The 72089-nt window shown below is 33.2% G+C and overlaps 4 protein-coding genes and 1 long non-coding RNA gene across 9 annotated transcripts; 4 read left to right on the forward strand and 1 right to left on the reverse strand.

The window, feature by feature from the left end:
• The first annotated feature begins 7933 nt into the window (after positions 1-7933).
• LOC141705668 (phospholipid-transporting ATPase 3-like) lies at positions 7934-26773 on the forward strand. Of its 2 annotated transcripts, none has more exons than XM_074508558.1 (27): positions 7934-8302; positions 13366-13431; positions 13728-13789; positions 14540-14621; positions 14848-14958; positions 15978-16055; positions 16196-16292; positions 16463-16569; positions 17198-17263; positions 17853-17974; positions 18093-18186; positions 18291-18368; positions 18450-18566; positions 19660-19809; positions 19889-19993; positions 20285-20427; positions 20971-21072; positions 21160-21223; positions 21310-21522; positions 22655-22820; positions 22917-22996; positions 23101-23340; positions 23951-24172; positions 24255-24422; positions 24769-25122; positions 25210-25313; positions 26180-26773. In XM_074508558.1, the coding sequence occupies exons 1-27, from the start codon at positions 8144-8146 to the stop codon at positions 26481-26483; spliced, it is 3654 nt and encodes a 1217-aa protein (XP_074364659.1). In that variant the 5' UTR covers positions 7934-8143; the 3' UTR covers positions 26484-26773. The 2 variants fall into 2 exon arrangements, with proteins under 2 accessions (XP_074364659.1, XP_074364660.1); XM_074508559.1 differs by having other exon boundaries at positions 8282-8302; positions 13733-13789.
• Positions 26774-35708: 8935 nt separating this feature from the next.
• LOC141705670 (F-box/kelch-repeat protein At3g23880-like) lies at positions 35709-36806 on the forward strand. Its single transcript, XM_074508561.1, has one exon. The coding sequence runs from the start codon at positions 35709-35711 to the stop codon at positions 36804-36806; it is 1098 nt and encodes a 365-aa protein (XP_074364662.1).
• A 7568-nt stretch (positions 36807-44374) lies between these two features.
• On the forward strand, positions 44375-45277 carry LOC141705671 (F-box/kelch-repeat protein At3g06240-like). Its single transcript, XM_074508562.1, has one exon. It carries the CDS (start codon positions 44375-44377, stop codon positions 45275-45277), a length of 903 nt encoding a protein of 300 aa, XP_074364663.1.
• A 2565-nt stretch (positions 45278-47842) lies between these two features.
• On the forward strand, positions 47843-56626 carry LOC141705672 (F-box/kelch-repeat protein At3g23880-like). Its single transcript, XM_074508563.1, has 4 exons — positions 47843-48013; positions 48084-48175; positions 48467-48649; positions 55732-56626. The coding sequence occupies exons 1-4, from the start codon at positions 47843-47845 to the stop codon at positions 56624-56626; spliced, it is 1341 nt and encodes a 446-aa protein (XP_074364664.1).
• Positions 56627-63211: 6585 nt separating this feature from the next.
• Positions 63212-65765, reverse strand: LOC141705666 (uncharacterized). Of its 4 annotated transcripts, XR_012568443.1 has the most exons (5): positions 65496-65765; positions 65194-65411; positions 64836-64925; positions 64342-64732; positions 63212-63497 (listed from the first exon to the last, which is right to left on the reverse strand). It is a non-coding gene; the product is annotated as an uncharacterized LOC141705666 (long non-coding RNA). The 4 variants fall into 4 exon arrangements; XR_012568446.1 differs by lacking the exon at positions 64342-64732 and having other exon boundaries at positions 65496-65752; XR_012568444.1 differs by lacking the exon at positions 63212-63497 and having other exon boundaries at positions 64440-64732; positions 65198-65411; positions 65496-65753.
• Positions 65766-72089: the final 6324 nt, after the last annotated feature.

Consider the following 72089-nt stretch of genomic DNA (forward strand, 5'->3'; position numbering starts at 1 on the left):
TTGTTTTTCATTTACTATCACAAATGGCTGAATTTGGCTGGTTCTACAATTACGGTGATGAGACTGTGCATGTCTTTTTGAATGGAATTCCAACTCCCTACCCTATCACCAACATCCCTCACAATCTCTGGATTCAATTTCCAGAGGTTATCAAACGTAATCTGGTGGCCGTTCGAAGAGACCTTTACCTTCGTCGTATCCGTCAGCAAGAGCAAATCATACGACTCGCCATCTTGTTCGTCGAAGATAGGAAGAGGAAGATAACTTAATCTCATCTTCTTCCTGTTCTTCTTCATCCTCAGCTTTGTCAGACTTCTTAGCTAGGACTAAAGCTGTTGACGTTAGGATTAGAAGCTTAGGGGAAATCTTGTATAAGTACTGATGTAATTTTTATTTCATCAATGTATTGTCTTGATATATTAATGAAAGTTGTTTTTACTTCAAGATTTTGTCTCTGAGTTATTTTATCTTGTGTTGTTAAATCTTGCTTGATATTCTGATGACCATTTAAATTTTGTCTTTATTTAAGTTCTGATTCTTTGTCAGCACTTATTCATCGAAATTATCTCGGTCATTTTTAACATGATTCATTTTCAGAATATTAATGTTGCAGTGAAAAATACTTTAATCAGTGCTAACGGTTTAAATTTTGAATTAAAACTGTGTCTCTTGATAAATGGAACGGTTTTTCCTTGAAACAAGGCAACTGGGTAAGTAATCATTCCTGTTTTCTCGAGCCCAGTAACTATCCGTTATTACTGCATGTCTGACAGGTGTCCAACGGTAATATTTTTTTTGTATAAGTACAGCAGAGAGAAGATTTCTGTAATCTTTTTAATTTCTTCATCTTTTATCTCTCTTCTTACTTTTACTCTCCTTCACTTTACTTTTTCCGTTGTTTTCATACAGATATTATCTCAAACACCTAACAGGCATACTTGAATCTCAATATTTTTTCACATGGCACCAAAGGATTTAATCATTGATGGAGCAAAGTTTGTTCCAAACAACTATGCTGCAATTCTTGATCATGCTGAAGCTCCATCTGAATTGCACTTTGTGCAAGATCTTCTTGCACATAGTGAGGTTGGGTACGCCTTAACTCAGCCTGAATTATTTTCAAGTCAACAAGTTCTGCGGTTCTGGAGGACTGGAGTTTTTGATGATGATGGTAAACGAGGAACTCCCAGTATTATCTTCCAAGTGGGTGATTCATCCTATGTAGTCACTCCTGGTACAGTACGAAGAGCATTACATCTTCCAGAAGATTGTACCTTCTCTATACCAGAGGAATCAGAACTTCGGGGGTTAATGACTGAATTGGGATATGAAAAGAGTCTGACGAAACTTGGACAGTTGAAACGGGCTAATATCAGAAGAGAATGGAGTTTCTTCTTCGATTGCATCACCAAGGCTTTTGGCAACAAGTGTTCAAATTTTGATGTCATCCCAATTCTGAGTCAGCACATCGGGTATGCTATTATTCATCAAACTCATTTTGATTTTGCAACTGGGATAATTGGTTTTATTGGGGATAGGATGACAGAGGATCGAGATGTTGTTTATTTTGCTAGATTCTGTCAACTTATTTACACGTATTGTACTGCTGAACCCCAGTTAGTCAGCACTCAAACCCCACCTTTTAAGGTTGCAAAAAGGTACTTTAACGACCTGATAAATGCTGACACAAAGAAATCAATGGTGAGACAATTACAGATTCCTCAGTCTGTGAAACAGATTCTGGTAAATGCTGATCCTGCTACTTATAAATCTGTTTACTCAAATGTTCAATTAACTCACCATAACCAAAATCCATCAACCTCAGTACCTACCTCTCATTCTACTCAACCTACCCTCAGAACTTATCTCCAATCATATCTCTCCACTTCACAGACTGCTCAACCTTCTTCTTCAGCACCTACTATGAAGCCTACATCCTCTACGCCAAAGAGAACAAAGACTGTTCCTCACACATCTCAAAAGAGGAGGAGAATTACTTTGAGAGATGAATCAGATTCTGAGGATCAGATTCCTTCTTCAGAACCTGTAGTCAATGAAGCTGAGAAGGCAACTTCTCAGAAGGATTCTGCATTTGGGGGTTCTAGGCTTCTCAAGAGGCTTAGACGTATGACGGTTCCTGACACTCCCAAGGAATCCAAATCAACAAGGAAGTACAAGAAACAGAGGGCACAAAGGCCAGTTTCAGATGATGAGGAGGAAGCAACTAAGGAAGGGGATCACGAATCTCTGATCTCACAAGACAAGGAATTTGCTCCAGTCACTTCTTCTCCATCAACTCCATCTCAGGAACCTGTATCTGACAAGGCTAATTCACCTTCTGTGTCTCTTGTTCATCCAGGCACAAGTGCTGAAATTGATATTCAGAACCTGGTTGTGCCTGAAATACTTTTCTTAGAAGCTCCAACAGCAAATAATCCTTCCACAACACCTGTTACTGATGCTGTTCAAACTCCTGAGTTATCACTCACACCTTCTCTGCATCAAGATGCTGATGATCAGATTTTAGGTGAGCATCAGGATATGGCTGTTGATCAGAACTTAATATCAGATCAGCAATTAGAGGATGTTGAAGCCTCCATTGCTACTCACACTGTTGTCTTATCAGAAGATACTGATTCTCTAAGTTCTGATGCTGCAAATGTTGGAGATACTGGTGAGGCTGCTACAACTGTAGATGCTGATGAAGCAGGTCCTTCAGGACATACTCCTCCACTGACTCTTCCAAAGTCTGAACTGGTAAAGGAGTTTGTTATCGGGGATGCACCAGTACCTTGGAGTGAAACTCCTGCAGGTCAGGAGTGGACTAAGGAATGGAACTTAGTTTCCTGTGTTCCAAATGCTTTACATCTTGCTGAGCACTTGACTAAAGCTGATGAAATGTTACATTCTGATGATTTTAAAACCCAGCTTAGAGTCACTGCATTGAGTACTAAACATTTACAAGGTCTTCATTCTAACACTCATGCAGAGCTACACAAGATTCAGGAGAACTTTATCAAACAGGAACAAGTTTGGAAAATTGATAAGAAAAAGTTCTTCCAACCTACCATTGACAGAGTTGCTTATATTGAGAAAACTCAAGAGAAGCAACAAGCTCAGATTGATCAAATTCTGACAAACCAAGCTTCTCAGCAATCGCAACTTACTGAAATCCAGACCTCAGTGGAACTACTTATCTCTCTTTTATTACCTGCTGATGCCAAAAAGGGGGAGAAGGTAATTAAGTCCAATTGCAAAACCAACAAGACACTGCAAGGAAAGGATGATGGAAAAGATGACCAAGGAAACTCTGGAATGGGTAGTGGTCATAGTCAAGGTAGAAGGTTTACATCAAGACAAGATAGTCACAGAACAAGTTCTGATACTGGGAAAAGAATAAGTTCTGCTGCTGGTAAAAGGATAAGTTCTGATGAACTTCTAGATCTTGATGAGGAAATGTCAAGACAGTTATTTCTTCAAGAAAATCCAGGGATGGACTTGGAAAGTTTAAAGAAAGAAGAAGCCAGACTTAAATCAGAGAAAGTCACATCTAAATCTGAAGCTTCTGGTAAAAAGTTACTTCCAAAACCTAAAGGCATTGTGATCAAAGAAAGGATACATACTGAAGAAACTTTGACTAGATCACAACCACAGATAGATCCAAGATCCAAGGGTAAAGAAAAGGTTGGTGAACCTATCAAGCCTTATGTATCTCCTGAGAAAGAAGAAATTACTGATGGAAAAGATGATCTTGCTCTGACTTCAAGAAAAGTTCTTAAAACAACCTCTGACATGGCTCAAGTTGTTCAGAGTCAAGAAATTGTAAGTTCTGATATTCAGAAGAAGCAAGTAACCTCTGACAGTGCTCAAGTTAACTTGATATCAGAAAATAGATCTAAAACACTCCTACCAGGATTCACTAAAGCAAAACAGACTCAATCTTCGAAGACTACTCCAAGTGGTTTTGAAGCAAGAGTAGTTACTGGAAAGGAAGCTAGAGATAAAACTGGATTGGGAAGTGCTAATGAAAGAAGAGTACACAATACTACCGATGATCCAACTTCCTTGAGTGAACCAGGTATTGGAGCAACTCCTGAGAGATTGAATCAACTAGAATCTGTACAGATGGTTTACCATACCTACTTGAAAGAATACATCATGTTGTATTTCATGACAGATGGTAGGGTTTATCATATAAGACAAAATGCCATTCCTTTGAAGTATTTTGAAGAATTGGAGCATGTACTTTTCTTACTTCAAGTGGATGACAGAATAACAGAGACTGCTGCAAACTACTTAAAAGAACAGATTTAGAGACAGAAAAGGCTTTATTCTGTTAAGTCTGACAGCAGATATGTTCCAAAGTACAGAGATCACAATGGGGATATTGTTGATATGAAGCCTAATACTGCACAGATCAGAACGTATCTTGGTATTAAGGAACTTGAATTCAATCTTGAATCTGACAAAGCTTATGTCATAAGACTAGACCAGGAGTTAAGGAAAGCAAAGATTAATGATCTCAGAGCTGCAATCTTTCAAACTGGTGAAGATACTGCAGAGCTTAAAGGTGTTAAAAGGAGAATGATTGATGAACTAAGATATGCTGAGAAATATTTATTGAAGAACTATCTCAGAACAACTCCTGACATCAGAGAGATCAGAAGTTGATGAAGCCAAGTCGAAGATCTACAACTGCTTAAATTCTGATATTTATGCAGATTGAAGTTGTTATCAGAAGTTGAAATTGGCAAAACTTTAAGGACTGTAAGTTGTAGTTATCTAGTCTATTTCTCATGCATTTGTACTTAATGTTTTTGACATCATCAAATATCTGTTTAACTTGTATATTTTGTTAATTTACAAGTTGGGGGAGATTGTTAGATATATTTGATAATGTCATGGCTAATATGTCTTATGTTTAGCTTTCAGATCTTGTGTGAACAGGATAGATCAGTACTTAACTGTTGATTAGTGCTTATACTGGAAGTCAGGACTTAAGGATATCAGTACTTATATTATCAGGAGATAATCATCAGAAGATAGATATCAGAACTTAAGTGCTGAAGGACGATCAGATAAGGACAGTAGCTGATTAAAGGAAAGAAGATAGAGATAAAACATAAGAAGAGATATGCATGAAGAAGGAATTTCATGAAGAATGGAATACTTGGAATAGAAGATATCTGATTGATATATTTTAGGAAGCAGAATTATATTCCATATCAATTAGCGATTATCTTGTAACTGTATAATATATAAACACAGGCATAGGGTTTACACTATAAGTGTTATCATTATCGAAGTTATTAATATATATAACCCTAGCAGCTCTCGTGATATTTGTTCATCACTGAGAGGTAACAGTTCCATATTGTAACAGAGTTTATTGTTTCAATAAAGTTTGTTTTCTGTTACTCAAGTTCTTTAAGTTCGATTTGAGTGTACTATACACTGTATTCACCCCCTCTACAGTGTGTGTGTGTGACCTAACATAGTATATGTAGATGATATTATCATCACTGGGCCTTTTCTTCCGCATCTTAATAGCTTCATTTCTACTTTCTCACAACGATTCTCTCTTAAGGACCTTGGTCCACTTTCTTATTTTCTCGGTGTTGAAGTGGTGCCTACACCCTCTGGACTATTTTTAAATCAAACTAAATACATAACTAACATTCTCACTCGCTCGAATATGACCGGGGCAAAACCTACCAGCACCCCTATGACTCTCACTCCTTCACTTACTCTCACCGGTGGTAAACCTCTTGCTTCTTCTACTGAATATCGAGCTCTTGTTGGTTCCTTGCAATATCTCTCTCTTACTCGACCCGATGTGGCTTTCTCGGTTAACAAGTTGTCTCAGTTTATGCATTGTCCTACAGATGATCATTGGCATGCTCTTAAAAGGCTACTACGTTATTTAAATGGTACTGCTCATCATGGTATTTTATTTCGCTATGACTCTCCTCTGCAGCTTCATGCCTTTACCGATGCCAACTGGGCAGGTGACAAAGATCAATACATCTCCACTACTGGTTACAATACGTATCTTGGTAGTAACCCTATATCATGGAGTGCTAAAAAGCAAAGAGATTTAGCTAGATCGTCTACTGAAGTTGAATTTAAGGCAGTAGCCGATACTACAGCTGAAGTATTATGGTTAAAGTCATTAATGCTTGAGCTTGGTTATAATTCCGTGAACACTACTCCTATTTATTGTGACAACTCGGGTGCTACACATTACTCAACCAACCCAATAGTTCACTCTCATATGAAACATCTGGCATTAGCATTCCACTTTGTGCGTGAACAAGTTAATTTCAGATCAGTACATGTGACTCATATATCAGGTGATGATCAATTGGCGGATGTTCTCACTAAACCCTTAATGGCTTCTCGGTTTCATTCTTTACTCTCCAAGTCGGACTCGTTCCTCGATCGTCCGTCTTGCGGGGGCGTATTAGAGATAATGAAGATCAAGCTGATAAAAACAAATCAAGTCAAGATCAGTGTCACAATTAAGCAATGATTTAGCAGTTGTATATGTGTTGTAGTTTCCTTATGTAGTCTGCTAAAATATTGTCAGACTGATATCTGTGATAATATAATTGATATAGCAGCTGTAAATTAGCAGTAATTTTAGCTTGACAATCTGTATATATGTATTCATTGACAAGTGAATGAGAATTACTCTTTCTCAATCTTTACATTCATTTGGATCAGATGTGTTTGAGCCCACATCGGATTAAATAAAAGTTTATTCTAATAAATCATGTAAATAATATTGTAATATTCAAAGAGAAAAATGGGCATGAGGATGATCTTTGGTAACTCACTCGAGGTTATAAATTTCTCCCACATAAGTTTAATGACATTTTTATAAATATTAGTAACTCATCCTGAAATTATAAATTTACCTTCTTATATTTATATGGAAAAATGTTATAACCTCATGTAATAGTGTTTACATTAACAATTTAGTTGTGAAGGAACTTCATTATCTCTTGATGGATATATCAAACCAAACATATATATTGGGTTTTCATATCATTTTCATTTCCATTAAACCGTTCCCATTCCGTGATGCATACAAACGCCTCCACGGTAGGGGTGTTCACGGATTGGTTTGGTCCGGATTCTTGTTTTTTTCGAACCGAACCAATAAGAACGGTTTTTTGAAATTTAAAACCAAAACAGACCAATTAAATGCCAAGACCAAACCAAACCAGACCATAAAATAACGGATTGGTTCAGTTCTGAACCACGGTTTGAGCTTAATCATTTACTTTGTTTCGTTTATATTAAACTTACAACCAAACGGTTATTTAAGTCAATATAATATAAAATTTATTATATATATATTACATATAAGTGTGTGATATATATTTACAAATATTTAGTTTACATATGACTTTCATATACTTTAATTTAATTTAAATAATATTAAGTATATGAAGTAGAGTATAACTACGACATATTAACAATTAACAAAGTTTTTATTTAAAAAGTAATTTAATGTTTTTAATATAATATACACTCACACACACAAAACCATAATTTATAATCATAACTCATATATATATATTAGAATTTTAATATATTATTATATAACGGTCCGGTTTGGTTTAAACGGTTTTAATTTATTGGAAACCATAACCAAACTATTTATGCGTCAACGGTCCGGTTAACCGAACCATTAAAAACGATTTTAGCAGTTTCAATTTTTCTTGGTTCGGATTGACATGATCCGGTCCGGATTCACGGTTTGACGGATTTTTTGAACCCCCAACTCCACCGGTATATTTAAATCGTGTGCGTGAATTGTACGAGCCTGTGACCGAGCAAGTAAAAACACGGTCCCCAGTCATCGTACCACTTACCGCGTGAAAATAACCGCAAACAAAACAAAACCAAAGGGTCTAAACAAAAACTAATCAACAACACTCATTCCAAATCGACGAAAAAAATAAATACAAACCAGCACTACTTCTGTAATCGTTCTTAAAACATCTGGTTGCTTTGACAAAACCAGAAAACTAGTCAAATAATCAACCGGCGTGAATCCCGAGACTCGCAAACTCGTTTATTTCTCTGTTTAAATCGTTAATATTTTCACTTCCTCCGGCGATTAAAGTGCAGTATGGCCGGTTGGAGAAACACTAGATCACGAAACGGCGCTGGATACAATAATTTGACTGCTTCTCGGACGATTCAACTCGGTCGAGTTACTCCTCAGGCTCCTGGTAATCGTACTGTGTTTGTTAACGATCGGGATGGCAACTCTCTCGCTCATTTCAAGGTAACGACTCTCTCTCTCTCTCTCTCCCGCTCTCTCTCTCTCTCTCCCATCTCTCTCTCTCTCTCTCTCCCATCTCTCTCTCTCTCTCTCTCCTCCCTCTCCCTCTCTCTCTCTCTCGCTCCCCCTCTCTCTCTCCTCCCTCTCTCTCTCCTCCCTCTCTCTCTCCCTCTCCCTCTCTCTCCATGTCTCTCTCTCTCTCTCCCCCTTCCTTTGTATTTGATGTTTGATTTGTGTTAGTGCAAGTTGTGAATGAATTTTAGTTGAGTTAAGTTGTTTGATTAAGTGATTTAGTGAATTGAATTGTGGTTTTGTAAATTGTTTGGAGAGTGAAAGAGTACGAGAAGTGAATAAGATCGGAATGAGGAGTTAGGTTTTGCGGTTAATTGAAGTGCTGAACTTACAGTTTGTTAGGTGTCGATTTTAGGACGTAATTTTTTGGTATCGAGTTACTGGGTAATTGTTATCGGAGTTTTTATAATGTTCTCTGTGTGGTGCAATTGCAAATGTGCGATGCAGCTTATTCTGGATACTTGTGTAGATGTCTGATATTGATAAATGCAGGTTGCTGAAAAATTGTAGTTGAGATTACGTGTTTTGATTATGTAATTTAGGGGATTAAATTTTCGTTTTGTGATTTGTTTGGAGAGTGAAAGAGTACGAGAAGTGAATAAGATCGAAATGTGGAGTTCAGGTATTGCAGTGAATTCAGTTGGAGTTGCATACGGTTAGGTGTCGAGTTTAGTACGTAATTGTAAGTGAAGTAAATAAAAGCCTTGGTGCCTTAATATTAGAGAAAGGGGAGTACTAAATTAAGAAGTAAAACTGTTGTAATGAAGTCAATTATAACGAGAAGTGAATAAGATCAAAATGAGGAGTTGAGGTATTGTTGTGAATTTAATTGGAGTTGCATATACTTTATTAGGTTTCGAGTTTAGTATGTAATTGTAAGTGAAGTGAATAAAATTATCACGAGAAGTAAAGCTATTACGATGAAATCAATTACGATGAAATCAATTACGATGAAATCAATTACAGTTACCATAAATCTTGGTAGGTATTGAGTTCGGTATAAGTTTTTTCAATTTGATGTTGTGTGTGTAACTGTGTATGTACAAATAAAAAGATCAAGGTCCTTTCACGGAAATGCGATGCAACATTTGCATTTTCAGGATACTTGTATGTATGATGTTTGATATTGACAAGTGCAAGTTATAAGAAAGTTGTAGTTGAGTTTAGGTGTTTGATTAGATTTAGCAAATTGAAATGTGGTTTTAAGATTTGTTTAGTAAGTGAAAGAGTACGAGATGTAAATTAGATCGAAATTAGAACTGAAGGTATTGTGGTGAATTCAATTGAAGTTACATTCACTTTGTTCGATGTCGAGTTTAGTAATAGATTATAATCTTACCTGGATTTTATCAGAGCTTATATTATGTCGTGTGTGTGTGTCGTACTGCGTATGCATAGTTACTAAGATCAAGCTCCTTTTACGGCAGCATATCTGGATAAGTATACATACGTGATGCTTGATATTAACAAGTGCAAGTTATAGGCAAACTGTAGTTGAGTTTAATTGTCCCTTAAGTTATTTTTGAGAATTGATTCTGCTTTTTAAATTTGTTTGGAAAGTTAGAGTACGTGAAGTAACTAAAACCGAATGAGAAGTAAAGCTATTATCGTGAATTCAATTGCAGTTACATACACCTTGTTAGTTATCTAGATTTTGTTAGTTATCTAGATTAGTATGCAATTGTAAGCGGCGTTTATTGTAGCATGTTATGTGTGTGTGTGAGTCTAACTGCGTATGTATGAGAGTTAAGGTCAAGCTCCTTTCGAGGCAAGCGCAGTGCAGTTTATTCTGAATAGGTCTTACTCCACTAGGAACCCCTTATAATGAAAACTAGAAATTAAGATAAAAAAAATTCTAAATCGTCTCGAAATATTGAACATATGGTATGCAAATGGATCGTTGGGAGATGGAGAAAAATACAGTGAAGTAAGATTTTAAAAATATTCACCGTTTGACGGGAAAAATCTAATTAAAAATGCAGGGTGATTTTTAATTCTTTGTGGTACCTATAGGGAGCCATTAGATCAGACTGATCTAATGATTTTGATTAGTTTCTAGTTTTCATTTTAAGGCTTGTTTCTATTTGATCACTTCCCTGTATATATATTTATATATATTGACACCGATAAGTGCAAGTTACAAGCAAAATGTAGTTGATTAAGTTATCAGATTAGGTATTTTAGAAAATAGAATGTGCTTTATAAATTGTTTCGTAAGTGAAAGAGTAGGAGAAGTGAATCAAATTGAGAAGTAAAGGTATTGTAGTGAATTTAATTGCAGTTGCATATACTTTGTTACATATTGAGTTTAGTACTTGATTGTCGGGGTAAGTGGTGGTAATGAGAGCTTTTATTATTGTAAGTGTGTTTGTGTAACACTGTAACTGTGCATCTATAAGAATTTGAGATCAAGCTCCTTTTACAAATATGTAGTGCAATTTATTTTGAATACTTATGTAGGTAATGTTTGATCAAATTTTAGCTGTTTGATTTGATATTTTATAATTTTTTTTTTTGAAATTTATATGGCAAGTGAGATTATGAGAACTATAAAATCGAAATGAGAAGGAAATATGTTTTTATGAATTAAATTACAGTCACATATACTTTGTTAGGAATGTTAGGTATCGAGTTCTCTGCATAATAAAAGTGCTGATTGTCATAGCTTATATTGTTTTTTTAGAATGCCCTCTTAGTAATATATGTTAAGTGATTTTATTTGGCGCACTCCCTGGTTACTCAAACCCTTGTACATTACAGTTGCAGAACGGATATTGTTTCAAATGCAATACTCCTTCAAGAGAGAATTGTAGGTGGTAGTGTTAGGGAGTACTATTTTCTCCAACATCCATTTTAATAATCTCTCCCCATCTTTTAGCATCCCTGGCATACAAAATCCATTCATCAAATTATTGAATGTGACCACAGATGGTTTTGCCCCTCGATTGAATATTTTACCAAGAAGCTCACGAGCCTTGACAATTTTACCTGATTCACTGTAAGCATCCATCACTGCGGTTTGGTGTATGTAAAAACTTCAGGGTGTATGCACCGTCTAACTCGCCTTGGTGCCGTCTAATTCGCTTAACATATTAAATTGTAGACAGTTGAGACTTCTAATCAATTTTTATCGCCTTTCCGCCTAAGTGACGTGTTAACAACTATGCATATATGTACAAGAATTAAAATCAAGCTTCTTTAGCAGTATTCCTATGATGTTTATTCTAAATACTCTTTATATATTTACCAAAAAAAATAAAAAATAAAAAAAATACTCTTTATATGATGTTTGATATTGTTAAGGACGAGTTATGAGCAAATTTTAGTATTTTTTTAGTTGTATTTAGAACACTGAATTGGTTTTTGAATTTTAAATGCCAATTGAAAGAATTAATTAAAATTGAGCAGTTAAGTTGTCACGATGAACTTGCTTATTTGTGTAAACTTTGTTCAATATAGAGTTTCTACTAATGCACCATTATAAAAATGTGGAGGTTACAATAGTTTTATTATGTTTTATGCATATATAAGAAACTAAGAATTAAGATTAAGATCGGTAACATATGTATGTATGTATAGTAAAAGTTTTTGAATAGTTTTCGTTTAATGAAGTTATATATTATTTAGAGTTCTAATAGGGTTTATAATGTAAAAATTATAGACAAAAGAATAATCTATTACTATGATTCTAATTTAAAATTTTGATAATTATCAACCAAGAGGAATTCGCGTATTGTAATAGGATTTTGATGAAAACATTTTAGACAATAGATTATTGGATTGCAAATTTAATATTGTTCTATTTAAATATAAAATAAAGATCGTCTTCTCGTAAATATTAAATAATATATAAGCCAATATGGACCCAAGATTATAAATACGTTCAATACATCACCTTTTCTTTCTTTTGTGGTTACGGGTGGATATTTGGTGTGATTAATCCCCTTGAATCTGTCTTCTTAATGTATTGTTTCATAAACTATACATATTATTCTTTATATTATTCTTTAACAAGATTCACTTGTGATCTTTGTTAACGGGACTTGTCTGGTTGTTTCCTACAAGGATATGATTCCTAGTGTTAGACTTGACCATATTTTGGAAATTTTACATGTCTCTTTTTTCGTAAAATAAGTTTCCGAGTATCCCTACCTATGTTCAAGTCGAGCGTCTGCCAAGGCTAATCGAGGCGAAATCGTGGCAGATATGAAAGAGTTCAAATTATACAGCAATTAGATTTAGATACTGGGCCCTAATCCTTATAAAACTATCTAAACAACAACATTATCTACCATTTGATGCTTAGAGACTTAAATAAGATTCTAGGTAATATGTTAGTCATTGCAAAAGTATTCGCAAACTACTTTATAAGGAATTGAATTATGTTAAACATTGCTCCTGAGCACTAGGAACAGAAGCAAGGCAGATGCCAGAAACATTTAGTAGCAGAGAACAATGAGTTCAAATTAAATAGCATTTAAATCTAGACGTTAGCCTAATTTCTTTCAGAACTATTATGAACAACTAAATTATCCAGCATCACATGCTTAGAAAGGTAAATAAGATCCTAGTCAATTTGTTAGTCATTGCAGACGCACGTTTAATTTTATTCCGTCATTGAATATATAGTCTACTTGGAAGCTCCTCTATAATTTATTATTTCCCAAGTGTTTATGATGTTTGATCATCGAGAGTCATTTTTATCCTTCCAGATTTAACTTGTCTCAAGTATCTCCATGTGAAATTTCCTGAATTAACAGTTCCTCCAATCAGAGTCGTGAGAATATAGTATTGGCTCCTCCCAAAAAATTGTGGGTTAGCCTGCAAGATTCTTCAGTATGCTAATCAATTTCCTACTTTAATCATAAAGAATGAAATCTGAATAAAAAGCTTATACTGATCAATCAACTTCATAATGAAACAAGTTAATGATTTGGAACACGCTGTTGTAAATATGATCTTGTCTGATAAGTGATATCTATCAAATGTTTCAGGGGAATTCCATATCAACGACAAAATACAATTTATTGACATTTCTTCCGAAGGGGTTGTATGAACAGGTGATTTACTTAATTTTCTTCCTGAAGTAACTATAGAACTAGAATAATGTAATGCTGTCATTATGCTGTTTTCTTCCTGAAGTCTTAATGTGCTCCAATATTTTACCAACTATGCTGTTATCCACTAATTCAATGGTGTAATTTTTGTGAATTCTAACCTGATAATATTTATTTACGTGCACAAAAATTGGTCTTGTATACAGTTTCAGCATGAGACTATAGCTTACAATATTAATTATTTGTATTCTTGTACTTGTTTTTCTGCCTTCTTAGTTCGTTTCTGTTTACAATGGCAGTTCAGGAGGCTGGCTAACTGCTACTTTCTTATGATCTCCTTGTTATCTTTTACACCTGTCAGGTAAATATGCAAATTTAAGCCAGAGATGTTTAATTGAAATTTTAGAATCAACTTTAACAGCATTGCTCAAGTTATGATGCATGTTGCAAGTCCGTACTTACTAACCGGCCAAGTTGATCACATATGTTGTCTCAATGTCAAAAAACTTAGCAGCTATTGGATTGTTAAATGGTGCATAAAGTGTATATTCGGGTTGGGTTTTCTGGCAGACTCACATGCATAGGCTGATGGGTCAATTTGCAGTTCATGCTCTTTAACATGTGATAACTTCCACCCTGCTGATGACATTATCATTTTTGCTTGAAAGGAAAAAGAAAACATTTTATGTGATTACTGTCGGAGGTATCTTGGGTGCTTCTCTGAATCTTGTATTAAAGCAGGAAGCCCTTGATGTGAAAGTAAATTTTCGAGTTGAGATGCTATGAACATTCTTCTAATTTGTTGCTGATAGTTTTGATTGAAACAATGTTTCATTATTCTAGTTACAATTTTTCTTACAGTTGACCACTCTTCAGTCAGCCTTTTGCATCACTATATGTCACTGATTAAACAAACAAACTAAAAGCCTCCATACATATCCCATTTTCTAGTCAATACTTCTTGCTTTACTCAGTCCCTCGTTACGTGCTGCACTTTTTTCTTTTAGAATGAACATTAATCAAGAGTCGGTACTTGAAATTTATCTAAAATTTGTTATGATTGAATCAACTTATTCACATCTACTCCTAAAGAAATTTATGTTTATTGCAGCCCTGTCAGTCCTTATACAAACGTTGCTCCATTGGCTATTGTGCTTATAGTCTCTCTTATTAAGGAGGCTTTTGAGGACTGGGTAAGGAATGCTAGTTCATACTTCACAGATTGATAGATCGTTATATAAATTATTTCCCTTCTTATTATTGAAAACGGGGTTATATAACTTGCAGTTCATCATTCCCTAATGTATTAAAATTGTTTTAACCATGTTTCATCTTTGTAGGAAAACATACAGCCCATTTTGTTTGAGTTTGTGATTTTTTGTTTACCCATGTACTGGTTCTTTGTGTCCCTTGTAACAGAAACGTCTTCAAAATGACAAGTCAATAAATAATTCTGCTATAGATTTGTTACAAGATCAGAAGTGGGAATCTACGCCTTGGAAGAAACTACAAGTTGGAGACATAGTCAGAGTATGTGGCCATCATAAAATTTATAACTTTTACATATTCATGTTCTATTCGTCATTACTTGTTTCTACAACTAAGTGTTTCAAATTGCCTCTTTCCCATAAATTGAACTGTGGTGTGTATTTATCAAGTTCAGTTGTCTGCATGCTGCGTTTGTGCATTGTGTTGTATTATATTTCAGTCAGTTATGTATTTTTCCTAATTTGGCAGCCTTTTATACTCCGAACTGATGTGTAAAATACAAAAGACTTCAAAATTAATGTTTTTTTAGAAGTTAGTAATGACATGCATCATTTTGTTTTGAGTGTAACTGTATATATCAGAAATTCTGCTAGGTACAGAAGATCTGTTCTTTGACAACTCAGATAAATCAAATATGTGTTTATTTGTAACACAATTACAATTGACTTCACAAAACCGTTCCTTGGTTAACACTTAGGAAGAAGGGATTTTGATTATCTGGAGTCTGCACTTGAGCAAAACCATGAAACTACATATAGTTTAATATATCACTAGCCTAATGTGTGTCGACCAAATTTTGTGGAATAATGCTTTGTTTTGTTGTTTGCGCTTAAAAAAAATTCGATATCCCAGACGTGGCTGCCCTTGAGCCAAGTTATGAAGAGTCTGTTTAAATATGTGATTAAGTATTAAATGCATGGACATGCTTCTGCAGGTAAGAAGAAGGATATGTATACCCACTTGGTCTTATGAGTTTATTATTGAAAATAATGTTTGTCAAGATTTTGAATTTGTAGGACATAAAATTTTGGTAAATATAATCTCTTTACTAGTTCTTGTAGGTTTTATAAGTACTTTATAAACTTGTTAATTTAAATTATGTCATTGTTCATGTAGGTACTTTATTCCTAAAATATATTTGTTAGTAGTTGTGAGTTGTGACAAATGCTCCAATGCGCCAGTGGATTGTTTTCTTCCCTATTATTAACATGTTAATTTCTTTGTCCTGCATGGGTTCTTTGTAGCACTGTTGCAATAACGGAATGTTCTGTTTGTCCCAGGTTAAGCAGGACGGCTTTTTTCCTGCTGATTTGCTATTCCTTGCTACCACAAACCCAGATGGTGTTTGCTACACTGAGGTTTCTACTATACACGTGCTCTGCAACTTTATTTTTTGTGAAGTCTAAATAGAGCTAAATAGTAGACTATCATGGTCATTTGAGAGTTGATATCGACACCTTTAAAATTTTAAACTATATTGTTAATTTTTTCTTTGAAGACTGCAAATTTGGACGGTGAAACAAATCTGAAGATCAGAAAAGCATTGGAAAAAACGTGGGACTTTGTGACTCCAGAGAAGGTCTCGGAATTCAAAGGTTCTTCTCCTAATGGTCAACTATCTATTTAGTTGTTTGTGGAGTTGCACCCACACCTTAGCCCCTTTTTTAGTAGAACAAAAATTTAGGCATGAAATCACGTTCTAATCTTGTCTACTGTCTCCTTTATAATCGTTGAGTTTATGTTTTCTTTTTTAATTGAATTGCAGGCGAAGTACAGTGTGAGCAACCTAACAACTCGTTATACACTTTCACCGGAAATCTGATTGTACAGAAGCAAACATTACCTCTCAGTCCAAATCAGATTCTATTGAGGGTAAATTATGAATACCAAACACACTCCTGCATACACATTACACACTTACTCGGACTCTCCTGTACTACTAGTTACGTCTTATCACCAAGATGACCATAAGAGCCGGTCCTGGCGCGTTATGGTAGATTTGAAATTGTGGCTGAAATATTTTTGAGAGTTATACGACAAAATAAGGCAAATTCATCTCCTCTACTACTAGTTACGTATTATCACCTAGATGACCATAAGAGCCCAGTCCTGGCGCGTTATGTTAGATTTGAAAGTGTGAATAAAATATTTTTGAGAGTTTTACGACAAAATAGGGCAAATTCATATTTATATGAGCGGGTATAAGGGTATTAGATGACTATATCCTTGCCAAACTAATAGATACTAAGATAGAATGCGTGCAAGCTAGCATATAGTAAGCCAGGTGTATTTCTACAGCTGTTTATCTTTCTGCTGCTTTTGTTATAATGCGATCTTTAATTTTTTGTTCATATGAATTTGTATTTTGACATGCCTAAGTACATGTCAAAGTTCCTGTAGCAGGCGTGACAATTCTGTTTAATAGTAGGCGTCTCCCTTTTGAACTAAAAAGCACGCAAGTAACATTTTTTTACTCACTATTGCTCCACATGGTTTCCAGGGATGCAGTCTGAGGAACACACAGTACATAGTCGGATGTGTCATTTTCACTGGGCCAGAGACGAAGGTGTTGTACTGTGTTGATTGTCTAACTTTGGTTTTTCAGCTTTCTTGTGTTTCTCATTATATAATAATTGTTTTTTCTTCAAGACGTAACAAAGATGTGATTGGTAATTGGTTTCTTGTACTAAGTATGTTAGAATTTTGTTTGTTAAAATTTGGTAGCGGGCACATAGGCGTCTACAAAGCATTTTTAGTTATGTTGATGTTTGACAATGACAAATACATGTATGGATAAGGTAGTGTTAGCAGTAATTTTCTGTTCCTTGTTTCAAAGAGTTTATTAACTAACGCGGTCAAGCTGTTTTGGGCTCTATCTGCCTAGGCACCTCAACAAATTAAGGAAGTTTGCTTCTGCCTAAAAACTAGATGATGATTTTGCGATTTCTGGAAGATTCTCTCTGTCTCCTACAATACTTTGATATCTCACCTCTATGAGGTCTTGCATCATAAAAATTACACCATTATTCGAGACTTTGTAGCATTGCATCGTTTAATGTTTTTTATGTTAAATTACCTGCAATTCTGTTTATGGCTTTGTTATTGTATATTTGATCTTTTGCTAAGAAACTCCGTGGTTATGATATTGCGCACAGGTTATGATGAATTCCATGAATGTTCCTTCCAAAAGAAGTACTCTAGAAAAGAAGCTCGACAAAGTTATTCTTGCTCTCTTTTGCCTTCTCTTCTGTATGTGTCTTATAGGGGCCATAGGCAGGTTTGACATTTAGCTATTCTATCGTCCAGTTTTAGTTATCAGTATAATCGTATTCCTTGGTTTATATGTGATACTTATCTTTATACCCTTTTCTTCTTTGCTTTATGAAATGCTGCAGTGCTGTATTTGTGAGTTTTGATGATTACTACTTAAATCTTAAGGCTAAAAACCCAAGTGAACTGGACCAGTTCAACCCGAATCAGAGGCTCAAGGCTAGTTATTTATCTTTACTACACACAGTCATTCTACAGGATGTTAATTTTATTTGCTTAGTGTTTCCCGTAGCATTTAGCTTATATATGTTATTGCTCTGCAGGTTTTTGCATTGGGTATATTTACGCTGATCACTCTTTATTCGCCAATCATCCCTATTTCCCTTTATGTTACTGTTGAGGTATGATGATGAATGCTTTTATATGTGCGTTCTATTGGATGATTCTTTGGTTCAGCCACTTAGTTACTTCCATTTTGTCAGACCATCAAATTTATCCAGTCTTCCAAATTTATCAATAATGACTTGCACATGTACCATGCTCCAACAAACACACCAGCTTTAGCACGTACGTCAAATCTCAATGAGGAACTTGGACAAGTAAGCTGTTTATACTGAATTGCTTGAGACAATATCAAATGTTTTGTGTTTATCGTATAAAAAATGATATATGGATTGTTAAAAGATGTTTTGTGTTTTTCAATAATGTGAAGTAATAAAGTCTTCTTGCTATTCGGTTGCCAGCCCCAGCTCCAACAATTCTGAGGCAAACTCAACTGCCTACATCAATCCTTCCCATAGTATACCAATTAACAGTTAATTGACCCACTTTCACTCTCCTCTTTATACCTTACTAAGAGATTCCGTTTATGCTTTATATCAAAGTCAGCTTTTAACGTAAACCAATCGTATGTACAAAATAAAGGATATGTATGTGTATGTATGGATGGGTGTATGTATAAGACCCTATAGTATATATATATATATATATATATATTACAAGTAGAACGTTGCAAAATATATTATTCTACAAAACATGCTTAGTTTGCAGAATATAAATGTTCATGTTGCAGAACATAAATTTTATGTTGCAGAACATACATATTGTACTTGTAAATATATGAGATTTGCATGATTTTATTGAAGTAATGATATTTGTGAAACATGTTTTGCAAGATATCACGTTTTAGAAGATATTTTATTTACAGAATATAGATGGACTCCGAGGATTCCAATTAAAAGGTGGACTCCATAGAACTTTAATATATATATATATATATAGTAAATTAATAGATTAAATTATTAGAGCATAAGGAATTTTATTTAATGATTAAAAAATAACACACACAAACACAGATATATTGTATTTAATAACCAGCTTTAGAACGTACATCATATCTTAGTGAGGAACTTGGACAGGTAAGCTGTTTATGTTAAATTGCTTGTGAAGAAATTCCGCAGCCTTCTTGCTTTTACGCTCTGACCAGAGTTTATCTGTTTAAAACATTTTTCTGATTAAATTATTATTCAGTCTTGGATAAAATTTGAACACGACTCTGCTTCTCTTTTTTCGGTATTTTTCTTGCCAAAATATATGTTAGGATAATGATACATTGTCTTTTATCCCCTATGTTTGTTTAAGTACTTTTTCTAAGAAGACTTGCTAATTAAATACAACTGCTCGTTTTTCCAGGTGGAATACATATTTTCAGATAAAACAGGAACACTGACAAGAAATATGATGGAGTTCTTTAAATGTTCTGTTGGAGGGGAGACGTATGGAACTGGTGTCACCGAAATTGAGATGGGAGCAGCACAGCGCAATGGCATAATTCTTGAAGAGGTATCACAAGCTGCAAAGGGTTGTGTCAATGTAGATTTTTTTTAGTTATCCCTAATTAGCTTACTGCAATACCCCACAGGGGCAGAAATCATCAAACCCAATACGTGATAAGGGTTTCAACTTTGATGATGCGAGGCTTATGCGAGGTGCTTGGAGGAATGAACCTAATCCTGATGCTTGCAAGGTAGATTGCTCTGTTATTCATTCAGACATATTAGACTGTAAAACATTAAAATAAATGTAAAAGCTGATAAAGATGTAAATTGCTATTTTTTTTGTATGAAATATAAATATTGTTGGTACATTTAGAATATTTCTTACTGGCCTGCTCACTAATATGACTAGTTAACATTCTTTTCTTTTAGAAATGACAATTTTTTTTTGTTTTTACTTTATTCCTGGACTCTATAATGAATATTTTACATGCTGTTGCCTTAATTTTGACCATTTGTCTGAAATAGCTTTTGTTGTGTAGGAATTTTTTAGATGCCTCGCAATATGTCACACTGTACTTCCTGAAGGTGAAGAGTCTCCAGAAAAAATTCGTTACCAAGCTGCTTCTCCTGATGAAGCTGCTTTGGTTTCTGCAGCCAAGAACTTTGGCTTCTTCTTTTACAGGTGATTCTTTTTTTCATCCATGGAAGGGGATATCAGGATATTAGGTGCAGGTTGTTCTGCACCATACTTCTCAAAGAAGTCAAAAACAGAAAACATATAATCACATCTTTTTCATCTCCTCCCACATTATCTTTTTATTGGACTTGAAAATGCATGTTAAAAAATGAGTGTGCCTTATGTTTAGTTTACATTTATTATATTTATTTTCTATTTTCATTTATAATAGCCTCTCGTCTCCTCCCACAATATCCTATCTTGTTAAAGGATAAGGTGTACGGTGTACCTTATGTTCGGTTTACATATATTTATATTTGTTAATTATCTTACGTTTAATAGCATCATGGCATTACCTTATTATTCTAATATGTACAGTGCTAATCTACAGAAGCAGCATGAATGTTTTATTAATGTTCTTACCAGATAAAGTATATGATTAATTAGAATATATTATTATCGTTGCATGTATCATTCTTTTTAGTTTTACTGGATAGATGGTATTTCACCACGAAGATGTGTTAAACAGGTGTATGTATTTTTTATCAGGCGTACACCTACTAAGATCTTTGTTCGTGAATCACATGTTGAAAGAATGGGACAGATTCAAGATGTTTCATACGAGATTCTAAATGTTCTTGAATTCAATAGGTAAGTCCTTTCTTCTGATGCAAATTCGGTACTTTCATGCTCATTATTTACGAGTCTTATACTGATCAGAAATCATTTTCTTTCCAGTACAAGGAAGCGCCAGTCAGTTATATGCCGTTATCCAGATGGAAGACTTGTTTTGTACTGCAAGGCAATAACTCATTGAGACCCCTAATGTAATTTGAGAGTAGTCTATCCGATTTTTATATGAATTTTCTACTTGACTTGTTCCTACAGGGTGCTGATACAGTAATCTATGAACGATTAGCTGTTGGGAACAATGATGTAAAAAAAAGAACCAGAGACCACATGGAACAATATGGGGCTGCAGGATTGCGGACCCTTTGCCTGGCCTACAGAGATTTAAATCCAGACACATATGAGAGTTGGAATGAAAAGTTTATTCAAGCAAAATCTTCCCTACGAGACCGTGAGAAAAAATTGGACGAGGTATGTGCTGATTTCGTGTCCTCGCATTTAAGCTGATCATTTGCCAGTTTCAGATAGGGCAGGTTTGTTGTGTACTTAGAAATGACAGTAATTCTTCCTTATTGTAGATTATACAAAATTATATATATATAGAGAAGGATGAATTAATGAACTAATCCTGATAATGTGGTCACTTTTATCCTGTTACAAACTTTTTTTGTGGACTTGTTTGAACAATTTTAAATTTCAACAATTACTAGATTTATTATTCCGATGGAATACTCACTCATTTGTGTGTATACTACATTAAACTTCATTGGTGAAGCATACTACACATGCTTCCTTTCCATACTTTAATTAAGTTAAATCAGTTTTGGTATTAGCTGCATTTGTTTACTGTTCAGGCATTTTAAGCGAGGGATGCATTTGAAATCCAAATTCTGGTTACTTATATACCAAATCAATACCGCAGATATCTGTTAGAACTTAGAATTGTAATGTGGAAATCTTTACTTGTATTTCTCCTTAGCAGTAGCCTGCCCTAGCCTTTCCCCTACTTGTCTGATGAGCCAGTATTCAAATTCAAATAAAATTTTTAAGGTAGGAGTGCGGGTCATACCCAATAAATGAACTAGAGTTAGGCTTGGTTTTGTTCTATGTAAAATTTAGCTAATTTTAGCTTATACAGTACAATAATATGATCTCTTGTTGTTTAACGGTGTGTATAATAAAAATCTTCCTTGAAAGTTTCTGGTACATGTAGGTTCTTGGTAAATAATCATACTGAAGAATTTTGCTAAAATTATTAGGTACTTGTAGGATGTTGTATTGGTTGGTGTTCCTGGCTAGTAGTTCGTTAGTTTTGTTAACCGACTTGTTCTCAGTTGTTTTAATCATTAAATAATTGAATTCCTTAAAATTGCTTTTAGTCTTGTTGAATGTAATTTTGCTGCATGTTCTTTAGGAATTAGGAAGGTTAGTTGAAAGCAGGTGCAACTTTGATATAACTAAATCCAGAAGGTTTCTAATCTTCCTACTATTCTCAATTAATCTAGTTTAATCCAGCGTTGAGATTTTTGTAGGCATCACTTTGTTTTACCAATATGCTTTCTGAAAGTAGCTGGGTTTTAGTGATTATCTGAAATTTGAACAGGTTGGGGAACTGATTGAAAAAGATTTGACTTTGATTGGCTGCTCTGCAATAGAAGACAAGCTTCAAGAAGGAGTACCTTCATGCATAGAAACTCTTTCTAGGGCTGGAATTAAGATATGGGTGCTAACAGGAGACAAGTTGGAAACAGCAATAAATATAGCTTATGGTTGGTATACATGCAGTCTGGTGTCTCCTTTCAAAAATCTGTGTACAGTAAATTGTAGAATAATATTTTAAATACTCTCTTCTCCTCCTGTTTCAGCCTGCAATTTGATTAATAATGACATGAGGCAGTTTGTTATCAGTTCGGAAACTGACGAGATCCGAGAAATAGAGGACAAAGTACGCATCATTTTTCATCCTAGGATTCTGTTTCTATTTAAAATCAAATATCGTGTTTCTTTAATTTGTAACGATTACTTAACGCTGTTGCAATATTATATCAGGGTGACCAAGTGGAGATTGCGCGTTTTCTCAGGGAGACGGTGAAAAATGAATTGAAAAAATGTCACGATGAGGCTAAACAGCACCTTCAGACGACAGCTGGGCCCAAGTTATCTCTTTTAATTGATGGGAAATGTTTGATGTATGCTTTGGACCCAAGTTTGCGATCGATGCTACTAAATTTGAGTTTAAACTGTAGCGCAGTAGTTTGCTGTCGTGTTTCTCCTCTACAGAAAGCGCAGGTCTCCTTTTCTCTAATCTACCCTCTCGATAGTTTTTATTATTCCCAGTAACATGAACTTAAAAGAGATGAATTTAAGTCCATGGGATATAGACATATAGTAAAGGTCCAGTTTGCAAAAATGAGAGGATTTAGTAGATAGTATCCAGATTATAATTCTTTTTAACAAACGTAGCCTTATAATACAAATGCTTTTAGTGTGAAGTTTGTAGGTCTAAATCTTTGAGCATAGCACATCTAAGATTTATAAAGAATGTTACAGTTATTTTTTTTCATAATTTCATTATCAGTTGTCTCGAGACAAATTAGCATATGATGCAGAAAAACAAACTTAATGTTAGTTTAACATACCAAATATATGCACTTAAAAATTGTGATTCACTGACCTACAATATCACAATAGCAGAATGTTAAATTGTTCAGCTTATTTAAAAGCATATTTTAACCTCCATGTGTTGGTTTGCCACCAATCTGAGAGCTACTATCTTTAAGGCGATGCATGATAAATTATAATTTGTCTTTTTTGCTGTAATTTGGGGTATAACCCTTCTGCTTGTAATCCTTTTCTTAGTTATATGATTTTATTTAAAAAACAAATATTTTTCCCTCAGGTGACGAGACTGGTCAGAAAAGGTGCACAGAGAATCACACTCAGTATTGGTGATGGTGCGAATGACGTAGGGATGATTCAAGCAGCTCATGTTGGCGTTGGAATCAGTGGAATGGAAGGGATGCAAGCTGTAATGGCTAGTGATTTCGCCATTGCACAGTTTCGCTTTCTTACAGATTTACTTCTTGTTCATGGGCGATGGTCATATCTTAGAATATGCAAGGTAACTTTTATACCTCCAGATAACACACAATCTCTATGTAATCTTAGATTAATCTTTGCATGCTTGAAATTTTTCAATGCAGGTCGTGTCATACTTCTTCTACAAGAATCTCACATTCACATTGACTCAATTTTATTTCACATTTCAAACTGGATTTTCTGGTCAAAGATTTTATGATGACTGGTTTCAGACTCTGTATAATGTTATTTTCACATCTCTTCCTGTTATCTTTGTTGGACTTCTAGACAAGGTATATATTTTTACTTCTCATCTATGTTACTCGGACTCTTCATTTTACCTTCGAGTACCCGTGTCGGACACTCGACACTTGGACTTGGACGTGGACACTCGGACTCGGACACTTATATTAAGCCAAAAACATGCATATTTTCCAAAATGTTGCCAAGTCCAATACATGGACACGTGTCCATGTCGGACACTTCTAGCCGAGTCCGAGTAACATAGCTTCTCATCGAATATTGATTTACAATTTTATGATGTACATATGCTACTTGTTAAGCTTTCTTTATTTTCAACTAGTGAATCATTACGTTATTCGAATGATATTTTCAAATTTCCCTTTTTTTTTCTTCTAGGATGTCAGTGCATCCCTTTCCAAGAAGTATCCCGAATTATATAAGGAGGGGATAAAAAATACTTTCTTTAAGTTTAGAGTGCTGGGTACTGTTGCTTTCTTTTCAGTTTACCAGTCAATAATCGTATACAACTTTGTAACCACATCGAGTTCTGGAGGTATAAATTCATCTGGGAAGATGCTTGGCCAATGGGATGCTAGTACTATGGCCTTCACTTGTCTATTGATTACTGTGAATTTGCGTCTTCTGATGATGTGCAACACAGTTACAAAGTGGCACCATATAAGTGTTGGTGGAAGCATCTTGTTATGGTTCTTGTTCATTTTTGTGTATTCATTCTTTTTCACTGATAAGGTAATCTACAAGTTATTAATCTATTTAACAATTTGCTTGGTTGTTGGTTTTATAAACATTTCTTAATTTCCTCATTTCAACTTGCAGGGCATCTTTTACACCATTTTTGTGTTGATGAGTACATTCTATTTTTATCTTACAATTCTTCTTGTTCCCATTGCTGCCCTACTCGGTGACTTCTTATATCAGGGGTGAGACATTTATAATTGATTGCTTCCCATACGAGGTGTCATATACTGTTTCCAGAAGTACCAAGTTTTGTGTATTTGTTCATTAAGTCGTCTGATGGACTAGGGCAATTATGTATAGATATTGTTTGCAGAGTGGTGCACGGTTGTTTAAATTTCTGTCACATTTACTGGTTAGCAAGTTTTCAATTTAAAAACATTTTCTGTCTGTTGTTGTGGAAACTTCTGTTTTAATTTCTTTTCGTTGTTTAAATTGTTATTCTTGAGACTAGAAAAGTCTAACTGTCGAAGAGCAGTAGTCCTTTATTAGCAATGCTGAACTTGCAAAACAACCTCAGTCTGTGCTGTGTCCTACGAAGCACTTGTCAACACATCCAATCTTGTATGTAATTGGAGGCCACTGCATATGTCATTTTAGTTTAGTGCAGTAATTGGCCTTAATTACTAGTCAATGCATTTGCATCTCTAATTAGAAATAGGAAATCTCTGGAGATCTTTTATCCTTAGGAAAAATGTAATGCATGTATAGACAGAAGTCCTGTTTTCTTTATATGTTTATTGTCATATGAGATAAAAATTTGTACTCTATGTATATAGCATTAGTTTTGAGTTATTAGAAATTTGTGGCATTTATCTCGTTTTTTGCCGAGCAATAGTGTCCTGTCCACTGGATGTGATGTTCTAGCTACGCTGGCTTAGTTTAACATTGTAATGATTTGTTGCTTCTTCCTCTTGATTGTTGCATTGGTTTAGAAATTGCAAAACTATGTAATAGCTGACGTCCTTGTTTTTCGTATGATATTTGTTTTTGTGTTTTGTATATTACCTGTATGTATAGTTAATAATTTAAAATTTCTGCTTTCTTCCAGGGTTCAGAGATGGTTTTCCCCCTATGACTATCAGATTGTTCAGGAAATTCACAGGCATGAACCTGATAATGCTGCCTCAGCATTACTGGAGGTTGGCACGCAGCTCACGCCTGAGGAAGCAAGGAGCTTTGCTTTTGCTCAACTACCGGGACAGAGCTCTAGGCACACTGGTTTTGCTTTTGACTCTCCCGGATACGAGTCATTTTTTGCTTTACAACAAGGTGTGGTTGCCCCTCAAAAGGCATGGGACGTAGTCCGAAGAGCAAGTATGAAGCCTCGCAACTCGCAAATCACCTCAAGATAGTTAAGCTAGTGGAACATATTTGTACAAAGTTCTCGGCGTTTTTTTGGGACAGTTTAGATATTAAGCTTCTGTATAATCAGCCACCACATGGTAGTTATCATTCTTTGAGTTGTAATCTCTTGCTAGTTCTTTTCCACATTTAAGTTGGCCATATATCATAGGGGTAGAAGTTGTCAGTTATAACAGGTTGTACATAAATCAACATAACATCAAATGTGTACATTATGATTTCGAGTCGCCTTTTAGCCAAATGACCTCCAGAGTATGAGTAAATTGACTTGTGATATTCAGTGTGCCCAGTTTTATTATTCGGTTTTACAGAAAGTGGATATTGTAGTTGTATAAATGGTATGTTATTTTTTGTGCAATATTTGTGAAAGAAATATTTGTGAAAGACCCTAATTTGTTGTAGCATCTTCGTTTATGCTATGTTTGAGTTATTTTTATCCATTCCTTGTTGCATCATAGTTTTGTGCTATGTTTGTTTTACTTTAATCCATTAATTGTTGACATGCCATATGATTTATCTGTGTTTTACAGGGGGTCATTTTATGACTTGTTTGAAATTAATAACCTTTATTAATAAAATCACCTTTCAAGTGTACTTGGTTTCACTTATTTTTTGGTACCACCACCTTTTAGTTTCATTTTTCGTGATTCATGTTATAATTCTAACTTTAATTGGATTAATGTTATCCTTTTTGATTCATATATATATATATATTTATTATTTTTACCCGTTTTTCTTTATTAATAATTTTTTTAAGTGATACTTTGTTTTCACTTATTTATTGGTTCTATCACCTTTTGTTTTTTTGTTTCTATGATTCATGGTGTAACTCTAGGTGTAATATTTTTATTCTTTTTGACTCCTATATGACTTATAATTCTATGTGTATTATTTTTATACGTTTTTCTTTATTAATAAATGAAACATATTCACTTATTTTTTAGGTCCACCACCTTTTGGTTTCACCTTTTATAACTCCAAGTGTATTATTTTTATCCCTTTTTATTCCTATATAACTTATAATTATATACGTATTATTTTTACTCATTTTTAAATTTTTTATAAGCCATAATTTTTTCATTATTTTTATAGGTTTGAATCCTATTTTTAATTATATTTTAAAATAAATAAGTTCATAAATTGGCTCAACTAAATAGGTTCCGAGAAATATAAACCACGACCAAGTAAATAGGCCATGTGTTTAAATTAAAATTTTTTAATTTAGAAATTTTTAATTTGTTGGTAGAATTGCATTTTAATAAAATGTTATGAATATTATAAAAAAATTGTATTTTGGTTTTACCACTAGAAAATAATAAAATTGTTCAAACCGTAATATGATTACAATTTTATTTTTGTAGAACTCCAAATTATTTCTTGATAGGGTACTTGGTTTCATCTTAGTATGATTATGCACTATTTTGGTTTCACCCCTATAGTTCTCTTTCATGTAGAGTTCTATGTTGTTTTTTAACAAAATATAGATTGGAATAATATAATAATTACGATATTTCTATTTTTCGTATAATTCTTTTTTATTTTTTTATTATAATAATAAAATGGAATCCTTTAAACAATGTTATTATTAATTAATAAGGAAATCATCTTTAATGGATATTTTGATTTCACCTCTTTTCGGTTTTACGAACTTTTGGTTTCACCCTTTTTTAAATCTTGCTATAGCTCTAAATATACCATTTTTATTCTTTTTTATTCATATATGACTTATAATTCTATATGTAATACTTTACCCGTTTTTTGATTCGTATATACCACATATTTATATTGTTTTTATATAAACAAAATCGTATATACATTGTAATTTCTAGATTCATACCTACAGAATGCTATTTTAGCACCAATTGCAAATTTATACATACATAATGAATATTTTATCAAAATAAATTATGCAATCATAAACTATATAAAAACACAAATTCAGCTAACAATAAAAATTTAATATGCTATTACTTAGTTTTGTTGATTTAATTTTTTGTTAAATTATTCATCAATCGTGTCGCGATTAAAGTTTTGATGTAAAATATTAGTCATGTCTTTTTGAACAATAGATACATAATAACGTTGAGTTTGTTGTTATAATAAGATTTGAATTAATGAAACTACATATAATTTAAAAATGAAAATTAGTACATTACGACGAAATATGTTATGAAGAACTGTCGTAAATAACCCATAATTTAGTAATAAATAACCCGAAAATATTAAAATCAACAATATGCAATTTTTTCAGGTTTCTTGCCATTTTTTAACTTCTGAATCATTAATTTTTCTGATCACACATTATCTACATACAATTATAGGGCAAACTAACACCAATTTCATATATGAAAATTTAATAACAAGTAATCCACATAATTAAACAAATTAAAATTTAAAAATATCATTGTTTATATAAATACTCTCATATCCTGTTCAACCACACAAAAGAGTCTAAGCCATCTCTTAGGTAGCAATGAGATGCCATATTACGTCTCTCTAGAAATACCGCCATACACAAGTGGACTTTAAGCCAATACAAAATAAACAACAATCAGTTGTCTAAGTAAAAAACCTTCAAATGCGAGTAATCTTCTGTTATTGCAGATTAGCTTGTTAGTGCAGATTAGCTGCATAAACAAATATCAAATTATGTATGTTAACACCGTTTCAGATTCAAACAATTTAATTTAAGTGTGACAAAAATTGTGAGTAACTTTAGCAGAAGACATGATAAAGTAATTTTTTCAGCAGTATAACGAGCTGAAATCCCTTCCTCTTGTTGCTGAAAAATCATCAGATACATCCCATATACTCTATCCAGTTATCTGACATATATAACACGTCATTCCAAAAGAATGAGTATGAAAAACGGCATAGAGGAGGACGAAATTACAGACGAAACCGTGGGTGTGGAAATTTTCGAGGTCGGTTTCAGAATCATTTTAACTCTGGCCACTTGAAGTGGCAGCATGTTGGTTACAACAACTATGGCCACCAGAAGTGCCAACATGGAGTGCCAAATAAATGGAAGGTACCCATGAAGGTGATACTAGGATATCTATCTAAGATGTGGGGCTGCACGGTCGACATACGTATCTCACACCTAAATATTTTGTTGATCTCCACAAGGCAAATAAAAAGAATAATGGAAAAAGGTGGAAACGAACCTCGTTAGTTATAATCTAGGTAAAGAACTAGATTTTATATCCATTTATTTGATGTTATGCTTTAGATGTACTTGTTTTTAATATTCTGCTTTTATATCCTTGTTTTATGTTCGAGTGTATGTACTTTGTTTGTATTAATAAGTTTAGTCCAATTTTATCTTTGACTAATTTTACTTCAAATTTTGGTCGAATGTTTTAAGATTCTGGTCAAGTTTGGTTTTGAACCGGGCATATAAGAAAAAATGGGGTCAATTTCAAATCAACTCAAAATACCTGAACTCTAACTATTTTATTTTGTTATTAATATAATATATATTATATATGATTTATAATTTGTTGTCGGTCTTTACTCATTCCAATAATCCATTACCATAAATAATATATACCCGTAATATATATTTATCATTTCATTACAAATATATATCCCTCCTTGCAAACGTGGCCTCCCTCTTATTTCCCAACCCTATTAATTTGATCTCAGTTTGGTGATATGAGCATGTTAATTTGGTATAATATCTCAAATTTTTTAATATACATCTTGTTACGTTGTCATGTTGTGTCCAGTATGTGTACATATCTTATCTATTTGAGTCCAACAAGAGACAACCATAATATACACATACAATTAAAGTAAAAATGTATATTAAAATGTCATAGCCCTATATTTCCACAGCCTAGGACAATAAGAAAACAAAAGGAGAAGTTAACGTGAAAGATGTCTGGGAGTCTGGTGGTTTAACGTGAAGGTTGACAAATTTAGCGGGAAAAACAGCTTCAGTCTATGACAGATCAAGATGCATGTTTTGTTAAAACAACAAGGGCTTTGGGCGCCGGTGAACACGAAATCGGCTGCTTCTGGAAGCGATGCGATGACCAGTCTCAAAGAAAAGGCACACTCAACAATTATGTTGTGCCTTACAAATGATATTATTACTGAAATCGCGGAGAAAGATACCGCATCTCGTTTATAGCTGAAGCCCTTTATGGTTTATGCACAATTAGTTTAGCTTGATTTTTATGGTTGTTTCTATTATTAAAATCCTGTACGGTAAACATGATTACTCCACTGTTTATTTTTAATAGTTTAGCTTGATTTTTATTGCACGTGCTTTGACCATATAATTAAAATAATAATGTTCAAAATTTTCTTTTTCCGAATAAAAATATATAATTTAATTTTTTATTTACAATTTTTTTTTAAAAAATGATAATTTATATTATGCGGTCAATGCATTTGATATGTGTGTAAAAAATTAAGGGACAATTAAAATAAAACAGAGGTAATTTAGAAGGCATTAAAAATCTGGTCTCCTGATTGAATTATGGGACCTCTCCATTCATTATATCGCTTTACATGCGGTATTTCAATTCTAAAGTAATAGTTTAGTAACTCTAAAGATTAAATATAAATTCAAAATAGTATAAAGTAAGAGAGTTGATATTTGTAGTACTCACCTATACCATAATAATAATATCTCCGACAAATGGATGCAATTTAAAATAAAACTACAAGTAATTATATCAAACAATATAACAATAAGCATAACTTTACGAAGTATAATAAATAAAATTGAAATGATGTTAAGAAAGAAAAAAGATTTGAAGACAAAAAATTAAATTTAGAAAATGAAAAAATAAAATAATATAAGAATACACGTGTACATATTAGATAGATAAGTAGTCTACAAATACAATGAATATCTGAGTGGGCTAGGGTTTCTTATTGAGCAGGCAAAAGATGGAAAAAGAGATATATAGAAGAAGAAGAAACCCTAATACCATCTGGAAGGATTTTTTGCTATCTAATTAGGGTTGTTAATAATGGCTGTCCCTAATTTTTAGTTCAGATTTTATCATCAGAGCTCACATATCTGAATCAAGTAGCAACCCTCATTACACTAAACCATGGTCTCCTTCTAGGCAATGTACACACATTTTTTCAGCTTAAAATTAAGTTCTTGATCAATACAATCATATATGTAATGAGACGTTGAGCTTTACTATCTAAATAAGATCATCTACATCACAAGTTCTAACCGGAAGACTAGTCATCAATATCTCATGCTCGACCTGACGCACTTGAACTATAAGAAATATGAGATTTTCAGACTCCATAAAAAAGTTCGGCCGACAAGGAACAGACGACAATATTTACCGATAGAAAAAATCGATTGTAACTTTAAAGTAAATACTGAACCAATGATATATTTGGTCAGTATTTTCTAATTTCTAACTTATGATCGACAATCAAATTGAGTCCAATGCGTAGGTGACTTTAACATGGCATCCACGTCAAGTACAACAGACAGGTATTTTGACGGATTATTTATCATGTTACTATTTTATAAAATATGTTGTGATTGTAATTTAGAGTTTTTCATATTATATATTACATTGATCATGTTTTAATATATTCATTTAAAATTCTAGAAGATTTTGTTACCGTGAATGTAGAGATGTATTAGTGATGTTGATTGAATTTTTCGGTTAAAACGATTTTTTTGGTTAAATGAGAACTTTTCCGTTTAAAATAAGTATAACTAGTTGCTATAACAATATTAGTCATGGTAATGATATTGTTTAGGGCAATAATATTAGTGATATGATTGACTTTTACTGTTTAGTTTTATTTTTTGTATCACTTAATTTATTGGTTATTTGTGCTCTATATGTGTTAAGAATTAGAGCTCTAATTCGAGCCTAGCTGAGCCGGATATTTTATAAACGAGTTCGAGTTCAGGTATTTTTAAACGAGTCGAACCGCTCATTTAAATCTGTGTCCGAACTCAACTCGTTTAATAGACGAGTCGAGTTTACATGCGAGCTATACGAGCCGAGTTTAAACGAGTCAATTTAAGTTAACTCACGAGCTAAACACGTAAATACATAAAAATTAATAAAATGCAATTAAAATGCAATTTATAAATAAAAAAATAAAATTTAAAACTTAATTAAATGTAAAATTCTTGAACGAGTTCAAGTTCGAAGCAAACTAGATCGAGTTTTCGAGTTTCGAGCCAAATTCTAGTCAAGTTCTGTTATATTTTGCTCAAGCCGGTCCAAACTTAGTTAAACAAGTTCAAGCTCAAGGTTGCTCGCTAGTAACTCGACTCGAATAATAGTCTTACTAAGAATATACGTGTCCCATGCCCAATACTTGATCGGCCTATGTTACTCATTAAATCCGCCCATGTATAACCAACTGCTATTTTCATGAATTATTCGGTCCATTATTACTACAAAAAACAGGGCCTTTACCGACCGTCAAAATGGTAGTTATAATGCCAATATCGATCATTTATAGCAAATAACAACCGACTAAAGTCCTAGCCGTAAACGATGATCGAATTAATCCTAGTCGGTATTTACTTTTTTGGTCAAATTTTACTTTGTATGACTATGAATACTGCCACGTTGGCATGACTCGTGTCCGGACCTCCCATATGACTTGTCATGAGTCACCAGCTGACATGTCAATGCCAAGTATCAGCCCGGGGACGTTGACAGGTGGCCTAACACGTTAACAAAAAATGACAACTTCAACCTTGTGTTCCGACCGCTCGTTAGTCATTTTCCGGATTATTATGACTAATTTCTCGATGAGTATTTCGCTCGGTATAAGTAACGACCAACTTTATCGGGTCCGTGACTGCGTTTCAGAACGGCCAACTTGTACACATTTTTAAGAAGACGGTCATCTTTCGTATGAACATGATCGGTGTTTTTTGAATCCGATCGGTACTAGTTGTACAGAAATACGTACATTACCAACAGCAAACACAAGCAAACCATTTCAACAAACCTTTAATAGCAATAATCATTCAATACTTGAAAACTATATATACATTAAATAACCAAATGTTAAACCAACTACATTAGCTGGTTGTACTACGTTCAACAATCAATTCATCAAAGCAAGCAAACCAAATGTATACAAATTGGTTCAAACCAACAATCTAAACAAAAGAATAATAAATAATCAACTAAAAATTACAAATTAGCGCCACCATCTCCTTCGTGGCCATTGTTGCCATCATGCCCTTCCCGGACATGCTCCTCCTCTTCGCCCACTTTGGTGTTGGGTAGGTGTCATACCCGCCTTATTCAGCCCTCCATATAACCTACAATACATTTTGAGGTTAAAATACCGTAAAAATATACTATTAAAATTTAAATTGAGAAGTTTTAATATTTTACCTTATTTCCCTACCTCATACTTTTTGCAAATCGAGGTGAGTAAGGCCCAGACATAAGGGGTCTCCTCTCCAAGAAGGGCAGCTGAGAAGGCGGCGGCACCGCTGTCCACATTGTTATGCATATCAAGCGCGACATGGACAATGAAATTTACTCTCTCGTACGAGGATTCCTGGTTGTATATATATGGATGGATTTGCCGCTACATCTTCCATTTTATCCTGGACTATGTTGTAAAAAATACCATCCCGACATAACAGATCTGCATGTGGGTTGCTACGTCGAGCTCTATAATTCGCAGTAAGTCGGAGATGAGTGAGGACGCCGAATTTCTTGGAAAAATAGGCAGCTTTGGGATACCTTGTCATTTCCAGCGCAACTGCCTTGAGCTACCATTGGATGGGATGTTCAACCATCTCTCCCGGACTAACCTTTTTCTGCATCGTGCATTGTGCGGTTCTTTTTTCTATTCAATCTTACTCGACTAACCATTTTCTTCTCCCCAGGGGTGTGCACAAAACTCTCCAATTCATAATTACTCGTGTTTTTATGGAAATGTGACTATACGAAGATAGGTGGTGTCAAGATTTTAGGAAAAATTATTTGTTTGCCTAAAAATGAAGGGGTCTAGGTCTTAAATGCCCTGAATGGAGTAAAGCTCAAATATTAATGCATTTATGGAAGTTGATCATTTCGTCCCTCGAGTTAAAGCATAAAATTGTCATGATGGACATGAGAAGCTAGTATACAATTAATACCCAAAGTAATGTTAAAAAAAACATGTGAATTCTAGAAATGCTTTTGCAAATTATAGGCCAATGTAGCTTCTAGGTTTTCAAGACAGTAATTCCAAGTAATTTCAAAGGATTATCAAAGTGGAAGTTCGATACCCTCATTCTAAATATACTAAATAAGAAAAAAATTTTAAAATCATGTGGATATTTAAATATAATAAACAACATTTTATACATAACATTTGTATTATTAATTTAAAATTAAAATAATAATAAATTAATAAACTCAATTAGATGGCAACTGATCAAGAAATCCAGTTCCTACACCAAGATATCATCTTCATTATACTTTTATTATAATTAGATGGCAATTAGATGATTGAAATTTTCAAATAAGATGAGTTATAATTAAAGAGATGAAAATCGTTAATTATGTATATAATTGTGTTCATTTAGACTATATACTCAGATTACTAGTGAATTTGAGAAACACTTAAATAATTTTTATATTGTGAGCAAAATTTATCTAAAGTTAATTAGAGGAAAATTCTCTGAAGTGATTGAGATTTTATATACCGAAGTTGAATAAAATTACTGTAATAATTGAATTTACCGTCCTTATTTAAAAAATATCCTTAATTATGTATTCAAAAATGACTTAACTTATCTAAAGTAAATTTTAGGAATATTAGTTGTTAAACCATCACTAAATTTATTTATTTAGTAAGTTGAGTGAACTATATTGAATTTTTAAAAAATTTCAAATGTTAAAATGAGGGATTAAATTTAAAAATTATTTTTCTTATAAAATTATAAGCTTTTTGCACGGGTTGCCGAAGGAGTATAAGCTAGTTTAATAAAAATATAAATCAGAAAATAACCATAATAATTTGTTTTTAATTTGTTTATTTAATGTGTCAATATTTTCAATTAGGTGTTGCATTTTTTTTTTTTAAATTAAAAAGAACATCAAATAAACATGTATGAGGATTAGGGTTTTGTATTGTGCACAAGCAAGACATATAAATAGGAATAGCCGCCCCTCGATTTTATCAACATTGTTAATCCGCCGCAAAGCTCTCCATTTCTTCTGAGAAATATATCCAAGAAACTCAATTAGATGGACACTGATCAAGAAATCCAGTTCCTACACCAAGATATCATCTTCATAGTACTTTTATTGCTTCCAGTGGAGGATCTGTTGCGATCCAAGTTAGTTTGTAAGTCATGGTTGTCTATAATTTCTAGTCCTCGTTTTATCAAAGCTCACATCTCTAAATCACTTAATGACCCTCAATTTACTCATCATCGTTTCCTTGTTAGCTACTGGACGTCTATTGTTTCAGATGTTGAATTTAAAAGTTGTTCTTTAAATTTACTGCTTAATGGATCAGTTAGTGAAATTGACCATGTCATGGAGACCGTTAAGATTGACTATCCTGCTGAAATCGACTCTGTAGTAGGTTCTTGTAATGGTTTGATTTGTTTATTAGGGTCTGATAACTATTTATTCTTTTGGAACCCTTCCACTAGAAAAATAAGAAGACTGCCGAAAATTGATATTCCTCATAGTGTTCAGACGCACGGGTTTTGCTATGATGAATCAAATGATGAGTTTAAAGTATTTTATTTATCTAGTACTAATTGGAAACATAAGATATCCGTTTATAGCTCAAAAACTGATGCATGGAGATTTTGTGGAGATTTTATTGATGCTGCCCTGATTTATGGAGGGTACTTGGTAAATGGAGTTTTACACTGGGTTGTTTATCCGGCTTTCAATATCACTATCCAAAGTCCATTGCATATTGTTTCTCTTGATATAAAAAGGGAGACATATCGAGAAGTTATGCTGCCAAATTCTGGAGAAGGAACAGACAACTGGGAGATAGGTACTTTGGCTGATAGCCTTTACGCACTCTCTAATTGGTATGATGATGCCCGAACTGATTTATGGGTGATGAGAGAAAGTGATGCCGAAGTGTCTTGGATAAAATTGTTCACCATCTCAGATATGGATAGACCAACATGGTCCTTGTGTATCAAACCCATCTGCATAACTGTAAATGGTGACATAATGCTTCTTTCTGATTCAAAAATAGTACTCTACAACCCGAAGGCTAATAACCCGAAGGATCACACATTCAAGAATTTGACGAACATAACTTGGGAAAGTCTTAAACTGCATACCTATGTTAAGAGCTTAATTTCACCCTAGGTGAGAAAGAAGGTACATTCTATTATATATTTGCTAGTATTAGAATCGTTACTTGATTCTTCGTGATCTGTGTTGATGCTATTCTATACATTAATTAGTCATAGACACTAGATTTTTCATCAATTTTATTTTTCATTTTTATATGGTAGATCTCATTTCATTCTCTAACACTCCTTTTTTTTTGTCATTTCACTTTATAGTTTCTTTTCTTCATATCAGCTAGTTAATATTTTACTAAGTTTCGAGTTGTGTTTGCCTATTGTTGATCACAAAAGATATAAGAAATCTGTCAGAAGTACGCAGAGAACAAGAAATTTATGAGGTGCAAAGTGTTTAAATCACATTGTTTCTCTGTCAAACTCATTCAGCTGTTTCAACAGACAAATGATTTGCTTGAAACTGGATCTTCTGTTGCTACCAATATAGCAAGAGAAATCAAGTAATAAAGTTCTGTTGCCAAAGTTGTGTTGTATTTTATTGCTTCTTAATTGGTCCCTGCAGATCTAGTATTCCTGTAGAAATTCATGGATTTCTCTTACATTTTATGGAAATTCATTTACTTTCCAGTTTTTTGCTGAAGAGGGGCGAGCTGCATCTCACTATAGGACAGTTTAGGGGCTACCTGCAGCAAGGAGTTTTGATTTTAATGATAGAAGAAGTGCTGAGCTGCAGTGATTAATAATATTTCTTGTAATGTTATTTACACCAGCTGCTGTCCTTATTAGCATATTTATTATTGACTAAAATATCTGGATTTGTTGTTTTAAAATATTTTGGAGGCATGATTAATGTTTTGTAAGAATTTAGGTGAAATTATCTATATTGGTAATAACCTTGTTTGGGGTTTTGAATGCATAAGACTTAGAATTGGTTAATTACTTAATAACTTGGTTAATTACTTTATAACTAAATAGAAACATATTACTTAATTTGAGGTGGGGTGTGTGTCTATATATATATATTAGTTGTTAATATATTTTTAGCTAGATTAGCTAGATGATATACATTTGTTGAATTGGTGAATTTAGAGATGCCTACATATATGATAGGGGTATTATTACGAAATATTAATTGAAATATAAAAAGTATAATACTGTTAGAATTGTTTAAAGTTTGATTTTTACTTGAGTAAGTTTAATTTGAATTTAATGGAATATCTATGAAAATTTATGTTTGGAGCTGTCTACTTTCTAATTTGAAGAGTATATTCATGTACCTTTAGTATTTTATTTATATATTTATATTTTTTAATATACTTTATTACCAAAGATTTTTTGTATTGAAATAGTCGTAATTAGGCTATTATGACTGAAAATTTGCTTCTCTTTTACTCGAGTAGTAAGTTCAAAATTTCGTCACAAATTTATATTTTGTTATAAGTAAAAATAACAGGACCCACTTTAACAATATAATAATAAATTAATTTATGACGAAAGAGTATAAACCATCATAATGCCTAGGTCAGCTCAATTGTACTATATATCTTTTAATATTGGGTTTTTTTGTTTGATATATAATTATGGTTGAATTTAACATATTTTGTTGAGTTCTAAAGTCTATATCTCCTCTGAAGGTGTGTATGTGTATATATATAGTTCTTTCCAAAAAATTCCATCACCTCATCTTATTCCTTATTTTTTAGGAACAAGTCACATTTTAAGGATATATTTTCATATAAAATGAGTACTAAATTTAAGTATACATATGGTGGTAACTTTGGAAAAGCCTACGTATATTTGTTATTTAGGTAAGACTCATTTGACGAAGTTTCTTTTGAGCTGAACCTACTGAGTTGTGACTTATATGACAGAACCTTTAAGGTGCACTCATTAGGCTGAGTCTTTTTCAACTTAGCCTCAATGGACCGAGACTTCTAATCTAAAATTTATTGGCCGGGCCTCTTTAGATGATACTCATTAGATTGAGCCAACTTGCTTCTTCAACTTCTAATAAAACTATACAAATGCACTCATATCTTGATCACGCCCAAATCCATTACATCAGTCATGTTCAATCCATGGGCTTTCTACAAGTACATAGGCTTCTAACTCTACCATTCACAAAGAATAAAAGTGGCAAATGACTCCTTTAGCCTATAGGGTTTGAACAAGTTCCAATAAATTTTTGGAACTAGTTCGGGAAAAGACTTGAACAATTTATCAAGTGAGAATCAGAACTTTATTTGAAATAAAATTAGTCACTTTTGTTAAATTTCACGATTACCTTCGCGTCATCCATTTTTATGGCTACTTTACACAGGTTTATTGAAGCATGCTGAAAATCCTTCTGAAATATGTGTGGAAGAAACAACCCATGGGTTAATCTTTGAAAAATCCTTATCAAACAAATATTACTTGTTTTGCCTTTCACAAGCAAAGCTTTCTTCTAAGCAACATTATATTTTATTCACCCGTTTAACTTTTCCCATGATGTTTTGCTCTTCATGTCTATAAGTTATTTCTACAACTTATCATTATATTCAAGGTTTTTAAGGTTGCGTGTCTATCCTCTACCTTTATGTTTAGGTCGACACGTGAAGGAAAATGTGCCATTTATGTTTAGGTTAACCTATGAAAGGACCTCTAACCTTTAATCCATGATCAACACATATATAGGTCTTTCACCTTTCCGGTTTAAATTTTATATATTCTATGATGGTGGCTAATTCTCTTAGTACCTCTGAAATATAGTTCCATTTCACTAACCATTGATCTTGACCACACTTAGCATATATAAACTATATTACGGATATATCCTAGCTGGACATTTCTCTTGTTAGCACTTCCATAATTTAACTTTCGATGGAGGTTTAATGGTTGAACCTTGCTTTCAAACATTCAACAAATCGATACAGGATCATGTTCGATTTTTCTTGCATTATATGCTTACAAGCATCAATTAATCCGATTTAGTAGATATCTTTTTGAACTATACACACACATTATGAGATAGTCCGTATGCCTTAAAATTTCTTAAAACTTGACTTACGAATTTCTCATGTTTCGACTCTGAGACTGCCACGGGCCTTCATGAGTCGAATATATATCAATATACCATAAGTTCATGGTATTTTCTTAGTCCACAAAATATGTGTCAAGAGATTTATGTACGTGGCCAAAAACTCATTAGCCTCTACTTCACGTTAACAAGTGATGCAGTCAGTTATCTTGTCCTCCTGTTGTTATGAAAGTGTTGGAGAAATTTACTCCATATTTTATCAAATGATGTGATAGAATTCGGGTACAGGGTGTGATAGCATTTTTAAGCATTTTCTTTTGAGTATATCTCAAAGATTTGACAAATGGTCATGTCATTATTCCCATTAAATCCACTCAGCCTGTCAAATCGTGTGACATGCTCGTAGGGATCATCACCCTTACCATTATAATATGATATTTTTGGGATATTATGGCCAATTGCATAGATATAATTACAAATATACTTGAAAAAAAAGAGATTACATAGAATATTGAGCGGTCCTTCTATCAAGCATTAAGCGCTCCATATTGTTCCATTTTTTCCACAGCGAGAATGGCCAATTCATCCATTTGCTTCTCATAACGATATTCCTCACCTCGATCATTGTATCTTCTACCTTCCTCATGCCCTTGAACAACTCTTTTCATATGTTCAACATACTTTGATCATCGTCATCCTTTCGACCATCATCACAAGGTCAGGACCGATCTTGGGGAGGTGATCCTCTTCTGCCTCACCTATGGCTCTGATCCCATGAATTTTTCGTCTTTGTAGAGGTGACTTAGCCGGGGGAGTCCTTTTTGGAGGATACCTTTGAGATGGAGAGTCCCTCCACACTATCATTAACTTCAAACATTCTCGCTCTAGGGCATTTTCTAGTTTTGGATCGTCTAATGCCCTCATCCGTGCATAAATCTGATCGTTATTTTTTTGATGATCTTGAAGGTGATGACGTTGGCCACTGCACCTAAGAGTTCCATCATGCACCCAGTTGAACTCTTTTTCCAAATTCCCCCCCCCCCCTCAAGAATATTTCTTTTGCATGAAATTGTGAATTTTCATTATTTTGGCCGACTCATCACGTGTGGCGGTGTGGCACATGGACTCCTTGAGCCTATAAGGTATGAACAAGTTTGAATAAGTTTCCGAAACTATTTCGGGAAAAAACTTGAGCAATTCATCAAGTGAGAATAAAAAAAATTACTAGAAATAAAATTAGTCACTTTTGTTAAATTTCACAATTGACTTCGCATCATCCATTTTATGGCTATTTTATTCAGGTTAATTGAAGCATGCTGAAAATCCTTCTGAGTGTGGAAGAAGTAACCCATGAGGTAATGCATTCACCTTTTTAAAATTATGGCAAAGAATACGTGGTTTAATAGTTCTACCAAATTTATATATAATGGTTAGTAAAGTACACACTTCTTTTGAAAAAAAGTTATCATCCTTATTTTGATATTTTAGTACGAATATGAAGAAAACTAAATTTAAGGCCTAGCTCCCGAGTTTTTTAAAGGGAAGGAAGTAAGTGGTAAGCAGGTAAAGTACTTTCATCCCACTTTTGGAGTGAAAGTTTTGGAAGGAAAGTTTGTTAAATTTACATTCATTATCACTTGCTTTCGCTCCTTTTAAAAACTCGGGAGCACAAATATGAATGCAAGTGAAACTACTTTACTCACCTACCACTTGCTTTCCTTCCTAATTAAAACTCGGGAGTAAGGGGTAAGTGACATGGGTTTCACTCCTAAAAGTTTATCATCTAACTCTTGCTTAAAGCAAGAATTCATTCTTACAAAGTCGTATGATGTGGCCAATTTCAAAGGTGATAATCCTCTTTCATCTCTAAGATCAGGCCCAAATGGAAAATAGAATAGGTACAAAATTAGTTCCCCAAGTATTTACAAAATAACATGTGTCAGATTTTTATTGGCTAAATATAAATGGTCTCCTACATTCACACTAATAGCACCGATTAAATTATTTTATACTGCTCCATCACCTAAGTTATGTCATTTAGTAATAATTTTTTATAGTTTTTGTAACTCTAGCATTACTCATGTAAGAATACTTGCAAATCTGAGAAGAAAATGAAATTAACTTGAAAATAGTAATTGATAGGATGATGTGTGAAAATTGGTTTAAAAATATTAATAATGATAAATAGAAAGAAAATAATTTATTGAGATCGTATTTTAACATATTGTCATATATTATTAAATTTTAATTTACAAATAATTAATAAAATATACAAAATTCTAATTGGAAAAATAAATTATGAAATTTTGTCAAAATTGTTATAGATATAAATTGATAAAATTGAATAACCAAAACAAGACTTTTAAAAAATGCCTTTAAATTAGGGTTTTGGATTAGGGTTTTTATCACTGCATAAAAGTAGGACCGTCCTTCATCTAGACATCATTCCGCCACCAAACTACTTTCTGCTCCTTCAGACAATGATATCTAAGAAACCCTGACACCACCTCTTTCATGCCTTTAAATGTGTTTGGTTTGCTATTTTAACAGTTGAATTTTCACTACGCCATAAATGGGCTACTGTATGGCCACTTCGTCTATTTGCTGCTCATCACAATATTCATCACCTCGATCATCGTATCTTCTACCTTCCTCATGTCGTTGAACAACTATTTTCATATGTTCAACATTCTTTAACCGTCATCATCCTTTCGACCATCATCACAAGGTCGGGACCGGTTTCAGGGAGGTAATCTTCCTCTGCCTCATCTATGGCTCTGATCTTATGTATTTGTTATTTCTGTAAAGGTAGCTTACCCGGGGGAGTCCTTCTTTGAGGATACCTTTGAGATTGAGAGTCCATTTGCACTATCCTTCACTTCAAATTGAGATTGAGAGTTCTACGACATTTTCTAGTTTTTTCTCGTCTAATGCCCTCATCTACGCATATATCTCATCAATATCTTCTTGAAGATCTTGAGGGTGATGATGTTGGTCATTGCACCCAAGAGTTCTATCATGCACCTATTTGAAATATGATCATAAAAAATAGAATATTCTTTTATTTAATATCTAGTGGTTCTCATGTATTCATTTTAAAATCTAACGGTTCATATTATATTGGCTAACACTCATTTGGCTAAGCCTCCTTATGCTGAGCCTACTGAGTCTTGACTTATTGGGCTGAACTTTTAAGCTCATACTTATTATTTAGCTGAGCCTTTTTGAGCTTAGCCTTAATTGACCGAGACTCCTAATATGATATTTATTGACTGAACCTCTTTAGCTATACTCATTGGGTTGAGCAACATGCTTCAACATCTAAGATAAACTACACCGATGCACTTATATCTTCCTCACACCCAAATTGATTACGTCAGTAATGTCCAATCTATGAGCTTTCTACAAGTACACATGCCAATTTTAACTCTACCATTCACAAAAAATAAAAGTGTCACATGACTCCTTGAGCCTATAGGGTATGAACAAGTTTCAATAAGTTTTTGAAACTATTTAGAGAAAAAAACTTGAGCAATTTACTAAGTGAGAATCAGAAATTTATTTGAAATGAAATTAGTCACTTTTGTTAAATTTCGCAATTGCATTCGCATCATCCATCTTAAATAAGTGTGGAAGAAACAACCCATGAGGTAATGCAATTACCCTTTTAAAATTATGGCAAAGAATAAGTGGTTTAATAGCCCTTTACCTTTCTACCAAATTTATATGTAATGGTTAGTAAAGCACACACTTCTTTTGAAAAAAAAATTATCGTCCTTATATTGGTATTTTATTACGAATACGAATAAAATAAAATTTGAGTGACATGGGTTTCACTCGTAAAAGTTTATCATCTAACTCTTGCTTAAAGCAAGAATTCATTATTACAAAGTCGTCGGACATGGCCAATCTCAAAGGTGACAATCCTCTTTCATCTCTAAGATCATACTCAAATGAAAAATAGTATAGGTACAGAATTAGTTCCCAAAATATTTACAAAATGACAGTGTCAGATTTTTACTAGCTAAATGTAAATTATCCCTGCATTAATACTAATACAATCAATTAAGTTATTTCATATTGCCCCATAACACATGTCACGTCATTTTGTGCCTCCAGCATTAATCAATATTTCCTATTTTTTGTGCTTCCAGCATTAATCTAAGAATACTTGCAAACCCTTGATGAGAAGAAAAAGAAATTAACTTTAGTAATTAATATGATGATGTGTGAAAATTGGGTTAAAATATTAATAATAATAATAATAATAGAAAAGAAAATAATTTATTGAGGTCGTATTGTAACATATTGTCATACATTATTAAATTTTAATTTATAATTAACTTTATAAAATAATATTCCACATTCAAATTGGGAAAAAAATTATGAAATTGTGTCAAAATTGTTATAGATATAAATTGATAAAATTGAATACCCAAAACAGACTTTTAGAAAAATGCGTTAGAGTAGGGTTTTGGATTAGGATTTTAATCACTACATATAAGTCGATCGGACCATCCTCTCTAGACATCATTCAGCCACCAAACATCATTCCGCCACCAAACTACTTCAGACAATGAGATCTAAGAAATTCAAGCCAATGGCAACTCATGAAAGCACAAACCCTGATACCATCCCTTTCATTCCAGAAGAAATCATGTACAATCACCCTTGAGCTTAATGAGCCTGACAATATTGAAGCCCTTGAGCTTGAATATCCGGATACAATCACCGATGTAGTAGGTTACTGTAATGGGTTGATTTGTTTAAGAGGTCGCGGTAACTACGTTTTCTTTTGGAACCCATCCACAAGAAATTCAAGAAAACTACCTATGCTTGATACGATTAATCGTCGTTATAAGCATATAACCTATGGGTTTTGCTACAATGAATTAGCCGATGATTTTAAAGTATTTGCCGTTGCTACCACGGATTGGAAACATGAAATGTCAGTTTATAGCTCGAAATCTGACTCTTGGAGATTGATTGGAGATTTTGTTTCTTATAAGCTGCCGTCTGGAGGGTACTTGGGAAATGGAGCTATGCACTGGCTTGTCACTCCCAATCTGCAGCTTAAAGACGTCCCACAAAGGTTTCCTTATATTATTTCTCTTGATGTAAAAAGGGATACATTTCGAGAAGTTATGCTGCCAAACTGTGGAGAAGCTATAATGACATGGAGTGTGGGCACTTTCTGTGAAAACCTTTGTGTGCTCAGCAAGATGTCCCTTGATGCCCGTGTCGAGTTATGGGTAATGAGAGATTGTGGTGATCAAGATTCATGGATAAAACTGTTCACCATCCCACATATGGATAGGCTAAATCGCAGCCTTTATGTTACACCTACACCTATCTGCACTTCTGTAAATGGTGATATTATGCTTCTTGTGGATTCAACCATAGTACTCTACTACACAAAGGATAACACATTCAGGGATCTGCTAAACAACAGAAGTTGTCTGAGTTCAAAAGTGTATACCTATGTTGAGAGTTTAGTTTCACCCAGCTTGTAAACATCAGCAAGTGAAAAGAAATGAAAATATTTATATTTACATGTTTTTTATATTACTTCTTCAGACTACTGTAATTAGGGGAAGACTTTAAGAAATTGTATGTATAAAACCTAATTTATAATATGCATAGTAAAAGTTTATATTTATATTGATTGATTTATTTAATTACAAAAGATTCAAATGTATTATGTAATATTACATTTTATCTATCATATTCTATGATGGGGTGTGTTTTCCTGTGTTAGGGTTGCTATTCTAATATACAACAAGTTGCTTGTATTCACACCTATGTGGTGATATTATGTTCAAATTATAAAAACTAAAATGACATATATTTTAGAAAATTGTCCATATATATATATATATATGTATTTGTGGTTTCTATATTCAATGCATTCTTATAGATGCATGTAATATCTGAAACTATTCATAAAACATAAATTTCTTAGAATCCCATATTTAGGCCGTGCAGATTTTTTTATGAACCACTATAGTTTAAATTTTTAATAAAAATTGGTCGTATTGAAATATTTAATTATTTGAGTAAGATTTTATATGTTCTTTCCCGAGTTATTAGTATAAAAATTATTTTTGTCTAAAATATTCATATGACTACATATTCATGTACTCTAAATGAGTTCATATGAGGACATATCGTGCATGTTAATAATCTAGCTAGACATTATATGGTATAAACTACAAAAGTCAAATCTTGTGTCTTCAAAAATATAAAATTCTGTATTACTTTTTTCCATTACAACACACACATATATATATATCATTCTTTCTTTACATAAATGCTTTTATTTAATATAGAATATATAATTAATGTATTTTTACCCTAAACCCTAAGTCCTAAATTTAAAGAAAAATGACCGATAATAACCCTTCGGTCGATTTTATCCATTTTTTATTTAAATTTACGATCGTTTTTCGGCCGATCCACGTGGTCGGTATAATATGCGACCGAAGTAGTCATTTTAGCCTCGCGAAATTTTTGGGTTAAGTTTAATACCGACCAAATTGTACCGACTAGTTTTGAATGATACAGTCGTTATACTTAAATTATTTTTTAATTATAGTTAAAAAATATTGGGGAACGTGGAGTTCGACACACACTTAAATGCTCCCGTAAACTATAGTTACATAAATTATTTTTTTAATTTTTTAATTTTAAATAAAAATTCAATGTTTAAATACAAAGAACGAAAAATTAAAAAATAAATTATGGAAGTATACTTTATATTCACCTTAAAATGCGTGTCATCTATTAAAAAAATATGTAGAAAATTGAATGGGACAGAAGCAGTAATAAACAATTAACTAAAAACTACTAATTAGCGCCACCATCGCATTCGTGGCCACCGTCATCTTCGTGGCCATCATTTCCATCGTCCCCTTCCCGGTCATGCTCCTCATTTTCGTCCTCCTCTTTTCCCTCCTCGCTGCTGGTGGTGGTGTCATCTCTGCCTTCTTCAGCCCCCCTTATAGCCTAAAATACAGTTGAGTTAAAAGCCTCAAAATAACACTATTAGGCCTAAATTGAGAAATTTTATGATTTTACCTCTTTGTGCTCCACCTCATACTTTTCCAGATTAGGGTGAGACACCCGGCTGACTCTCCGCAATGGAGAACCATTGATGGTAAATTCCCAGAATTTGGAGGAGAAGTTAGAAATCTATGACTAGGGCTTTGTGCAGACGGCATGAATCCGTATCGCACTCTAATCTCTACACATAGCACTTGGCCGGTTCTTCTAACGATATATAACTTGCCTCCTTGGCTATGCATGAAGCGTAAGTATATCATGTTGACATTGTTAATCCCTGGTCCTAAAGAAGCTAGAAATAATATAGATGTTTATCTTCAGCCACTTATTGAGGATTTAAAGTTATTGTGGGATCAAGGTGAGAAGATGTATGATGCATACAGTCAGATATATTTCAATTTTCGTGCCATTACGGAAGAAATCAGAAAGAAAGTTCAGAAAGAGTGCGAGGGAATGATGAATTCAAAATTGGAAGGCATCTTCAATCAGTTGAAGCAGATGGGTGTGTCACTCGAGGCTGATCAATTTGTAAATGATGCTGGTGCCCGAAAAGTTGATAATGCTCGAAGTAGTTGTCACTCGGTGGATCCGGAAGATTATTTCTCAACTATCAAGGTACTGTCAACATAATTTTGGACTATTAAATCTCTTGATTAGTTGGGTTGAACCCGTTAAAAAAAGTTGTTCCTGCTTAAGATTGTGGACTTGTGATTCTTCTTTCATATTAATTCAACACTGATTCAAATCGAAATCCCGACTCACTGGAAAATTAGTGAAATTTCTACCGTATAGATTCACAGGGGCTAGTGAATCAAACATATAGTACTTACTATACGACTGAATTATTTTGTGCTCTAAAAAAACATGACATGAACCTGATATAAAAATCTCTTTCTAATGAAAATTTCTTTTGAATATTGCAGGTTCCAACACTTTGTCGGCTATGTGTAATACATGTAGAAAGAGGAAAAGTTGTTGCAGCTAGAGGGACTCTTTTCCCAACCAATCAGGGAGAGATGATCCATAATAACCCGATTGCCCCTCAGAATGTTAGAGTATCAGTTGGTGATGTTATAACTGAATACCAACTTACTCCACTTCCTGTTCCATGTTACGAACACGAGGTAATAGGAAATGCAGCTGGTAGCTTTGTTCAATGGCCGAAGGACCTTGTGATGTTGGGACAGGTATATCTTGTTTAGTTTAATTATGAAAAGTTTCCATTAAATATAACCCAATAAATATGTCTTTGATTAGGATCCTATATTGGAAAAGAAAAAACTCCAAGAGATGACGCCAATTCAAAAGTCATCAAAGGTTGAAAGTAAAGGGTCGGTGACTCCCCTGAAGTAAAGCCCTCAAGTAGTTGGTGATGACATAAATTCGAGTGATCACTGTGCAGATTTAAGTTTCTTACTCAAAAAGAGGCCCCCTTCTAAAAAATCTGATGCATTCATTTTTGAGGAAAATGGATATGGTCCAATATATATCACACTCGAAGATGTCAATCAGTTTTTGAGAATGAGTTGGTTAAACATACCCATTGTGGAACTGTTTGTAAAGTAAGACTCAGTCTTTCTTCCTAATTCACTTTAGAATCTATTAGCACACACATATATTGTGATAAATAATATTTTTAGGTATGTTAGCAAGTTGTGCAAACAATTGAAGGACGATAAGTTTGCATTCATGTTGCAATCTAGACTAGCAATACCACATAATCATGAGCAGCAAAAACGCAAGGACGAAGCAACTGATTACATGACAAGTATTTTGGTTGCTAATAAGGATAAACGTTATATCCTAGCCCCTTACATCCAAGAGTAAGAATAAAATCATAGTAATTGTCATGCTATATATATTATATAATTATATTCCGGCTAATATATTATATATGTTTTTATTGTAGAGATCATTGGATGTTGCTACTTTTTTGTCTCAATGAAAGTGCTATATACGTATTTGATTCATTGAAAAAAGAAAGGAAGATACGGTTGACCACACCTGCACGAATGTATGTTAAAATTTCAAATTTCATGTTGTATAATTACTACATAGAACCTAGTCCTATAAGTGATGTGATGAAAGTATACGTATTTTACAGGGCTTTTAAATTATATGTACCTCAAGGTGGATTGAAGAATAACAGAAAAGAGTTTATTTGGCATCACACCGAGGTTCAGGTATAACTTACTTTGGTTTGTTTATTTCACTTATATTATATGCTCCTCACTTTTTAGTTATTATTTATGAATCTTTTTGTTTATGTGTAGTGTCCCCAACAAAAAGGAGGCACATAATGCGGTTTTTTCGTGATGAGGTACATGTATGACATTGTCATGCTTTCTCAAAAAAATGCCAACATGAATTGGAAAATGGTAAGGAAATTAAAATATCGTAAATATTGGTTTACAATTTTTAAAATCAATTACTAATATTTGAAGTATGTTAAATTTTTGGTAGGGTCTTGGTTCTAGAAGCTATGGTAGAAAGGAAATTAGCGAGGTACGAGAGATTTGGGCTCAATTTTTTACTCTTGAATGTCTATAGTCAGGTAATTTTTTTCAGTACATGTCATTAATTCATGTTCACAATAAATATTTCCATTAATTCATGTTTTGTTGAATAATTTATAGCATATATGATTTTATGTACTAATATAAACTTCTTTTTTCAGGGCATGGTACTTGGAGATACAAGAAGAGAGTGCAGAATAATTACAAGGAGTCTAGATATCATCAAGAATCGAGTTAGTCTGAGGGATTTGTCATGAAAACATTAGTTTTTGATGAATTTTTGTAAATATGGGGTTGTAAACTAAAATTATGAACAATTTCAAATTTATTTTAATATAATTTGTGAACCTTTTTTAATTTTTGGGTGTACCTCTGTTTTTAATATGTGTAGTAAACAGGTTAAAAATGATCAGGAAAAAACAAATGCAAAAAAAATTGATCAGGAAAAAACATTTGATCAGGCAAAAAATGAAATTATAGACCTAAGGCGTCGGCATTTTAGGACCCGACACATTTGCTCTACAACTTTTAGCGTCGACATTTTAGTGAGACCGACGTAATTGATAAAGCACAATAGTGTCGGCATTTTAAGAAGACCGACGCAATTGATAGGCACAATAGTGTCGGCATTTTAAGAAGACCGACACAACAGGTCTAAGATTTAGCGTCGGTTGTTTAATTGACCGACACTGTTTGTAAAACTATAGCGTCGGTTTTCTTGCCTTCTGCGTGTGTTATTTAACCGACGCTAAACAATTTTTTGCGTCGACCATTTAACCGACGCTGTAGGCATTTACCTACAGCGTCCCCTGCATTTACTACGCTAAAAAACCGACGCTTTAGGCCTTTTTTGACCGACGCCTTAGGTCTTTTCTGTACTAGTGAAGGATAATCAGAGGGTCCAATATATTTCATGGCTCAATACATAATTTGAACAGGAAGGACATATTATCAAAGGGTGGAATCAATAAGCTTATCAATAACAGATTATCAAGAACAAGAGTACTTCAAATCAATATCAGGGTTTCATAATTAAACAGTTCAATACTCTACATGGTATGAACAACATTCTCTTTATAACCATTTACACAAGTAATCAGAGTTACTTGCCTGAATTTGCTTTCCTGAAGGTTGAACTACTGCCACCTAGTAAACCCTTTCCTTTCCTAGCCTGAATGCCCTCACGCTCCGAATCTACAATAAAACCAAACCTTAATTAGATTCTCAACTCTCGATCCCGGAACGATCACTCTATACGATAACTCGATTATATCCTTGACTCCAGTATATGAATATAGCTTATACACATAAGCACATAACACATTCCTTCTCATAACCTTTATATCTTTATATACTTAATAATCGAAGCGCACTTGCTTAATCTTAGCTATTTCTCAAATCACACTAATATAACTCTTACGAGTACATGATTTATTCACAACCAAACATTTACGACCATAGGTATCACCTATAGCTCTTTTTAATATCAAACAATTTAATTCCTCTTAATTCGAACCAAACATACAAAACACATCCACATATATTCAATTTCAATCTCACACATTTATGCACAACTAATGCAATTTACAAGATTCATTTACTCACTTTATCCTTATTCTTTTTAATCAAAAATCCGAATCATAAACACATTAAGGGTCAAAATCAACAACTTCTTTTAATCATCAAAATTCGAACACAAACACTACTTAATCTTTATCATGCAATCAAGCTTTCACTAGCCATTAAACTAACTTAATTCCACCATTTTACTCCTAAGAACCCATTCGGGTTTTCCATAAATCAAACATGCAAGAATGGATTTTGACATGCAAGGTTATATATCACATTTCCCACTTGTTTTAGTCCTTAACTAGATCATTCCATTCACTTAAACACCAAATCCTAGCATTACCTAGTGACTTTAGCTTTAATCAATTCATTTAGTCAACATGCATCCACTTAATCACCAAATTATCCCCTTTTTAGTTTATTTTCCATTCGGCAAGAACATGAGTTACAACTCAAGGACTAATCAATGACATGCACATCTTGATCTTCTTTAAAACTAACATGCAATCACTTTTTAGGCCATATAAACTTAGTGTTCACCAAGATTAACTCACAAAATCAAATTCCTCTTCTTAATTAGCATAAAGCCGAATGATAAACTCACATGCAAACCTTAATTTTTGATTTTCTAAGCAACAGTCATTTACACACATCCATTTACTTCCTAACACAATCAATACAACCATTTTATCAATCACATACTCAATTTTCAACAAAAGAAACAAAACCCTTTTTTTCAAGCTTTCAAGAAACCATAACATGCAAAGCTAAAATCAAATGATCATATCATGGAAACTCCACCGGCTCTCCTTTGGATCATGGACGGTGGTGGTCGAACTTGAGAGAGCCCATAACGGGTCTCTTCTCGAGTTTATGACCCCCAAAATGCTTGAATTCACTCTCATGGTTATGCATCAAGAAATGGTTTTCCTTGAACACCACCATAGTGATTAACCAATTAAACTTCTATAAATACTTACATGTAAATAGGAATCAAAGAGTATACCGAAAATAAAGACTAAAGGTAGTAATATCTTTGAGTTTGAGTAGGTTTTGAAGGTTGCATGCAAGTGAGAGAGATGAGAGATGGAGAGAACCGAGAGAGAGAGTGAGAGAGAGTGTTCGAGAGAAAGAAAAGAAAAGAGAAGAGAGGGGAGAGTGGGTGCACGGGAAAAGAAAGGAAAAAGGGGGGAGGAGAATGAATTTATACTCCAATGTTCCTTTTAGCTCATTTGTTCCTTTTCTTTTTACTCAAATATAACAAAAATCAAATATAAAGTATATCTCTCTCGGGAAGTCGAGAATTATCGAAAATGAAAATTTTAATACGTAGGCCTCGAATTTAGCTTTTTAACCATTACTCATAATAGATTTTTGAGCAGACAGTTGATTTTATATGAATTTCGCAAGCTTGCTTTAATAATAATATTTTCCACATAAAATCAATTTAAAAACACAAAGACCATCAAATAAATTCACTCATCATTTTTAAAAAGTCTCTGGACTACTAAGAAGATATCAGAACAAATCCCATATTTTTATCTTACTCGGATGATTTTATAAAAATGCGCGAAGGTTAATTAAACCTTTATTTAAATCACATAATCCCTTTTACATTCATAAAAATGTCACAGAACATATAGCCATGCACACAGACAACAATCTCATATATATAATCACATAACGACTCAGGTCTGATCATAGAATTTATCCATCTTTAATCTTTATCCTCTTTTATGCGTACCGGGTCACGTTCAGCCTGACGGCCCAACGCTCAGCGTTTCGATTACGCTTCTCATTATCTTTACCAATCAACACGTCACTTAGGACGAAATACTTTATTTATACATTCATTTCATTCACTCATACATAATTCACATTCTATATTTCTTAATTCCTTAGTAGGACGGGTTCCGTTCTACCTGACGGCCCGACACCACAGATTAAATTCTAAGCTGACTCTTTAAATTGGAACGTTTTTATTCACGCTCCTATATTCTAATATACAGAAAAGACAATTAATCAGCACTTAGTCACATAATTATAATCACATCACATAACACATACTTTATTGACTTAATTACGTCACAAAATTCTCAGTCGTCACATTAGTTGTACAGAAATACGTACATTACCAACAGGAAACACAAGCAAACCATTTCAACAAATCTTTAATAGCAATAATCACTCAATACTTGAAAACTATATATACATTAAATAACCAAATGTTAAAACAACTACATTAGTTGGTTGTACTACGTTCAACAATCAATTCATCAAAGCAAACAAACCAAATGTATACAAATCGGTTCAAACCAACAATCTAAACAAAAGAATAATAAATAACCAACTAAAAATTACAAATTAGCGCCACCATCTCCTTCATGGCCATTGTTACCATCATGCCCTTCCCGGACATGCTCCTCCTCTTCGCCCTCTTTGCTGTTGGGTAGGTGTCATACCCGCCTTATTCAGCCCTCCTTATAGCCTACAATACATTTTGAGGTTAAACACCGTAAAAATACACTATTAAAATTTAAATTGAGAAGTTTTAATATTTTACCTTACTTCTCTACCTCATACTTTTTGCAAATCGAGGTAAGTAAGTACCTGACATAAGGGGTCTCCTCTCCGAGAAGGGCAGCTGAGAAGGTGGCGACACCACTGTCCACATTGTTATGCATTTCAAGCACGACATGGACAATAAAATTTACTCTCTCGTACGTGGATTCCTGGTTGTATATATATGGATGGATTTCCTCCTATATCTTCCATTTTATCCGGGATCATGTTGTAAAAAATACCATCCGACATAACAGATCTGCCAGCGGGTTGCCTAGAAGATACGATGTTGTCGCTACGTCGAGCTCTATAATTTTCAGTAAGTCGGAGATGAGTGAGGACTCCGAATTTCTTGGAAAAATAGGCAGCTCATTTTTGGGATACCTTCACATTTCGAGCGCAACTGCCTTGAGCTACCATTGGATAAGATGTTCGACCATTTCTCCCGGACTAACCTTTTTCTGCATCGTGCATTGTGCATTGTGCGGTTCTTTTTGCTATTCAATCTTACTCGACTAACCATTTTCTTCTCCCAGAGGTGTGCACAAAACTCTCCAATTCATAATTACTCGTGTTTTTATGGAAATGTGACTATACGAAGATAGGGGGTGTCAAGATTTTAGGAAAAATTATTTGTTTGCCTAAAAATGAAGGGGTCTAGGTCTTAAATGCCCTGAATGGAGTAAAGCTCAAATATTAATGCATTTATGGAAGTTGATCATTTCGTCCCTCGAGTTAAAGCATAAAATTGTCATGATTGATATGAGAAGTTAGTATACAATTAATACCCAAAGTAATGTTAAAAAAAAATCATGTGAATTCTAGAAATGCTTTTGCAAATCATAGGCCAATGTATCTTCTAGGTTTTCAAGACAATAATTCCAAGTAATTTCAAAGGATTATCAAAGTGGAAGTTCGATACCCTCATCCTAAATATACTAAATAAGAAAAAAATAAATTTAAAATCATGTGGATATTTAAATATAATAAAAAACATTTTATACATAACATTTGTATTATTGATTTAAAATTAAAATAATAATAAATTAATAAATTTACACCAAGAAAGCTTGGATTACCGCTAGAGGGCACCTGCTTTATGAAAAATAATAAGGTTACAGTAAAAGCAATGTCATAAACATTGAAATTTAGTTTGTTCTAGAGTTCTGGATACATGATTACTTGAATTTATACAAAAAAAATAATTTGGATCAGAAATTGGATTTATTAAAAATTGAATTATTAGAGTGTACATGTAGATATTATATAATAAATCACATTTCAGCTAAAATAACTAAAACAATACATGTTAGTCATTTTTAAGCCAATATTATTCTCCTAAATAATAAAAAATATTATTAATTATAGTTCATCTCCGATGATTGAAATTTTCAAATAAGACGAGTTATAATTAAAGAGATGAAAATCGTTAATTATGTATATAATTATGTTCATTTAGACTATATACTCAGATTACTAGTGAATTTGAGAAACACTTAAATAATTTTTATATTGTGAGGAAAATTTATCTAAAGTTAATTAGAGAAAAATTATCTGAAGTGATTGAGATTTTATATACCGAAGTTGAATAAAATTACTGTAATAATTGAATTTACCGTCCTTATTTAAAAAATATCCTTAATTATGTATTCAAAAATGACTTAACTTATCTAAAGTAAATTTTAGGAATATTAGTTGTTAAACCATCACTGAATTTATTTATTCAGTAAGTTGAGTGAACTATATTGAATTTTTAAAAAATTTCAAATGTTAAAATGAGGGATTAAATTTAAAAATTATTTTTCTTATAAAATTATAAGGGGTTGCCGAAGGAGTGTAAGCTAGTTTATTAAGAATATAAATAAGAAAATAATCACAATAGTTTATTTTTTAGTTTGCTTAATTAATGTGTCAATATTTTCAACTTCGGTGTGACATTTTTTTTTAAATTAAAAAAAATATCAAATAAACATGTATGAGGATTAGGGTTTTGTGTTGTGCACAAACAAGACATATAAATAGGAATAGCCGCCCCTAGATTTTATCAACATTTTTAATCCGCCGCAAAGCTTTCCATTTCTTCTGAGCAAGAGATCCAAGAATTAAACGCAATTAGATGGCAACTGATCAAGAAATCCAGTTCCTACACCAAGATATCATCTTCATTATACTTTTATTTCTAGTCCTCGTTTTATAAAAACACACTTCTCTAAATCACTTAATGACCCTCAATTTGCTCATCATCGTTTCCTTGTTAGCTATTGGACGTCTATTGTTTCAGATGTTGAATTTAAAAGTTGTTCTTTAAATTTACTGCTTAATGGATCAGTTAGTGAAATTGACCATGTCATGGAGACTGTTAAGATTGACTATCCTGCTGAAATCGACTCTGTAGTAGGTTCTTGTAATGGTTTGATTTGTTTATTAGGGTCTGATAACTATTTATTCTTTTGGAACCCTTCCACTAGAAAAATAAGAAGACTGCCGAAAATTGATATTCCTCATAGTGTTCAGACGCACGGGTTTTGCTATGATGAATCAAATGATGAGTTTAAAGTATTTTATTTATCTAGTACTAATTGGAAACATAAGATATCCGTTTATAGCTCAAAAACTGATGCATGGAGATTTTGTGGAGATTTTATTGATGCTGCCCTGATTTATGGAGGGTACTTGGTAAATGGAGTTTTACACTGGGTTGTTTATCCGGCTTTCAATATCACTATCCAAAGTCCATTGCATATTGTTTCTCTTGATATAAAAAGGGAGACATATCGAGAAGTTATGCTGCCAAATTCTGGAGAAGGAACAGACAACTGGGAGATAGGTACTTTGGCTGATAGCCTTTACGCACTCTCTAATTGGTATGATGATGCCCGAACTGATTTATGGGTGATGAGAGAAAGTGATGCCGAAGTGTCTTGGATAAAATTGTTCACCATCTCAGATATGGATAGACCAACATGGTCCTTGTGTATCAAACCCATCTGCATAACTGTAAATGGTGACATAATGCTTCTTTCTGATTCAAAAATAGTACTCTACAACCCGAAGGCTAATAACCCGAAGGATCACACATTCAAGAATTTGACGAACATAACTTGGGAAAGTCTTAAACTGCATACCTATGTTAAGAGCTTAATTTCACCCTAGGTGAGAAAGAAGGTACATTCTATTATATATTTGCTAGTATGAGAATCGTTACTTGATTCTTCGTGATCTGTGTTGATGCTATTCTATACATTAATTAGTCATAGTCACTTGATTCTTTTACTCCAGTAGTAATTTCAAAATTTCGTCACAAATTTATATTTTGTTGTAAGTAAAAATAACAGGACCCACTTTAACAATATAATAATAAATTAATTTACGACGAAAGAGTATAAACCATCATGCTCAATTGTACTATATATCTTTAATATTGGGTTTTTTTGTTTGGTATATAATTATGGTTGAATTTAACACATTTTGTTGAGTTCTAAAGTCTATATCTCCTCTGAAGGTGTGTATGTGTATATATATAGTTCTTTCCAAAAAATTCCATCACCTCATCTTATTCCTTATTTTTTAGGAACAAGTCACATTTTAAGGATATATTTTCATATAAAATGAGTACTAAATTTAAGTATACATATGGTGGTAACTTTGGAAAAGCCTACGTATATTTGTTATTTAGGTAAGACTCATTTGACGAAGTTTCTTTTGAGCTGAACCTACTGAGTTGTGACTTATATGACAGAACCTTTAAGGTGCACTCATTAGGCTGAGTCTTTTTTAACTTAGCCTCAATGGACCGAGACTTCTGAGCTAAAATTTATTGGCCGGGCCTCTTTAGATGATACTCATTAGGTTGAGCCAACTTGCTTCTTCAACTTCTAATAAAACTATACAAATGCACTCATATCTTGATCACGCCCAAATCCATTACATCAGTCATGTTCAATCTATGGGCTTTCTACAAGTACATAGGCTTCTAACTCTACTATTCACAAAGAATAAAAGTGGCAAATGACTCCTTTAGCCTATAGGGTTTGAACAAGTTCCAATAAATTTTCGGAACTAGTTCGGGAAAAGACTTGAACAATTTATCAAGTGAGAATCAGAACTTTATTTGAAATAAAATTAGTCACTTTTGTTAAATTTCACGATTACCTTCGCGTCATCTATTTTTATGGCTATTTTACACAGGTTTATTGAAGCATGCTGAAAATCCTTCTGAAATATGTGTGGAAGAAACAACCCATGGGTTAATCTTTGAAAAATCCTTATCAAACAAATATTACTTGTTTTGCCTTTCACAAGCAAAGCTTTCTTCTAAGCAAATTTATATTTTATTCACCCGTTTAACTTTTCCAAACATTCAACAATTCGATACAGGATTGAATCATGTTCGATTTTTCTTGCATTATATGCTTACAAGCATCAATTAATCCGATTTAGTAGATATCTTTTTGAACTATACACACACATTATGAGATAGTCCGTATGCCTTAAAATTTCTTAAAACTTGACTTACGAATTTCTCATGTTTCCACTCTGAGACTGCCACGGATCTTCATGAGTCGAATATATATCAATATACCATAAGTTCATGGTATTTTCTTAGTCCACAAAATATGAGTCAAGAGATTTATGTACGTGGCCAAAAACTCATTAGCCTCTACTTCACGTTAACAAGTGATGCAGTCAGTTGTCTTGTCCTCCTGTTGTTATGAAAGTGTTGGAGAAATTTACTCCATATTTTATCAAATGATGTGATAGAATTCGGGTACAGGGTGTGATAGCATTTTTAAGCATTTTCCTTTGAGTATATCTCAAAGATTTGACAAATCTTTGAGAAAAATCCCATCAGCCTGTCAAATCGAGTGACATGCTCGTAGGGATCATCACCCTTACCATTATAATATGATATTTTTGGGATATTATGGCCAATTGCATAGATATAATTACAAATATACTTGAAAAAAATGAGATTACATAGAATATTGAGCGGTCTTCTATCAAGCATTAAGCGCTCCATATTGTTCTATTTTTTCCACAGCTAGAATGGCCAATTCATCCATTTGCTTCTCATAACGATATTCCTCACCTCGATCATTGTATCTTCTACCTTCCTCATGCCCTTGAACAACTCTTTTCATATGTTCAACATACTTTCATCATCGTCATCCTTTCGACCATCATCACAAGGTCAGGACCGATCTTGGGGAGGTGATCCTCTTCTGCCTCACCTATGGCTCTGATCCCATGAATTTTTCGTCTTTGTAGAGGTGACTTAGCCGGGGGAGTCCTTTTTGGAGGATACCTTTGAGATGGAGAGTCCCTCCACACTATCATTAACTTCAAACATTCTCGCTCTAGGGCATTTTCTAGTTTTGGATCGTCTAATGCCCTCATCCGTGCATAAATCTGATCGTTATTTTTTTGATGATCTTGAAGGTGATGACGTTGGCCACTGCACCTAAGAGTTCTATCATGCACCCAGTTGAACTCTTTTTCCAAACTCCCCCCCCCCTCGAGAATATTTCTTTTGTATGAAATTGTGAATTTTCATTATTTTGGCCGACTCATCACGTGTGGCGGTGTGGCACATGGACTCCTTGAGCCTATAAGGTATGAACAAGTTCGAATAAGTTTCCGAAACTATTTCGGGAAAAAACTTGAGCAATTCACCAAGTGAGAATAAAAAAAATTACTATAAATAAAATTAGTCATTTTGTTAAATTTCACAATTGACTTCGCATCATCCATTTTATGGCTATTTTATTCAGGTTAATTGAAGCATGCTGAAAATCCTTCTGAGTGTGGAAGAAGCAACCCATGAGGTAATGCATTCACCTTTTTAAAATTATGGCAAAGAATACGTGGTTTAATAGCCCTCTACCTTTCTACCAAATTTATATATAACGGTTAGTAAAGTACACACTTCTTTTGAAAAAAAATTATCATCCTTATTTTGATATTTTAGTACGAATATGAAGAAAACTAAATTTAAGGCCTAGCTCCCGAGTTTTTTAAAGGGAAGGAAGTACATTGGAAGGAGGTAAAATACTTTCATCCCACTTTTGGAGTGAAAGTTTTGGAATGAAAATTTGTTAAATTTACATTCATTATCACTTGCTTTCGCTCCTTTTAAAAACTCGGGAGCACAAATATGAATGCAAGTGAAACTACTTTACTCACCTACCACTTGCTTTCCTTCCTAATTAAAACTCGGGAGTAAGGGTTAAGTGACATGGGTTTCACTCCTAAAAGTTTATCATCTAACTCTTGCTTAAAGCAAGAATTCATTCTTACAAAGTCGTATGATGTGGCCAATTTCAAAGGTGACAATCCTCTTTCATCTCTAAGATCAGGCCCAAATGGAAAATAGAATAGGTACAAAATTAGTTCCCCAAGTATTTACAAAATAACATGTGTCAGATTTTTATTGGCTAAATATAAATGGTCTCCTACATTCACACTAATAGCACCGATTAAATTATTTTATACTGCTCCATCACCTAAGTTATGTCATTTAGTAATAATTTTTTTATAGTTTTTGTAACTCTAGCATTACTCATGTAAGAATACTTGCAAACCTGAGAATAAAATGAAATTAACTTGAAAATAGTAATTGATAGGATGATGTGTGAAAATTGGTTTACAATATTAATAATGATAAATAGAAAGAAAATAATTTATTGAGATCGTATTTTAACATATTGTTATATATTATTAAATTTTAATTTACAAATAATTAATAAAATATACAAAATTCTAATTGGAAAAATAAATTATGAAATTTTGTCAAAATTGTTATAGATATAAATTGATAATATTGAATACCCAAAACAAGACTTTTAAAAAATGCCTTTAAATTAGGGTTTTGGATTAGGGTTTTTATCACTGCATATAAGTAGGACCATCCTTTATCTAGACATTATTCGGCCACCAAACTACTTTCTGCTCCTTCAGACAATGATATCTAAGAAACCCTGACACCACCTCTTTCATGTCTTTAAATGTGTTTGGTTTGCTATTTTAACAGTTGAAGTTTCACTACGCCATAAATGGGCTACTGTATGGCCACTTCGTCTATTTGCTGCTCATCACAATATTCATCACCTCGATCATCGTATCTTCTACCTTCCTCATGTTGTTGAACAACTATTTTCATATGTTCAACATTCTTTAACCATCATCATCCTTTCGACCATCATCACAAGGTCGGGACCGGTTTCAGGGAGGTGATCTTCCTCTGCCTCATATATGGCTCTGATCTTATGTATTTTTTATTTCTGTAAAGGTAGCTTACCCGGGGGAGTCCTTCTTTGAGGATACCTTTGAGATTGAGAGTCCATTTGTACTATCCTTCACTTCAAATTGAGATTGAGAGTTCTACGATATTTTCTAGTTTTTTCTCGTCTAATGCCCTCATCTGCGCATAAATCTCATCAATATCTTCTTGAAGATCTTGAGGGTGATGATGTTGGCCATTGCACCTAAGAGTTCTATCATGCACCTGTTTGAAATATGATCATAAAAAATAGAATATTCTTTTATTTATCTAGCGGTTCTCATGTATTCATTTTAAGATCTAACGGTTCCTATTATATTGGCTAACACTCATTTGGCTAAACCTCCTTAGGCTGAGCCTACTGAGTCTTGACTTATTGGGCTGAACTTTTAAGCTGATACTTATTGAGCTGAGCCTTTTTGAGCTTAGCCTTAATGGACCGAGACTCCTAATATGATATTTATTGACTGAACCTCTTTAGCTATACTCATTGGGTTGAGCAACATGCTTCAACATCTAAGATAAACTATACAGATGCACTTATATCTTCCTCACACCCAAATTGATTACATGAGTAATGTCCAATCTATGAGCTTTCTACAAGTACACATGCCAATTTTAACTCTACCATTCACAAAAAATAAAAGTGTCACATGACTCCTTGGGCCTATAGGGTATGAACAAGTTTCAATAAGTTTTTGAAACTATTTAGAGAAAAAAACTTGAGCAATTCACTAAGTGAGAATCAGAAATTTATTGGAAATGAAATTAGTCACTTTTGTTAAATTTCAAAATTGCATTCGCATCATCCATCTTAAATAAGTGTGGAAGAAACAACCCACGAGGTAATGCATTCACCCTTTTAAAATTATGGCAAAGAATAAGTGGTTTAATAGCCCTTTACCTTTCTACCAAATTTATATGTAACGGTTAGTAAAGCACACACTTCTTTTGAAAAAAAATTATCGTCCTTATATTAGTATTTTATTACAAATACGAATAAAATAAAATTTGAGTGACATGGGTTTCACTCGTAAAAGTTTATCATCTAACTCTTGCCTAAAGCAAGAATTCATTCTTACAAAATCGTCGGACATGGCCAATTTCAAAGGTGACAATCCTCTTTCATCTCTAAGATCACTCAAATGAAAAATAGTATAGGTACAAAATTAGTTCCCAAAATATTTACAAAATGATAGTCAGATTTTTACTAGCTAAATGTAAATTACCCCGCATTAATACTAATAAAATCAATTAAGTTATTTCATATTGTCCCATAACACATGTCACGTCATTTTGTGCCTCCAGAATTAATCAATTTTTCCTATTTTTTGTGCTTCCAGCATTAATCTAAGAATACTTGCAAACCCTGATGAGAAGAAAAAGAAATTAACTTTATTAATTAATATGATGATGTGTGAAAATTGGGTTAAAATATTAATAATAATAATAGGAAAGAAAATATTATAGTGAGGTCTTATTCTAACATATTGTCATATATTATTAAATTTTAATTTACAATTAACTTTATAAAATAATATTCCACATTCTAATTGGGAAACAAATTATGAAATTGTGTCAAAATTGTTATAGATATAAATTGATAATATTGAATACCTAAAACAGACTTTTAAAAAAAATGCCTTTAGAGTAGGGTTTTGGATTATGGTTTTTATCACTACATATAAGTTGGACCATCCTCTCTAGACATCATTCAGCCACCAGACATCATTCAGCCACCAAACATCATTCCGCCACCAAACTACTTCAGACAATGAGATCTAAGAAATTCAAGCCAATGGCAACTCATGAAAGCACAAACCCTGATACCATCCCTTTCATTCCAGAAGAAATCATGTACAATCACCCTTGAGCTTAATGAGCCTGACAACACTACAAGAAAAACGGCTAAATTTGACCGAAATTTTTCGGTCATATTTAACTAAAATTGACTGTTGGCGGTCATATTTAGTTAAATATGACCGAAATGTGTCGGTCTTTTTTAGGCTGGTCAAATTTAGCGAAATCGGTCAAATTTAATTAAATTTGACCGACTAAATATGACCGCTCAAATTTGACTAACTAAATTTGACCGCCTAAAATTGACCGACGGTAGTCATTTATATTTTTTCACTCCTGACTTCAAAATTTTAAAAAAATTGAATTTCCCGCTCTTTATACATAAACATGACCAACTACGGTCAAATATGTCAAAATTATACATTTGACCGAGTGGCTCGCAGTCAATTTTATAAATTTGACCAATTCATTTTTGAATCACATTTATAAATATTACCCTGATTTTTGTAGGTCAAATTTATAAATACGACATTCATTGGTCAAAATTAGTAGTTAAATTATTATATTTTCAATTTCTGGTCAAATTATAAAATCGAGTGATTTAAGTCAAATTTAACAAGCAAAATGCCAAATGTAACTAGTTTTAGTCAAATATAAGATGATATAAAATATACATACATAGATTAAGAGGATACAAAATTCCATTATATTTACATGTCTCTGGTTATAGTTGGATGTCAAGGGAACCACAATCATTCTACATACGTGTCATACCAGATAATTTACAAAAATAACAACACAAATTATCTTTAAACAAGAATGTACCAACACTTAAAACATAAAAGCAGCACTGAAGCACAACTTCCAACACCTTCCAATAGCCATCAAGTTGCAAAATGTTAACAGCAAAGCAAATTTGATCGGATTGGAAAACACAATGAATGACTGCAAAAAAGACATCAAATGTTAAAAATTAGATTAGGGTGAATAGTCCAAAGAAGGCATATATAGCACATTGATGTAAACAATATGAACCAAGCATAATCTAAATAAAGCTCCAATTTTACATCATAAAGCTATCAACTCTACCGTACCCAAAGTAATAGTAGATAGGCTCAATTGGATCATACATATCTCTAATACGCCCTTTATTTGAAAACACATTTTAAGGTTTGAGAATTTATTATCGTAAATCAGAATACTATTTTACAATAACATTAGGTTTAAACTCGAGACCTCCGATATTAGGCTCTGTACTCGATTATATTATAACCAAATTTCCTTACACAAACATTGAATTAACATAATCGGCAATAAAAACTCTATATTTTATACAACAATACAACTTGTCATCACAATGCAAGTAAAATATATAAACATAAACATGAGGGTCAAATAGAGTTAATTTAAAAGGTCACACCAAAAGCATGAGGAATAAAGTAGTGAGCAAACAGGCAGTGAAAGCATAAATTCTCTGGTAGATTAAATTAATATCAGGTATAGTAAATTAATGAATTAAATATTGATTTTAATTAAGATCATGAGTGTGGATTAATTAAACTGGTGATGAAAGAGTGAACAGAGGTCTTGTGTATCGTATAATATTTCATCTTCTCCTTCTTTACCAACCCATGGTCAATATCATTTGGGATTTCCTATAATATTTACAAGGCTTATTGTGAAAATACTTAACCTGCTTCTATAAAATTTCTTCTCCTACATATCAGTTAGCAATCGAAGTATACGATTAATCATAAAAAATATAGCAAATAAACAAACCAATACTAACCTGTTAAGGTGCCTATGAACATCAAAAATAACTATTAGAATATCATAAAGACCATTTTCACTCCACGCACATTCTACCCAAACTTTTATGTCTTTGGATCGGTATCCTCCTCTTTTTAATATAAGCCCTGGGGTTTCAAAGAAACACTGTACATAAAATCAAGAAAAATTATAATAATCATACTGAGCAGTCCTATAAGAGCCTAATAAAAGTATACAATCCCTTTAATACATTCACAACTCGTTCTAAAACAAAAATCCAAATTGAACCATTACTTCCCACTAGAAACAAAAATTTCAATTGCCTGACACACTTCTTACGCATGAAACACAGCTCCAGAGACATCAAGTAAGTCGAAGAGGGATACCAGAGATAAGTACCTAACAAAATTCTAATTTGGCCAACATAACTATAATCATTAGATGTACATGTAGGTTTGGCAGTGATAATTGAAATAAAAAATTTAAGACGACACTTCAACAATAGGTACATACAATTTGAGTGTCTCATTTGGTCATCACTCCTAAAACTTCATGTGTGGTTGTATTTGTCTTTCTGGAAACACCAACAACCTTTGTCCCAGCCTATGACAAAAGGAAAATACAAGGCTTATTATAAAAATACTTAACCTGATTATCAATATCCCATATGATATTGACCATCGGTTGGTAAAGCACAATAACCTAATGATGTATCATGAAAATTACAGCATGGTGGACCATCTCCAAATTGAACAATTAAGACATATGCGGGTACATACCCCTGCAACTTCAACAGGTTATCCTAATGAAGTACCTTTGATTTCCAATAGTATCTACCAAATACGAACAAGAAACAAATTAACAGATTCACCTGCCTAGTCAACGTTTCTTGAACAAAAGATTGTTCCCAAGTAGCAAGTCTGCTCCGTACTAACGACACGACATTACAGAGACGTCACCAGTGTTATGGGATTTAGGACGCCAAAAACTATGATTCTTCTCAGTCAAATCCTTCAACAAAGGATCGATTTCTCTACTACTAGCCATTAACACACAAAGTTTCAATCGGCACAAACATAAGGGCCGTATCTGCAATTACAAAATAAAAAATATAAGCAGTAATTGCAAACCCAAACGAAAAAGGTAAAATCAGAGAGAGAGATAGAGAGAGACATAAGTGAAGGTTAATCCCTAATTGAAAAACCAAGCCCTAATTGAAAAACCAAGGCCTAATTGAAGAAACCCCAATTCAATTGAACCCTAATTATGAAAGTAAATCCCTAATTGTATAGCAGAGATTGGTAATAGTGGCCACTAAGAGATAAGACAGAGAGACCAAAGAGATTAGTGAGAGAGTGAGAAATGGTGAGAGAAAGTGAGAGAGATAATTATGGAGTGTGTACTCATAAAATGTGTATTGGACAAGGAGATGGAGCAGCGTGTTTCTACACCAAATTTTCAAATTGTATGAAATTTTGGGCGGCTGTTTTGACCCAAAAATCACCCGCTGGAGTCCAATTATTCTCCAATTTGAGTGAAATACTTTATTATTTTAGTAAATAAAATTCTAATAAATATTTTAGAAAAAAAGTTTATTACTTATCTGTATTTATATTTTTTATAATTCCTATATTTACATCTTTAATATTATTTTTAAAAAAACTTATACATCGCCTTATATAAAAGAGGTTGTTGGGCGGAATTGGACCTGAATCTTTACATTCACAAACACATCACCTTACCACTACACCCTATTACTTAAGTTTTTTATCATACACATAATATGTATGTGTTGTAAATAGCGACAATTTATTTCACTTTAAACATGATTACTAAAATATTTATAGAGTTAGTTTTGAACAATTGAATGTCAGATAAAGTTAAGAATAGTATATAAACTGATCATTCCCTCGTTTATTAAATAATATTTAATTTGAAAAGTATGTCTCATACATTTTTAATATATATTTTTTTATAAAAAAAAATTATACATATAATTAATTTTTTTTATATGTTGAAACGAGATACACTTATATAAATCATATATATGTGTACTACATATTTAGATAAGTTATAATTAGTGTATTTTGATTTATTTTAAACTGAAGATATACGTTTCTATATTGGTGGTCAGTCTATCTTATCTTTGATTAATGTACTTTAAGATTATATTACATTCAAATTATAACAAATTAGGTGTGAGACTGAGTCAAGATCTTAAATCTTGTAAATATGTTCGAACATTAACTTAGCCTGTAAATATTTTTGAGTGTACTTTCTTTTAAGATTTATCCACGAAATATACACCATACCATCTGAAAAATACAACCTTACAGTCATTGAAAATTCTTTATTTTGAGATCTAACATATACATGTATATCTATATACATAGAGTTCATAATTTTTGTTGTATTTTTCATTAAATTTGTATTGTTCAAGATGTAATATGTTCATGAGTAGTAGAGTTTGGATAACATTGAAGTTAGTAAAAGTCTAAAGTAAGTAAAAGTCTACTAGCCCAAATCAAACCAACTCGGGCAACAACAGGCTGTCCACAAGATTTAATCATATTGACAACCCTAAGGATAAGTTGTATGATAATCTACATTGGTATTCTGTAATTGTACTTCTTGAGTCTGTAAAAATGTTAAGTAGATTAGACTGGAATAAACTCTGGAAAAAGATCAAATCATGATCATGCCTTAGAGATAAGTGTAGCAGCTTGAATTTGAATAATGTTGTTCTGGGAAAATTGTTTCAAGTCAAATATCGACAAGTCACGGATCAAGAGATATCGAGAAGTCCAAAATGACCTAAAGAGAAGTCCCAAGAGATATCGATAAGTCAAAATGCATGTAGAGATCTCATATATCGACAAGTCAAAAAGTCTATGTACTGAACTGGAGATATCGACAAGTCATTTTTTCATGTAGAGATCTAGAGATATTGACAAGGAAAATCTTCATGAAGAGAATTAGAGATTTCGACAAGTCAAAAGCCTATCGACAAGTCATTCTACATATAGAAAACTGGAGACCTCAACAAGTCAAAGACACATGTAGAGAACTCAATATATCGATAAGTCATTATACTTATCGATATGTGACATCTTATTATTTTAAGATGATGTGTTTATAATTGGACGATTTTCGCATATATCCTTTAAACCTAACATACTTAGCATCCTTTAAGTTTTACAAAATTATTAATGCTATACATTAACACTCTAACCTCTAAATCCAACTCTTAAATCATGTACTTCATACAAGCATTTGAACAATAAAATCTATTATTGATATTATTTTTACACGTATCTTACTTTTATTTTTATTATTTGTACTTTATGTTTTGTCATACTAAATATACAAAATATTTTGTAAATTTTAAAATCTAGTGACTATTATTTGTTTTTGTAATTTTTTTGAAGAAACATAATGTCACCTTTTAATTACTACTTCTAAAATATATTTGACTAACGACTAAAATAATTTTTAATATGTTGTTTATGTAATTTCGGTACCCCAATATTTTTTAATATTTTAATACTTTATTTAATATTGATTCAAATTTATAGAAAAATAGTTAAATTTAAAATTGACCACTAGCAGTCACATTTATAAATATGGCCGCCGTCAGTCAAATTTATTTATGATAATTTCGTTTAACTTTGGCGGGAAATTTAGCGCCAAAAAGTTAAATAAGACTGCACCTAAATATGACCGAATGCGGTCAAATTTACACCAATCAAATTTTGTTATCTTAGCGGGATTTTTCCCTCTCTTTTTTTTGGGATCTAAAAAATAAATATGACCGAGTAAATTTGACCGAATTAATTTTGACCGCTGTTAGTCAAAATTAAATCTTGACCAGTTACAAATAAATGACTGACCTTAAATTTGACCGTCTGCGGTCAAAATTAAATCTGACCAACTATAAACTAAAGTTGACCTTAAATATGACCGTTTACGGTCAAATTTAGCCGCAGTCATATTTGGCCGGTCAAATTTACCCTTGTTTTTTTGTAGTGCAATATTGAAGCCCTTGAGCTTGAATATCCGGATACAAAATATTAATAGCAAGATGTTGTGTGAAAATTGGGTTAAAAATATTAATAATGATAATAGGAAACAAAATGATTTATTGAGGTCGTATTGTAACATATTGTCATATATTATTAAATTTTAATTTACAATTAATTTTAGAAAATATTAAACGAATTCTAATTAGAGAAATAAATTTTGAAATTGTGTCAAAATTGTTATAGATATAAATTGATAATATTTAATACCCAAAACAGACTTTTGAAAAAAATGCCGTTTGACTAGGGTTTTGGATTAGGGTTTTTATCGCTACATATATAAGTAGGACCATCCTTTTATCTAGACATCATTCAGCCACCAAACATCATTCCGCCACCAAACTACTTTCTATTCCTTCAGACAATGAGATCTAAGAAATTCAAGCCAATGGCAAGTCATGAAAGCACAAACCCTGACACCATCCCTTTCATTCCAGAAGAAATCATGTACAACGTGTTTTTAAGGCTGACAGTGAGGGATCTTTCCCGATGTAAGGGAGTTTGCAACTCATGGCGGTCTATAATTTCTAGTTCCCATTTTATCAAAACACACCTCTCTAAATCATCTAATGACCCTCATTTTACTCAACATCGTCTCCTTTCTAGTTATACACCTTTTAATTCGGATCTTCAGCTAAAAAGTTGTTCCATATATTCACTGCTTAATGAGCCTAACAATATTGAAGCCCTTGAGCTTGAATATCGGGATACAATATTGTAGGTTACTGTCATGGGTTGATTTGTTTAAGAGGTCGCGGTAACTACGTTTTCTTTTGGAACCCATCCACAAGAAATTCAGGAAAACTACCTATGCTTGATACACACTACAAGTACTATATAATGCAAATTACAACAAATTAGATACAGGACTTTCAAATAATTATACCGTATTTTGAAGCCTCAGGAGCAACTTTTTGCAGATATACCAAAGGGTCCTCAAATTCTTCTTGCGAAGGGTAATACACTGGACACCCAATTAATTTATTGTTCCATTCTAAATCATCTATCTGTTTATTGGCACTAAGCTTTTTTGATGAACATCTTGAACCTGAAGTGCCTAAAGAAGAATCACTTTTGTAGTTAAATGTAAGCATGCAATTTATGATTTCCATTATCGAAATTCAAATAAGTGCATCAATGTTGCTTACATTAGGTCTCTTAACTGATATGAACTTGAAACTTCTGTTGTGTCAATACTAAATTTCATTTTTTCTCTAAAATTTTCAAATTAATCAAGGCATTAAACATTAAAGTTGTTGTATGATGAAAATCTTTCGTAGAACATGTGGTGCCATGTTCTCTAGCAGGAGCATATGCAAGATTTGATGATAAAATGTAGATACCTGCAAACCTGAAGTTTCCAACTGCAGTAGTTGCTGCATTACTTCATTATGTTGGGGCAAAAATTTGAAGTGTACTTCAAACAGGAGACAACAAATTGAATTGGGTATTTTTCATCCAACTCATGATAGTGCCCTGCATTCCAATTACATTGTCTCAAATCCAAGTAAATAATCAATCACTACAATACAAACTTAACTCACCTCAATCGTAAATCGCAAACAAACAGTTAAACATCAAACAATTACTTAACAAATTAAAAATTTAGGGTTTCAAATTAAAACCCCAAATTCTAAAATTAGGTTTTAAGGCTTACCCAATTTAAGATTTGACCTCCGACTTGGCTTGAAACTCGGACTTGATCTTTAAACGCCGACTTGAGGTTCAAACTCCGACTTGAACAACCTCCGATGATTTTTTCAAACTTTAACGAGAGAGAGAGAGAGAGAGAGCAGTTGAGAGAGAGCAGCTGAGAGAGAGATAGAGAGCAGTTGAGAAAGAGAGAGATGAGCGAGGTGTGAGAGAGAGATGAGAGCAGTTCTTCGGTCTAGAGAGAGATGTGTTTTTGTTTTTTTTGGTTTTATGTTATATGTTAAGATGGGTTTAATTTTGATTTTATTTTTGAAAAGGGGGGAAATCAGGACTTGAAAATTTGCTAAGGAAAAAAATGAGGGGGGACTTTTAAAAGGGATGAATTATTTGGCTAAGGGGGGAAATGGGGGAGGCGCGCTTGTACAATTTTTTAAAACAGACTTACAACATCGGTTGGAATAAAAAATTGATGTTTATCTTATAGAAAGACATCGGTTGATTAAAACTGATGTAAAAAATACTTTTTACATCAGTGCCCAGAGCAACCGATGTGTAAGAGGCGATGTCTATTCTACTTTTTCTAGTAGTGAACGTGAGGATCTCCCCTACAACCACCACCTCTGTCCCACCAGCACCACATGTGCCGCCACCAGCACTACTTCTGCCCCTACGTAGCCTATGAGGCGTGTTTATTTGGGTCCTTGATTCTTTGCACGTCTCCCCCACCAGCCTCTTGCCTTTATCTTTTACCATCAACGCCGAAATAATGACAAGAAAAGCTCCGATCACAACAACATACCAAAATACGCCCTGCATTGCATAGGACCAAAACCAAAGTGATAACACACACGAAGTACTACACTTACCATATATTAATAAATTTGACATATATTAACGCCAATTTGACATATTGACTCAAAAATCAACATCTTTGTAATAAAATGTAAAATTTAATGAAGCCTAAATTTGTAATTTTATAAACTCAAAAATGACAAAAAAAACTATATATTTAATCCCATGCATATCAACTATTTTTACACTTCAAGTCAACATAACGATATTCCTCATATCGATCTTCGTATCTTTTGCCTTCCTTATGCCCTTGAACAACTCGTTCTACATGTCCAACATCCTTTGACCGTTATCATCCTTTCGACCATCATCACATGGTCGGGACAGGTCTTGGGGAGAGTCATTTGCACTATCATTCAATTCAAATGTTCTCGTTCTAGGATTATCTAGTTTTTGATCGTCTAATGCCCTCATCCGCGTATAAATCTGATTGTTATCTTCTTGATGATCTTGAGGGCGATGATAATTCTGAGTAAAAAATGATGTATGAATTTCCTTAGACATGGGTGCATAACCGATGTGAAAGACTATGACTTTTCTCCACACCCACCTAGACATCGGTGCAGAACCGATATTTATTAACCATTTTCCTGTAATGAGAGTTCTATTATGCACCTGTTTAAACTCTTTCTCCGAATTTCTCCCCATCGAGAATATTCTTTTTGTATGAAGTTGAGAATTTCCATTATTTTGGCCGAATCATAACGTGCGGCGATGTGGCACATGACTCCTTGAGCCTATAGGGTATGAACAAGTTTTAATAAGTTTCCGAAATTATTTCAGGAAAAAACTTGACCAATTCATCAAGTGAGAATCATAAATTTATTTGAAATGAAATTAGTCACTTTTGTTAAATTTCACAATTACCTTTACATCGTCCATTTTATGGTTATTTTATTCAGGTTATATTGAAACATGCTGAAAATTCTTCTGAAAATAAGTGTGAAAGAAGCAACCCATGTGATAATGCATTCACGCTTTTAAAATTATGGCAAAGAATACGTGGATTAATAGCCCTCTGCCTTTTTACCAAATCTATATCTAACAGTTAGTAAAGCACACACTTCTTATAAAAAAAAAGTTATCGTCCTTATATTGATATCCCTATTATGAATATTAAGAAAGATAAATTTGAGTAACATGAGTTTCACTCTTGAAACTTTAACATCTAATTCTTTCTTAA

This window comes from Apium graveolens, unplaced genomic scaffold, assembly GCF_009905375.1.
Source record: "Apium graveolens cultivar Ventura unplaced genomic scaffold, ASM990537v1 ctg9213, whole genome shotgun sequence".
Taxonomy (NCBI): domain Eukaryota; kingdom Viridiplantae; phylum Streptophyta; class Magnoliopsida; order Apiales; family Apiaceae; genus Apium; species Apium graveolens.

What these genes read in the sequence shown, in the direction of transcription:
- LOC141705668 (XM_074508558.1), top strand. Translation starts at nt 8,144, where the DNA reads ATGGCCGGTTGGAGAAACACTAGATCACGAAACGGCGCTGGATACAAT. An exon ending in CTTATAGGGGCCATAGGCAG is followed by an intron (nt 17,975 to 18,092) that starts GTTTGACATTTA and finishes GAAATGCTGCAG; the next exon opens with TGCTGTATTTGTGAGTTTTG. An exon ending in CTCCTCTACAGAAAGCGCAG is followed by an intron (nt 23,341 to 23,950) that starts GTCTCCTTTTCT and finishes TTTTTCCCTCAG; the next exon opens with GTGACGAGACTGGTCAGAAA.
- LOC141705670 (XM_074508561.1), top strand. Translation starts at nt 35,709, where the DNA reads ATGGACACTGATCAAGAAATCCAGTTCCTACACCAAGATATCATCTTC.
- LOC141705671 (XM_074508562.1), top strand. Translation starts at nt 44,375, where the DNA reads ATGAAAGCACAAACCCTGATACCATCCCTTTCATTCCAGAAGAAATCA.
- LOC141705672 (XM_074508563.1), top strand. Translation starts at nt 47,843, where the DNA reads ATGATCCATAATAACCCGATTGCCCCTCAGAATGTTAGAGTATCAGTT. An exon ending in GGGTCGGTGACTCCCCTGAA is followed by an intron (nt 48,176 to 48,466) that starts GTAAAGCCCTCA and finishes TAATATTTTTAG; the next exon opens with GTATGTTAGCAAGTTGTGCA. An exon ending in CTAGCCCCTTACATCCAAGA is followed by an intron (nt 48,650 to 55,731) that starts GTAAGAATAAAA and finishes TTTCCTTGTTAG; the next exon opens with CTATTGGACGTCTATTGTTT.